Raw genomic sequence first — 72,089 nt, forward strand, 5'->3', positions numbered from 1 at the left:
ATTATAGAGAAAGAACATACAACCATCCAAGACAAGTCCAAAAAATATGATAGTTCTATGCAACACTTAGAAGACACCATCAGAAGGCCTAATCTAAGGATAATGGGTGTAGAGGAACACCTAGAAACAGAAGTTAATGGCCTAGGAAATTTGTTTAACAGGATCCTAGCAGAGAACTTCCCAAATATGCAAAAAGATAGGCCTATTCAGATACAAGAAGCTTTTAGAACCCCAAATAGACCAGACCAGAATAGGACATCCCACCATCACATTATAATCCACACAGTATCAACTCAGACCAAGCAAAAGATCCTTAAATCTGTCAAGGAGAAAAGATTAATCACCTATAAAGGAAAACCAATTAGAATCACCTCAGATTTCTCAGCAGAGACAATCAAAGCAAGAAGAGCCTGGAATGATGTATGCCATGCCCTAAAAACAAACAACTATCAACCAAGAATACTGTACCCAGCTAAACTCTCCTTCATCACTGAAGGCCAAATAAAAAACTTCCATAGCAAAGAAAAATTGAAACAATACATTACCACCAAACCAGCCCTACAAAAGATTCTTAAAGATGTCCTACACATAGAAAACCAACAAGACCACAATAAAGGTCTAGAAACTGCACCCAAAATGAGAATCTAAGAACCATAGGAAGAACCCAGTTTTCACAACCCCAAAGAAGGTGGATAACATGGCAGGAACTCCCAAATACCTCTCAGTCCTTTCTCTTAACGTTAACGGACTGAACTCTCCAATTAAACGACATAGACTGTCTAGTTGGATTAAAAAACAAGACCCTTCTATCTGCTGCCTGCAGGAGTCACATCTTGCCCGTAAAAACAAACACATTTTCAATGTTAAAAGTTGGAACAAAATCTACCAAGCAAATGGCCCCCATAAACAGGCGGGAGTTGCAATCCTAATATCAGATAAAATAGACTTCAAATTAAAATTCATGAGAAGAGATAAAGAAGGTCGCTATATACTAATTAAGGGATCTCTCTTTCAGGAGGATATTACAATTCTAAATATCTACTGGCCAAACAATGGAGCACCCAAATTTATCAAAGAAACACTACTTTCCCTCAAATCCCACATAGATCCAAAGGCATTAATTGTTGGGGATTTTAACACACCACTCTCCCCACTAGATAGATCAACTCAGCAAAAACTCAACAGAGAAACTACAGATCTAAACAGCTGCATAGATCAACTAGATTTAACAGATATCTACCGAACATTTCACCCAGCAGCATCAGAATACACGTTTTTCTCAACAGCACATGGAACATTTTCTAAAATAGACCACATTTTAGGCCACAAAGCAAACTTGTCCAAATTCAGAAACATTGAAGTTATACCTTGCATTCTCTCTGACCACAAGGGAATAAAATTAGAACTCAACACCAAAAGCCACCAAAGAAAGTCCGGTATCACCTGGAGGGTGAACAACACACTGCTGAATCACGAATGGAACTTGAAATGTTCATGCTATTCAACAAAATGAACACACAAATTACCAGCTCCTCTGGGACACAGCAAAAGCAGTACTCAGAGGCAAGTTTATAGCTCTGAGCTCCTACACCAACAAATTGGAGAGATCTGAAAGCAACAATTTAATGACACATCTGAACCTCCTTGAAAAAGAGCAGCAAGAAAAACCCCAATCCACAAGATTAACATCGTGAAAATGGCAATACTTCCCAAGGCTATCTACAAATTCAACGCGATACCTATCAAAATTCCACCCTCATTCTTCAAGGAAATAGAGGAGGCAAAAACGCTCCTCAACGGAAAAAACACTGCTGGAGGAATATCAATACCAAATTTCAAACTCTACTATAAAGCCATAGTAATCAAAACAGCTTGGTATTGGCATAAGAACTGACCTCAGGACCAATGGAATAGAATTGAAAACCCAGAAATGAACCTACAGACTTATAGCCATCTAATCTTCAATAAGGAAGCTAAAACAATAGAATGGAAGAAAGACAGCCTCTTCAGTAAATGGTGCTGGCAAAACTGGTTAACTACATGTAGAAAACTAAAGCTAGATCCTCATATATCACCCTGCACCAGAATCAACTCCAAATGGATCAAAGACCTTGAACTCAAAGCAGACACTCTAAAAACATTACAGGATGGAATAGGAGAAACCCTAGGTCTCCTTGGCTCAGGCCATAATTTTCTGAATAGAGACCCCAAAACACAACAAATCAAAGAAAGGTTGGACAATGGGGATTGCATAAGATTGCAGAGCTTCTGCAGGGCAAATGACATAGCTGGCAAGATCAATAGAAAGCCCACCGATTGGGAGAAGATCTTTACTAGCCATACAACGGACAAGGGTCTCATATCTAAAATATACTTGGAACTCAAAAAATTAAACCACCCAACAACAAATCCTCAAAGAAAAAACTGCCCAATAAATAAGTGGGCGAAAGACTTAAAGAGAAGCTTCTCTGAAGAAGAAAGAAGGATGGCCAATAGACACATGAAGAAATGTTCAACATCCCTAGCCATAAAAGAAATGCAAATCAAAACAACATTGAGATATCACCTCACTCCAGTAAGAACAGCAAAAATCAAGAACTCTAATAACAACAGATGCTGGAGGGGATGTGGACAGAAAGGAACCTTACTTCATTGTTGGTGGGAATGTAAACTTGTTCAACCACTTTGGAAAGCAGTATGGAGGTTCCTCAAAAGACTTCACATAGATCTCCCCTATGATCCAGCAATCCCACTTTTGGGCATTTACCCAAATGTTTACAAACAAGACCACACTAAAGCTACCAGCACAACTATGTTTATTGCAGCATTATTTACCATAGCTAAGATATGGAACCAACCCAGATGCCCCTCAGTAGATGAATGGATCAAGAAAATGTGGTATATATACACAATGGAATTCTATGCCTCCATCAGAAAGAATGACATTTCCCCATTTGTTAGGAAATGGAAAGGTTTGGAAAAAATTATATTAAGTGAAGTAAGCCAAGCCCAAAGAAGCATAGGTCCCATGGTTTCCCTTATTTGCAATATCTAGTATAGGTATGAGTCAAGCGGAAAAGGTCAGATAATGTGATGTTAGGAAAATGAACCCTTAAATATGTAAAAAAAAAAAAAAGATAAACCCCAATCCAGTAGAAGGAAAGAAATAATTAATATTAAATCAGAATTAAATGAATTAGAATCCAAAAAAACTATAGAAAGAATCAACAAAACAAAGAGTTGGTTCTTCTAAAAAATTAACAAAATTGACAGACCCTTAGCAAATCTTATCAGAAAAAGAAGAGAACACACCCAAATAAATAAACTCAGAGACGAGAATGAAAACATGACCACGGAAACAACCAAGCTTCAAAACATTATAAGGGAATACTTCTCAAAACTTTATGCTAATAAGTTTGAGAACCTCACAGAAATGGAACTTTTCCTAGCAAATATTAACATGCCAAAACTAAACCAAGATGAGTTAAACCAGCTTAACAGGCCCATATCAAGCATTGAAATAGAAACAGAAATAAGAGACCTTCCAGCTAAGAAAACTCCAGGACCAGATCGTTTTACAGTGGAATTCTACAAAGCCTTCAAAGCAGAGCTCACACCAATACTCCTCCAACTCTTCAATGAAATTGAAAGAGAAAGATCACTACCAAACACATTCTATGAAGCCATCATAACCCTCATTCCAAAACCAGGACGGGACTCATCAAAGAAAGAGAACTATAGACCCATTTCTTTGATGAACATTGATGCAAAACTTCTCAACAAAATATTGGCCAACCGACTTCAACAATTCATCCAAAAAATCATACACCATGATCAAACAGGATTCATTTCAGGGATGCAAAGCTGGTTCAATATACGCAAATCAATTAATATTATTTATCACATCCACAGGAGCACGAATAAGAACCACATGGTTATCTAAATAGATGCAGAAAAAGCATTAGACAAGATCCAACACCCCTTTATGATGAAGGTTTTGGAAAAATTAGGAATCCATGGAACATTCCTCAATACAATAAAGGCTGTATATGACAAATCTACAGCCAGCATTATACTTAATGGTGAAACACTAAAGCCATTTCCTGTTAACTCAGGAACAAGACAAGGATGTCCACTCTCTCCACTTCTCCTCAATCTAGTATTAGAATGCCTAGCTACAGCAATAAGATGCAGACATAAAGGGGATCCAAATAGGGAAAAAGAAATAAAACTCTCCCTCTTTGCAGACGACATGATCTTGTATTTAAAGAATCCCATAGACTCCACTCCCAAATTACTCAAGCTGATTCAAAACTTTGGCAAAGTAGCAGGGTTTAAAATTAACCCCCCAAAATCAATGGCTTTTCTGTATGCCAACAATGAGAAAAGTGTGGCTGAAATTAGGAAAGCAACTTCATTTGTAATAGCCCCACAAAAAATAAAATACCTAGGAATTAACTTAACCAAAGAAGTGAAGGACCTCTATGATGAAAACTTTAAAATCTTGAAAAAGGAAATCAACACAGAACTTTAAAAATGGCAAAACCTCTCATGCTCCTGGATTGGAAAGATTAACATCGTGAAAATGGCAATACTTCCCAAGGCTGTCTACAAATTCAACACAATACCTATCAAAATTCCAAGCTCATTCTTCAAGGAAATAGAAGAGGCAATCCAAAATTTCATATGGAACAATAAAAGACCCCGAATAGCAAAAACGCTCCTCAAAGGAAAGAACACTGCTGGAGGAATATCAATACCAAATTTCAAACCCTACTCTAAAGCCATAGTAATCAAAACAGCTTAGTATTGGCATAAGAATAGACCTCAGGACCAATGGAATAGAATTGAAAACCCAGAAATGAAGCTATAGACCTATAGTCATCTAACCTTCGATAAGGGAGCTAAAACAATAGAATGGAAGAAAGACAGCCTCTTCAGTAAATGGTGCTGGAAAAATTGGTGAACTACTTATAGAAAACTAAAGCTAGATCCTCATATATCACCCTGCACCAGAATCAACTCCAAATGGATCAAAGACCTCAAAGTCAAAGCAGACACTCTGAAAACATTACAGGATGGAATAGGAGAAACCCTAGGTCTCCTTGGCTCAGGCATAATTTTCTGAATAGAGACCCCAAAACACAACAAATCAAAGAAAGGTTGGACAAATGGGAATGCATGAAGTTGCAGAGCTTCTGCATGGCAAAGGACAAAGATAGCAAGATCAATAGAAAGCCCACGGATTGGGAGAAGATCTTTACCAGCCATACAACGGACAAGGGTCTCATATCTGAAATATACTTGGAACTCAAAAAATTAAACCACCCAACAACAAATCCTCAAAGAAACAAATGCCCAATAAATAAGTGGGCGAAAGACTTAAAGAGAAGCTTCTCTGAAGAAGAAAGAAGGATGGCCAATAGACACATGAAAAAATGCTCAACATCCCTAGCCACAAAAGAAATGCAAATCAAAACAACATTGAGATACCACCTCACTCCAGTTAGAACGGCAAAAATCAAGAACTCTAACATCAACAGATGCTGGAGGGGATGTGGACAGAAGGGAACCTTACTTCATTGTTGGTGGGAGTGTAAACTTGTTCAACCACTTTGGAAAGCAGTATGGAGGTTTCTCAAAAGACTTCACATAGAGCTCCCCTATGACACAGCAATCCCACTTTTGGGCATTTACCCAAATGTTTACAAACAAGACCACATTAAGCTACCAGTACAACTATGTTTATTGCAGCATTATTTACCATAGCTAAGATCTGGAACTAACCCAGATGCCCCTTAGTAGATGAATGGATGAAGCACCCAATGGAATTCTATGTCTCCATCAGAAAGAATGACATTGCCCCATTTGTTAGGAAATGGAAAGACTTGGAAAAAATTATAGTAAGCGAAGTAAGCCAGGCCCAAAAAACATAGTCCCCATGGTTTCCCTTATTTGCAATAGCTAGTATATGTATGACTCAAGCGGAAAAGGTCAGATAATGTGATGTTAGCAAAATGAACCCTTAGATATGTATTTTAATGTTTTTTTTCTTTCATGCATGTGTTTCTAATGCATTTATAAGATTATTTCTTTGTTGCTTTGTATGTTCGTCCCCCACAGTATAGCCCCTGCTTTCACTATATTTGATGTCAGTATAACTTGTGGAGGAGATGGGGAAAAACAAGTTGTTTAAGGATACAGGTGGACCTGTTGCAACAATGAGAAGTACAAGTTGTCATGTCCAAAACGAGCTTTAGAATGTTGGTTGGGGGGGGGTAGGGAATAAGGATTGGGACTGGGGGGGAGCAAGAGCCTGGGAAGGGTTGTGAAGGGTAAACAAAGGAGGAGGCTGCAATGCTTGGTAAGAAATGTACGCATTAGCCTGCCCATGTAATTGTAACCCCTCTGTATAGTATGTTCACAAATAAAATAAAAAAAAGTAAATAAACCTTAACATAGACAAAAAAAGAAATAACTTCACACAGTACATGTATAAAAATAGATAAAAAGGGTCTTGGAAGGTGTCCCAGTGGTAGAATGCTGGCCTTGCATGCATGAGGCCCTGGGGTCCATTCATCAGCATCACATAAGCAACAAAAGGGGAAAGTGGCACTGTGGCTCAAGTGGTAAAGCACTAGCCTGGAGCTTAAGAGCTGAGGGCTAACATCCAAGACCTTAGGTCAAGCCACATGATCAACAAAAAAAATTTTAAAAAGAAATCAAACACACAAAAAAGCATTGTTTCGAAGTGGCCATATGTAATATCCCTGAATTGCACATTTGACAATGGTTAATTGTCAGATTAACACAGGATGGAAACACCATATTCCTTAAACTTGGGAAACTCAAAAAGGATTAACAGCCATACTAGGCTACATAGCAAGTTAAAGAGCATGTTGGACTACATAGCAAGACTTGTCTTCAAAAAGAAAATGGAAAAATCAAATTTTAGACTCTGAATTTTATCAGAAACATAACTGACAAATGTATCCATTTTTGTATTGAAATACCAAACAATTTAAGCATTTGAAGACATGTTAATTAGGTTTAACCTGGAAACATGGACTGAAAATAGTATTAACAAAAATCACAAATACACAAAAGACACATAATATGCATCTTGAGTTTAGATTTTTATATCTTTTCAGTGACTATTTGATTTACTCTTTCACATTAGAGCTATTATTATTTGTGCCTGAAATTGGACTCAGGGCCTGAGCTTTTTTGCTGAAGGCTGGTGATCTATCACTTGAGCCATACCTCCACTTCCCTTTGTGTTTTCTTTAATTGTGAAAATACTGTATAGGGGGTTTACAATTACATGGGCAAGAAAATGAGTACATTTCTAATGAAGTATTGTTGCCTCCTCTTTTTTTTCCCTTCCCATCCCTCCCCCCCCACAAAGTCTCTAGCCATAAAAGAAATGCAAATCAAAACAACATGGAGATACCACCTCACCCTAGTTAGAATGGCTATAATCAAGAACTGTAATAACAACAGATGCTGGAGGGGATGTGGACAGAAGGGAACCTTACTGCATTGTTGGTGGGAGTGTAAACTTGTTCAACCACTTTGGAAAGTAGTATGGAGATTCCTCAAAAGACTCCACATAAAGCTCCACTATGACCCAGCAATCACACATTTGGGCATTTACCCAAATGATTATAAACAATGCCACACTAAAGCTACCAGCAGGACTATGTTTATTGCAGCATAATTTACCATAGCTAAAGTATGGAACCAACCCAGATGCCCCTCAGTAGAAGAATGGATCACTTCCCTTCTTTGTAGGTTAATTGAAGTTAAGGGAGTCCTAGTCTTTCCATCAGGACTGGCTTTTTGAGAAGAGGAGATATCTTTGATTCTCTTACTCCCAGTATCCATTCCTTTTCAATGTCTCAATCTATATGTTTGTGAAGAAAGTAGTGATCATCAAGGCATTTCCCAGTATTTAATTTCACCATGGTGGTCTTGAAAGAGTGATTTCATCCTAAGGCTTTATTTTGTTAAAACTCTCTTTCCAGGACTTGGAAAAAATTATATTAAGTGAAGTAAGCCAAGCCCAAAGAAACATAGGTCCCATGATTTCCCTTATTTGCAATATCTAGTATATGTATGAGTCAAGCAGAAAAGGTCAAATAAGGCAATGTTAGGAAAATGAACCCTAAGGTATGTATTCAAATGTTTTTTTTTCTTTCATGCATTTGTTTCTACGCATTTATAAGATTATTTCTTTGTTGCTTTGTATGTCCCTCCCCCCAAAGTATAACCCCTGCTTTCACTGTATTTGATATCGGTATAATTTGTGGAGGGGAAGGGGAAAAACAAGTCATTTAAATAACAATACAGGTGGACCTATTGCAACAATGAGAAGTACAAGTTAGCATGTCGAAAACTAACTTTACAAATTTGGTGTGTGTGGGGGAGGATTAGGTGAGGTGGGGGGAGGCTGGGAAGGGATGGGAAGGGGAAACAAAGGAGGAGGCTACAATGCTGGATAAGAAATGTACTCATTATCTTGTCCATGTAATTGTACAGTATTTTCACAATAAAAAAATAAATAAAAATTAAAAAAAAACTCTCTTTCCATTCCCCAATTTGGATGCTCATCTGTTTCAGAGGAGTTTCTTGGAGTGTAGTTACCCAAACATTAAAACCAAAGAATATTTGGTATCTCATGAGGACCCACTCCATGGTTAATATATGATATCCTTTATTGGTATGGTAACTATGAAAGACAGAAAAATCAAGCTCTGTGGAATTTTACATGCACATCACATTATTAATATCTCATAAAATGTGTAACATTTCAATATATTTAATTTGTATATAAATAAATATTGAATCTACCAAAGTCATTGCATTGATTTGAAGAAAAGTTTTGGATTATTCTTGATGAATTTCTTATGTCTCCTGTGCAGGTTTGTTTTCAAGTACTATCAGCTTGTCCTGGCCTTGGCTTTTGCTGTTGAGGAAATCAACAAGAACTCCGATTTTTACACAACATGACTTTGGGATGTGATTTCTATAATGCTGATCTCAGAGCTTGCTCTGCGTTTGAGAATCCTTTTATTTGGCTTTCTGGCCACAAGAAGATCCTAATCTACACCTGCATGGCAGAAAGTAAGTTTGTAGCATTGTTTGCAGGAACGTCAGGAATGACATCTGCTGAAATTGGAACACTGCTGGAACTCTACAGATTTCCACAGGTAAAAGAGGGAGGGATGTGTAAAGATGTCTGCTTTGGTTCCATGTTGAGATGTTATAAGAGAATGATAGGAAAATACATAATATAACAACCTATCCAATTTTATAATATCAAAAGCTAAGTACTCTAATATACTGTGTTATACAGACTCTTATTGTTTAAGATAGGATGGAAAAGTTGGAGAAAACCAGGGATGAATGACCATGAGCCTAGGACATATTGAATAATTTAGTAGAAAGCAACCGGGAAGTGCGAAATGACTTTAAAATGTGAAGTTATTAAGTGAATAAAGTCAAGCATATTAAGAACAAAAGGGATGCATTTTTCTCTTATTTTTGTAAGTTGTATTTAAAATATAAACATGAAATACAAAGAATGTATGAAAACCCTTTGGTGGCCCTAAGCACTTATATGTGATTAAACTGGATAAATTATGTTATAAATAACAGTGGATTTCCATGGTGTAACTACTCTGGACTTCACGACTAGGAAATTAAAGCTGTGATGTGTGAGGTTTTATAATATTAAAAGGATGGTGGAGTGTTAGAAAAATAGAGGAATGAGGGCCAATGCAGAGTGAATATGTGTAAGAATCAAACAAAGAAACAAGGAATGTGTTGTATTGCTATACAGACAGAAAGAATAGTAGAAATGATGTTAGTGATCAATATGCATCTTTATAGATATAATTTACATTCCAATTGAAAAATCATTGTACAATGACATTAAATTAACTTACAATTTTAATTAAAAAAATCTGAAAATAACCAAATCTTTTCTTCCACCAATTTCAACCTATTGTTTAACATAAATCAAGACTGAGGTTATGATATGCAGAAATTTTCTCACTTGTGAGCCTCCAATTTTCTTTCCCTTTAGCTTACCTTTGGGGCTTTTGATCCTGCCCTGAGTTATCATGACAAATTTCCTTCTCTCTATCAAATGGCCCCCAACGACACATCACTCGCCATTGCCATGGTCTCCTTACTGCTTCATTTCAACTGGAACTGGGTGGGTCTATTGATCTCAGAAGATGAGAATGGTTTATGGATCCTTGCAGAACTGAGAGAAAAGATGTACAAGAACAGAATCTGTATAGCCTTTGAGCATGTAATCCCAGGCAGTAGTCTGACACAAGTATTTAATATGATGGCAATTCAGAACCAGATTAATAAATCATCAGCCAATGTACTTATCATTTATGGTAATAAAGAATATCTGCTAAGCTTAATGATATTTCTTGGGCAGTATTTAATGACAAGCAAAGTTTGGCTCTTGAACTCAAAGTGTGATTTATCCATCGGAAGGAAGTATTTCATGTCAGGCTCATTCCATGTACCTCTTATGTTTTCACATCACCATGGAGATATTTCTGGATTCACAGATTTTACCGGGGAAGTTAATCCTTCTAAGTACCCAGAAGACTTTTATCTTGCTAGGTTATGGTTTCTCTCTTTTAATTGTTCCCATTCTGAGTCTGACTTTTTAATGTGGAAGAACTGTCCAGATGATACTTCTTTGGAATACTTGCTTGGGCAAATTTTTGACATGGCCATGTCTGAAGAGAGTTATAATACATAAACACTGTGTATGCTGTGGCCCATGCCTTCCATGAGATGCTACTTCATCAAACAGAAGAGGCAACAATGGGTAATGGGGGATGGATGATCCCTTCTCCTGCACAGGTAATGCCTTCTCTCTTGGATTAGACACATCAAAATCAAAGTCAATCTGAACAGGTTCAAATTTTTTCCAAGAGCTCATCAGAAAATACTTTCTAAAATATTGGTAAGGTTACTCCAGACCTCTGTTCATGTGTTTTTTAACATTTTATTATTATGATTATCATTATTATCATTTTTAAGAAGTTGTACATAGAAGTTTCCATTCTACAAAACACCATATGGATACAATGTGTTTGACAACATTGTCACCCATTGCTACTAACCCATAATTTCTCTCACATTTTTTAAATTTATTAGGTGATTACATAAATTTCACATATTTTACAGTATTATGGAATAGTAATATTTGTTAAAGTCACAAACACATGTTCATGTGTTCTTAAAGAAAAGCTTACCAGTGGAAAGTGGAAATGTGTTTTATACTGCCATCAATTCCTGTATTACAAATTACTGCAATAAGCTCACAGTTAATGTTTTTACTATCAATCTTTTCACTAGAAGTTTCTCTAATAGCAAAGGATGATCTGTTCTTTAAGTACCTAATTATTCAAATGATGTTGTTTCTAATAAAGTAACAAGGGATGGGTGAGATTGGGGAAGATAAGGAAGAATAGCGAAGGGGTGGCATTGAGATGCCTTGTTCTCACAAACTGACTTGTGAAATTTTAAGACCTTTTTGTGATACATAAAGATAATAGTAAAAACTTCATAGATAAATTCCATATATTAAACATTAATAACTTAACTAAACTGAGTACCAATGTTTCCTGCCTATACTCCTAGCTACTCAGGAGGTTGAGATGTGAGAATCACTGTTGGAAACCAGTCTGTGCAGGAAAGTCTCTGACACTTTTTTTTTGTCCATTGTGGGTCTTGAACTCTGGGTTTTGGAGATGTCCCTGCACTCTTCAGCTCAAGGCTAGCTCTCTACTGCTTGAGCCACAGCTTCTGGTTTTCTAGTGGTTTATTGGAGATAAGAGTCTCACTGACTTTCCTCCCTGGGCTGGCTTTGAACCGTGATCTTCAGATCTCAGCTTTCTGAGTAGCTAGGATTACAAGTGTGTCTCTGAGATTCCTATCTCCAATTCACCACCAGAGAACAAGAAGTGGCTTCATGGCTCAAAGTACTAGAGTGCTAGCCTTGATCAAACAAACTCAAGAATAGCACTCTTAAGTTTAAGCCTCACAACTGACAAAAATAAAAAAAAAATCAGTGTAATTAAATATGCACAAAAATAAAAGACTTGGTTTATTCCACTTTAGTATAATCTATTTAGCCAACAAAAATCCCAGGATATTCATAAAATTATCAGTCCTACCAAACTCCTAGTTTTGTCTCATTCATGACTGCTTATGTGGAGGTGGTTTCTCTTGAAAAAGTTCATTGTAGTAATCAGAATTCAGAAACATGCTAGTTTGTTCCCCTATTCTTTTTTTCGCTAAAGAATTATTTAGTGAAATTTCATTGGATATCTGTGTTAATATTGAATTATTAAATATGGATTAAAGAGGTTGAGAGACTTGGCTGAATTCAGGATCTGTTTCAGCTCTTACATTCTCTTCATCATGAGATAATGTCTCTTTTAGATGCACCCTTTTCTGAAGAACCTCCAATTTCACAACCTTGCTGGAGACCAAGTGATTTTGGATGAGGAAAGGAAATTAGAGGCAGAGTATGACATTTTAAATATTTGGAATTTCCAGAAGGTCTTGAAATCAAGATGAAAATTGGGAAGTTTTCTCCATATGCTCCTTATGGTCATCAACTCTTTGTATCTAAAGATATGATAGATGGGCAATAGGAGCTACCGAGGTGGGTTCAACATTACACAAATGATTAGAACTCAATATAGTAAGGCAAAATAACCCCTAGATATTATATCCCTAGTGCTCACTAATGATCTAAAATTGTACATTTAATTAGTTGTAACTGGAGAAATTGTCTGATTTACTGCCTCTTAGATGGGAAAGAAACATACTATTTGAATATTTGTAAGTGTTCATTTATCATAAAATATAAATTTTGTCTGTTGTAATAACATTCATGTATTGGAACAAAATACATGAGAAAGCAATCATTTCATTAGATTGCAAGGTTTTATTTGCTCCCCTCAGTGGATGTTCAGTGTACCTTTAGTTGACCTGTTATTCTCTAAAAAGCCTGTTCCAGAGTACGGTTGTCAACTCCTGGCAACTGGAAAGCAAATAGAAAGATATGATGGGCCTGGGGCCTAGCATGTTGTTAAACTTTTCAAGGGTATTTTACTTCTTGTTTTCATATTTCCATATTTCACAAAGCAGCAGGAGAAAATTTATACTGTGAATTCAAGGAAGTTTCTGGAAGTTGGCTATGGATGACTTACAATTAAGAACCACAATTGTTAAGCCTTCCACAATTCTCAGTAGTGGCATAGACTGAAGGTCAAAACAATAGCTCAAAAGATTTTGGGAACTGTGTTATGAAATATCAAATGCTATCCAATCAATGGATTGGCTTTGAGTATGTAAAATAATTATGATTAATGGTTAAATTTTTAAGAACACCTGTTTTTTTGAATGTCAGGTATTACTCTGAATAGTGACACTCATATTTGCTTTTCTTCAGACTCCTCACTCTGTTTGCAGTGAGAGTTGTGTTCCTGGATTCAGGAAATCATTTCAGGAAAGGCTTTCTGTTGCTTTGATTGTACCCTTTGCCTAGAGAATGAGATTTCTAATAGAACAGGTAAACTATGATTAAAGATGAAATTCTCTATATTCCTAGTATTCTCTAATGTGTATATATATACACCATATTTTCTTGATCCATTTATCCACTGAAGGGCATCTGGGTTGGTTCCATATTTTAGCTATGGTGCATAATGGTGCAATAAACAGTTATGCCGGTCTCTTTAGTATGGCCTAGTTTGTGATTGCTTGTGTAAATGCCCAAAAGTGGGATTGCTGGGTCATAGGGAAGCTTTATGTGGAGTCTTTTGAGGAACCTCCATACTGCCTTCCAAAGTGGTTGAACAAGTATACACTCCCACCAAAAATGCAGTAAGGTTCCCTTTTGTCCACATGTTCTCCAGCGTCTGTTGTTATTAGATTTCTTGATTATAGCCATTCTAACTGGGGTGAGGTCGAATCTCAATGTTGTTTTGATTTGCATTTATTTCTTTTATGGCCAGAGATGTTGAGCGTTTCTTTTTGTGTCGATTGGCCATTCTTATTTCTTCTTCAGAGAAGTCTCTCTTTAAGTCTTTAGCCCACTTATTAACTGGGCAATTGTTTCTTTGAGGATTTGTTGTAGGAGGAGTTAATATTTTTGAGTTCTAAATATGTTTTAGATATGAGAACCTTATCTGTTGTATGGCTAGTGAAGATCTCTCAATCTGTGAGCTTTCCGTTATTCTTGCTAGTTATGTCCTTTGCCATGCAGAAGCTCTGCAGTTTCATACAAACTGATTTGTTCAACGTTTCTTTGACTTGTGTTTCTGAGTCTTTATTAAGAAAGTTTCTGCCTGCGCCAAGGGGACCTAGAGTTTCTCCTGTTTCTTCCTGTAATGTTTTCAGGGTGTCTGCTTTTACTTCAAGGTCTTTAATCCATTTGGAACTTATTAACGCAAAGGTTTGAGAAGTATTCCCTTATAATGTTCTGGATCTTGGTTGTTTCTGTGGTGATGTTTTTATTCTCATCTCTAGTTTGTTTATTTGGGTGTGTTCTCTTCTTTTTCTGATAAGATTTGCTAAGGGTCTGTCAATTTTGCTAATTTTTTCGAAGAACCAACTCTTTATTTTGTTGATTTTTTTCTATATTGTTTTTAGACCCCAATAAATTTGGTTATTTTAATTTTTTTATTTTTTTTTCTGGTTCTGTCTCCTTTTCCTTATGTATGATGTGTTCAAACGTATAGGAGGGTTGTGGAGAGGTACACAACTCAAGGGGAAAAGGGTGAAAAACTACAGCACTGGAACTCATTGCACACTCGTGAAAGTGAACTATACAAGTAGTGGGTGGAGACAAGAGGGAGGGACTGGGAGCGAGTGGGTGAAGAGAAGTAACTTCATGAAAGAAAATGTACTCAATACTTCATGTAATTACTCATGTAATTGTAATCACTCTATACCTAAAATAAATAAATTAACTTTAGAAAAGAAGAACTCAATATTAATCTAGGTGCCAGTTTATCATACCTGTAATTCTAGCTCTTCAGGAGGCTGAGATCTGAGTTTCGCAGCTCCCAGCTATCCCAGGCAGGGGAGGGAAAACTCATCTCCAATAAGCCACCAAAAATACAGCCTTGGCTCAAATGGTACAGCCACTGAAAACAACGAGACTGGATGTAAGTAACATAGCTTTGTTCTCACACCCATCCTAATGCCTTGCTGGATGGAGGAAGCTATCCATCCAGCTCTGAAAAGCCTAGAGGAGAGTGAGCCCATTTGGTTTAGCCTTTGGTAAGAAAGCTTTGCTATGGAGTATGCTGTGATTTTGCCATGATAATCTCCCTAAATGGACTATTTCCCTATATGGAAACTGTAAAGCATATCTCCTTATGTGGAAAAGGGTAAGCTGACCATTGAACTACTTCCCTAGATGGAAAGTTCTTCTGGTACCTGATCATTTCGATGTATGTTCTGTTTCTGTTGCATTTGGATCTCCACCCCAAACATGTAGATTTTGTCTTTTTTTCCTTTTCCTTTATCATAAGGGTGATGTGAAAAGGGGTTACAATTACATAAGTAAAGTAATGAGTACAGTTCTTATAGAACATTGTTCCCATCTCCCTCATCTTCTCCCACTTTCCCTCCTGTCCAAGTTGTAAAGTTTATTTCCAACACATTGGCTTGTGAGTATTGCTGTTGCATTGGATTACCCTTTGTCCTTTGTCTCACCAATTTATTAGTCCTTTTTCCTTCCCCAAATCAGATAAATAAATACATATATATAATGTATATATCTATATATCTATATCTATATCTATATCTATATCTATCTATCTATCTATCTATCTATCTATATCTATCTATATCTATCTATCTATCTATCTATCTATCTATCTATCTATCTATCTATCTATCTATCTATCTATATATGACATAGGATACCAAAATTTAAAAAAAAATCAGGGAACACAGGGATAACTATAGGAAAGAAAAAATGAAGCAAAAAGAAATAACTTCACACAGTACATCTAAAAAAATGAAAAAAATCCCTCTTGTTACCATATCCTGGAACCATATCTTCATTTCAGTAAGCATAATTTTATATGGGGATGTGTACATAACTATTGAGCTATTGTGTTCCTCCCCAGCTTGGGGTTCATTTCGCTTAACATAATCCTATGTGGTCATATGTACATAGCTTTTGAACTTTCAAGGAAATAAAATTTTTAAAAATGTGGCTTCTTTGTTTCTCACAGATTTAGTTCATGTACAACACCACAAATTTAGCAAAAAGTGAAGAGTCAGTGCCAAGACCTTGAGTTCAAGCTCTAGAACCAGCACAAACACACACGTGACCCCCAACTATCCAAAAATAGATACAAAGGGTGTCCTTCCAAAGCCTTGAGATGGTCTTTAAGGCCTGTAATAAATGAAATAAACCAATAACGTAGAAATACAGATGGACTGAAAAAGGAGAGAATGTAGGCTAATGAATAAGGCTGGATGAAACAAATGGAAAACATTGAACATCAAAAATCCATAAAAAGTGTTTTAGAGAAAAATTATGCAAGTTCCACAGCAGCTGATATTACATTGATATAAAAATTTTGATGAATATGTTCATGGTGATCAATTATATGTTGAAAATAAACTAAAGGACTTAGAATAATTTACTTTTAAACATGTGTTCATACTTTTACACAACAATGTAGAAGACATAGTAAGTAAATGATAAAAGCTCTTTTATACTGATGAATACATGAATTTAAGTGCCTCTTCTAAATAATCAAATGGTACCTTGCAAAAGTCCATGAGAAAATAATATATTAGTAGGGATATATATACATTCACATCTCAAAGTTACCTTTTAAAGTTTTCATTGGATAGGATTTAGAATATTCTGAAGAGATGGTAACCTGCTTTTCCATTAAATAAATTATCATAGAGGAGAAGCTCACATGATGAGGATGTTTCCTTTATGAACCCTGAAGGTTCATAGCATATTTTCTTCAGCATTTAAGAAATCTATGGAATATATTTCATACTAGGTGAGACATATTTGGGCACTCAACAATCCCCACAAGTGAAGTTCACTTATGAAACACTTGGTAAAAACTCTCAGGGATCCCCTGGTTAAAATGCCAATGTTGTGTTCTCTGATACTCAAAATGGCCTCGAGGATTTTAAAGTATAGATGGAATGATGCTGGGAAAATTTAATTCCTTCCATGTGTTACTGAGATCATATGTAAATTTCTTTCCTGTTTTTTTTTTCTCATTACTTAACAGGGAGGTACTAGATTACATATCAGTGATTGTGAAGAATTTGTAAACTTTGTTTAATATACTATTAATTCTTAAATACATGTAATGGATAACTAGTATATGTCTGAGACAAACAGAAACTGTCAGACAAGTTGATATTAGGCTAAATGAACCCCAAGATAAGGATTTCAATGTATTTTTCTTTCTTGTGATTGTTTCCAACATATTTATAAGGTAATTTCTTTGTTGCTTTGTATGTACCTCCCTCAGGGTATAAGCCCTGCTTTCACTGTATTTGATGTTGATATAATTTGTGGAGGGGAAGGGAAAAAACAAACTATTTAAATAGGGTTACAGGTGGACCCATTACAACAATGAGATGTACAAGATGTTATGTTGAAAAATGAACTTTACAACTTTGGCATGGTGGGGGTGGGTGTTGGGGGTGGGAGTGGTGGTAGGGGGTGTGGAGGTGAGGGGTGGAGAGGGGAAGGGATGGTATGGGGAAACAAAGGAGGAGGTAACAATGCTTGATAAGAAATTTACTCACTATCTTGCCCACGTAATTGTAACCCCTCTGTATTGTATTTTCACAATAATAATAATAATATAGCCAATGGCTCACACCTGTGATCCTAGCTACTCAGGTGACTGAAATCTGAGGATCTTGATTGGAAGCCTGCCTGGGCAAGAAGGTCCATGAGACTCTTCTCTCCAATTAACTAGAAAAAAATTAATAAATAAAAAATAAAAATAATAAGCTGGAAAAAATGTTTCTAACTTAGAAATTTCTCTTCTGGGAATAGCAGAAGTCATTGCTGGCTGTATGGATCCTTCTAGTCTATGGACAAGGCATGTGTGTCTGCCTGCAAAGATCCCACATGCATGTCCACAAATGGATCACATGTCCTTATCCAACTTCTTCACTTATTGACATCAAACCTTCTCTCCCTATGGCCACAGTTATGGCTAGCTTCTCTTGTACACTATAGACAGCTCTCTTATGATATATTAAATTGTGACTTTCTCTTGTATGTCCATCTCCAAGTCTTAATTTCAACATGACATATTCAAACTACATATTAGAGATGAAGGAAAAATAGAACCTTTGGTAGGTAGTAACTTCTTGAATAGAAATTCAGTAGTTCAGCAAATAAGAACAAGAATTGACAGATAGGGTTGCATCAACCGAGGACTCTTCACACTGTAAATAAAAAGTCATCAACTAAAAAGATGCCAACTATTTAGCTCAAATGCAATTAATACCCTAAATAAATAGGAAGCCCAGAAAACTACATTCCTAAAGAATAAATGACCCAATCAACAATTTGAGAAATTAATTTAAAGATTCTTTTCAAAACAAGAAGTCAAAGGGCCAATAAGCACATGAAAAAATGCTCTATATCTGTGGCCATGAAGGAAAGGCAAATCAAAATTACCCTGAATTTTATCTCACTCTAGTCAGAATGACTATCATGAAGAATACGCATAACAGCAAATGCTAGTTAGAATGTGTGGGAAGCGAACACTTATACACTGTTCATGGAAATGTAAATTCATGCTACCATTATATCAATCAATATGGAGTTTTCTCAAAGAACTAAAAGTAGACCTCCTATGCAGGTCAGTTATATCACACTAAACTGTATATTCAAAAGAATGTAAGTGAAGGTACAGTAGTCACACTTGGACACCCAAGTATACTGCAGAAGTATTCACAATAGTCAAATAATGGAAATAGTTCAATGCTTTCCAAAATATTATTAAAGAATATGTGATTTATATACACATTGCTTAATGACAATGAAAAAGGAAGTCATTTTATTGGTATATTAATCAACAGAACTTAAAATTGTCATGGTAAGTGAAGTGAACCAGGTTTAGAAAGACAAAAGTTTTGTGTTTTTTCTCAAATGTGGAAGCTAGATCTAAAGACAGACATATATGTATATAGGGTCCCCACACCCAAACATTTGTATAATTCTGGGAATATTATGATGAAGGAAAGAGGAAGATAGAATTTAAAGAGTGAGTAATAACAAAATACATGACAGAGATGCTGAAGATGGCACTACTATACTCACTGTAATCTCTTGGATAACAGGTGGTAGGGGAGGTGAGGAAAGAGGGAGGAATATGTGGAAATAATTAGATTGAAGTATAATAATCAGGTGTGAAATACACATCAGATCCCTTCTAACAGTTATTACACATTAAAATGAAGGACAGAAGTGTAATTGAGATTGTATCCAATTGTGGGCATTATGTAGAGGTGGGGGATAGTGAATGGAGACAGTGAAGGAAGTGCACCAAAGTCAATGCACTTAATATACGTGTATGAAAATGGAAAAATGAAATGTGCTGATGTTTTTTTTTCCGTCGGGCATGGGGCCTGAACTCTGGGCCTAGGCAGTCTCCATCAGCTCTTCAGCTCTGGCCTAACACTCTTCCACTTGAGCCTCAGCGCCACTTCTGGCTTTTTCTGCTTATGTGATGCTGAGGAATAGAACCCAGGGTTTCATGTATGCAAGACAAGAACTCTACCAATGAGCCACCTTCCCAGCCCTAAAACTGTTTTAATATGAGAAGAAGTGGATGACAGTATCATGGAGGGTTTGAATCTCATCAGAGCAAATTGCATGTAGTGTAGAAATGTCCAAATGAAAACTTCTACAATGAGTAGATATTACTAAAGAGTATTAAACTAAGTGTTAAAATTCTATTTATTGTCACAAATATTAAGATGATCAAGACCAGGAACAACCTCATTAGCAAATTGGGTATTCTCACTAGAGTGACAAGTTTGCTCAGATCCCCATTAATTTTTCAAAAGAATTGAATAGAAAGTTTGGAAAGTTTCTGTGAATCCCATAAACTACATTTCCATAGTTTGCCCTAAAAGTGGTTGTTGAACGAATGTGGTCCATTGCAGAAAACATAAGTCAACATCAACAAACCATGACATTATTCTGACCTTAATTTATGTTCACATGCAATTTCTGTTCTGCCCTATATGTTAGGATTACAGACAATTGTATACAGGAATACGTTCAACAGAATAGCCTGGAATAGAATAAATTTATTGCACTTTAGAGCCATTGCTAAAGTGCTTTTGAGAGCTTTGCTTAGATTCTGTCTAATATATTTGGGTGGTAGGAAGTATAGTATATATGGTTTTTAGGGGAGTAAGAGTTTGTTGAACTTCTCAGAAAAGCATAAATAAAACACCCAAGATGGTGGGTATGTCAAAGTTTCATGGCAGTATATTGATCCATGTACTCAGCAAGTCCAGTGATATTGCCAATTATGAAGGTCAAAGTTCAGGATAAAATTCTGCAGCTCAATTTCTGCACTGACCATGGGCCATTACTAAATTCAACACGATCATTCATTCTCCAGGCAATCACAGATTAATGCATTTGTGGAGACTTCTGCGTGGGATTCTTATTGAAATGGGCCTGGGTCAATCAGCAGTGTTCTGTGGCTGTTTTGGAAATTGGGTGTGTGAGATGTCTTCTGAGTGTGATGCCCTAAACAGCTGGGTTGATATCTCCTTGGCATGAACCTTTGTGAAACATCTCACCTTTCATGTGACATGGCATCTGTTGATGCTTTCCAGTTGCATCATATCTAATAGATTTCATACAAATCATTTGCTACTCCAGGCTTGTGACCAAATCTAATGAGAAAACTTTATCCCAGGCGTCTCGGTGGTCTTGGATGAAATCATAGCACCTGGAGTGGAGAGGACAACTGGAAAACATGTTTTCCAACTTGTGTTTATTTCCTGGTTGCTGGACCTCAGATGCAGAACCTCAGGGCTGAGAGTTCTCCAAATTCCTACTGGGAAATGCTGAAGGTTGCAATGACAGCTGAGTAGACATCCCTGCTAACAAAAAGGCACATATACACATAGACACAAATAAAAGCTATATATCTCCTCCTGATTCCATGGGCTTCACTTCCAGCCAGAATTCCAGCATGGCAAATGCTTCAATGATGTTTCCTTTGATTTCCACACTCCTTCTGCTCCAGCTTCCACTCCTTGTCAGCTCCTTAGAAGGCACTGCCTGCTTTTCTAGAATGAAGCGCAGGGCACACATGGATGGAGATGTGATGATTGCTGGGTTCTTCCCTCTCTACACTTTGGAAACAGATCACAGTAACAGTGATTCTTCCCTTGATGAAGCAAAGAAACAGTAAGTAATACCTCATAGTTTTAGTTCCACTTAATCTTTTGTTCTTAGGTTGGGAATGTTTGAGGAAACTCTGGGGCTCACAATCATGCTTCTGTATCCTCTTCCCCAAAGAGAGGACTCTGCTTTCTTTCCATGTAGTTTCTCCTTTCCAAGGTCATAAGCTCTCCACTTTATTCCATAATCACTGTATCTCCTGCATCACAGCTGTCTCTGCAAAGGATAAAGTGATGTTATTACAAACAACCTGAGGCAGTGAGAGAAGGCAGACACATTTCCTTGCCCACAGGCCATTGGTCTGAGAAGTTTTCTTTTGTCCATATAAGTTGACATATTTTGATGACTTTGTAGACATGCAGTTTACTGTTTTAAAACCAAGCACTGTGTAATAATTAAATAAGTAAACATCAGATTCAGAGCATGATCCAGGTGGTGCCGGGCAAGGCAGCAGTTGGACTACCCTCAGTGAGAGAATTATATCAGCTCAACAAGAGTTTTGCTTTCCTTGTGCACCCATGTGCACACTCAGGTTTCGGTTTGCAGGGGAGGGTCTTAGTAATAAATGACTAAGGAGAAATTCTAGCAGGCAATTTGATTCCTATTGCAACATAATGTCACTGCCTATAGCAATGGCTCCCACCTCTTTTCCAGTGCTGATATGAGAAGATTAGACTGTCAGATGGCTGGATGCATTTGGAGGCAGAGATGATAGGATCAAGAATTCTTTCACTGCTTTGGAATATAGTTGTAAATGTCTTTATCCTTCATGCCATCCCTAGATATTTGTCTTTCTTATGGGCAGCTTTTTATTTTCTGTGGTGCTTGGGGCCTTTGCCAGGATGGTATTCTGCTGCTGAGCTACACACCCTTGTTTTTCTTATGTTCCACTACTTTTCCATGTTCAGTTGTTTTTCATTCCCTTAATACCTTTAAAATAGGGCCACAGAGGTTTTATCTTTGTTGCTGTTGTTTTTAATGTACTTACAATGTGCTCTGTGATTTTTGGTTCTTCCCCCATGTTATTACCGCTGTTTTCACTGTATTTGATTCCAGTGTCCTGCATCTTGTATACATATTGGTCTAATTTGGGGAGTGGAAAGGAAATAACAAAATATTGAAACAAGGATACAGATAGACCCATTGTAACAATGAGATGTACAAGACAATATGTTCAAAGTGAACTTTACAACTTCGGCGGGGAGGAGATGGGGTGGTGGGGAGAGGATAGTAGGGGACAAAGGAGGGGGTAACAATGTTTGATAGTAAATGTACTCATTACCTTAACCATGCAACTGTAACCCCTGTGTACAGTATCTTTACAATAAAAATATAACAAATATAAAAAATATATTGAGTGTCTTTTTAGTGCACTTATACAGACACATCCAATCTTAAGGTTGAAGCTGATGGATGTTTCTCAACTACTTATAGATATGCAAGGGCTCCTGTGGAAATCAGAGAAATCTGGCCTTATTATCCTATGATCAGGTTTATCAAATAAATGTTTGTTACTAGTTAGAGGTCTTTATGTGTCATATATGAAGTCCTTGATACAGATAAATGAAGCAAGGCAATTGGATGTCACTATGAGAAAGATATTAACTCAATGCCACACCAGTAGATGTTATGGCAATATTTTTCAATTTTTATTACAATATGGTACTTTCAATAACTGACTGTTTTCTTTGTTTCTATACTGTATGTCATGTATTTTGATTGTCATCACCCCCATTATTTGTAACCATATATTGTCTCATCAAACATCCTGTTTCTCCTCCCATATCTGTAATTTACTCATTTTTTATCTATTTTTTCTCAGTCTTTGCAGAACATTTTACTTCTGAAGACTTTTTTTTGAAAGAGAAATCCAAGAAAATAAATTGGTACATGCATAATAATCCTACAGTTATTTTGGTTATCTCTACAGGTATCTTTGGGCTAGTTTCTTTAAGAATGTTTCTTACTGAGATATTTCTTTTTTAATATTATTGTAACTATGCTTTACAGAGAGTTACCATCATATGAGTAAGGTAATGAGTATATTTCTTGTAGAACATTATTATCCACTCCTTTGTCTTCCACTATCTCTTCCCTCCCCCACTTGTCCACACCCCCCAAAGTTGTAAAGTTTCTGACTTAGTGTCTTGTGAGAATCATTGTTGAAATGGGTCATCCTGCATCCTTGTTTCAGCATTTTGTTATTCTCCTTCCTTTCCCCAAATCAGATAAATGTATATACAAGACACAGAGTACCAAAATCAAATACAGTGACAACAACAATAAACCAATAGAAAAATAAAAATGAAATAAAATAAGAAGAAAGAACTCATACAGTATTGGTGACAACAAACTCAACATCTAAAAAAATTCCTGTTGTTTACTTGTCTTGGAATTAATTTCAATTATCATCATTTTGTATGGTCATAAGTACATAGCTATTGAACTATAATGATACTCTGCCAGGACTATCCTGGACTTATTATTACAAATGAGGGAAACCGTAGAGCCTATGTTTCTTTGGGTCTGGCTTATCTCATTTAATACGATAGGAAACAAAATATGGTATTTGTACTCATTACTTGTTTACTTTGTCTAACAGAATGATCTCCATTCCCATATATTTTCTAGCAAATATTGTGATTCCATTCTTCATTGGGGCTGAGGAAATCTCAACTTCATATATATAACACTTATATTATCCATTCATCTCTTCTTGGACATCCTGAGTTATTCCATAAATTGGATAGTTTGTATACAATAACTTCCATGTTTACACATATATTCATATAGATACCTGAGCTTGATATGTTGGGGTAGATAGCTAGAAGTGATATAGCTATGTCAAATATCAGCTCTATTTTTAATATCCCATGGCATCTTCATTGCTTCTTATTTCTACATATCTTCACAAAAATTTGTAATTTTATGTTTTGATGATAGCCATTCTGAGTTACATGATAAGACAATTCAGAATACCTTTGGTTTGAATTGTGCTGATTGGTATAATGGTTTGATATCTTTTCTGTATTGATTTCCTATTTGTCTTTTTTCATTTGAAAAAAGTCTTTCACTTCATGTTCCTATTTCATAGTAGGATTCTTTGTTGTCCTGGTGTTTAAATTTCAGTGTCATTTTTGTTAATAAAGCCCCATCATATGAATAGGTAACATAGGTTTTCAGCCATTTATTTGGCTGTGTTTTCACCTCATGAAAATATTTCTTTTGTTGCACTGATTCCTTAAAACTTTAATTTCTTTTAAATTTTGGTGCCAGTACTCTTGATATGTTTGCTCAAGGTTGGTGCTTTACCAATAGAATCATAGCTGCACTTTCACTGTGCTGCTGGTAATGTCTCACATTACTTTTCTGTCCAGGCTGGGTTTAAACTGTAATAATTGCAGGTGTACATCTCAATGCCAGGCTGTCTGAAACTTCAATTTCATGAAATCACATTTGTAAACTGTGCTGAGGATGGATTCTTTGCCTTGTGAGTGAAACAAATGATTCCACCACCATGCCCAGTCACGAGCATAACTTTTTCTATTATTTTATGAAGTATTTGTATCTTACCAGCAAGCATTCCTGTGACTCTATCTTGAAGTATTTATATTATGATGTTATCTGCAATTTTCCAATCCTCAAATTTCCTATTAAGAATTGTGATGAATTTTGACTTTTATCCTTTTGTACAATCTGAAAGGTAAGATCTAGCCTAAGCATTTGTCATATGGATACTCATTTTTCACAGTGCCACCTTTACTAAGGGTGTTATCTTCCAGCAATGTAGGACTGGACAATGTCTGTATGAATTAGATGAATGTACTTAAATTGGGAGTATTTGTAGGTCTCCTATTTCTTTGGTGTCTGTATTTATGAATGTGCAATTTTTATGTTATTATGGCTCTCAAGTATAATTGGAAGCTAGTGACACATTAGTTCAGCATTTGGTTGTTTGCCTGTGGAAAGCTTTGAAAAATAGGAGATTCTCTTTTTTTGTGTGAGTTATGGGATTGTCTTCCTTGTTTCTATGCTGAATGTGGTAGGAATTTGGATGAAGATTGTTTAGGTCATTTCAGGAATACATTCAAATTCCCTTTCAAAAAATCACAAACTCAGGCTGGTAAGGTGGCTCAGTGGTACAGCGCTTGCCTTGTATGCATGAGGCCCTGGGGATTCCTCAGCCCCACATAAGCAAAAAGAAAAAAGCCGGAAGTGGCGCTGTGGCTCAAGTGGCAGAGCGCTAGACTTGAGCTGAAGAGCTGAGGGACAGCGCCCAGGCCCAGAATACAGGCCTCATGACCGGACCCCCCTCCCCCCCAAAAAATCACAAACTCCAAAAGGGCTGGGTTAATTGTTGGCATGGTGTTGCTGCTGCATACCAATTGCAAGCCTCTGACTTCAAACAACAGCAGTGCTAAGGAAAAGTTTAAGATATATATGCACACATACATAATATGTATATCTGTTATAGTACATTATATATAATATTGTTTATAAAAAGCATAGTATATATATATTACTCCATATATTATATACAAGATAATATATAATGTGAATGTATATATACATATGTGTATATATTCATATTGTAATATATGTGTATAAATATATAATATTTTGTATATACATTTATATTATATGTATACAAATATATAATATACACATATAAAATATATAATATATACATATAAACCTGTATAGCCGCTGATGGATGTTTGGGTTGTTTCTTTTTCTCAGATATTTTCAATGATGATATAGAGAACCCAGGAGTGCAGATGCCCCTTTGCCATACTGATTCTAAACAGCTACAACTAACATTACTGAATCATGTAGGAGTTCTGATTTCTATTGAAGAAAGCACCACAGTTTTCCACAATGGCTGTATCAATATATTTTCTTTTCACTAGAGGGCAGGCATGTACATTTCCTTAACTCCTCACTAGGCTCTTAAGTACCTAAGTCTGACATATGTTAGCTATTCCTACTCTTTTGTGTGTGTGTGTGAAAATAACGTACAGAGGGCTTACAATTACATGAGCAAGGAAATGAGTACATTTCTTATCAAGCATTGTTGCTTCCTCCTTTGTTTCCCCTTACCATCCCTTCCTATCTCCACCTACCCGCGTCTCTCCTGCCCCCCTTCCCTCTATTCCCCAGTGACCCCCCACACACCCCGCCAAAGTAGTAAAGTTCGTTTTTCGACATAACTGTCTTGTAGGTCTCATTGTTGCAATGGTCCACCTGTATCCCTATTTAAACAATTTGTTTTTACCCTTCCCTTCCACAAATTACACCAACATCAAATACAGTGTTTTTATGGTCTTTTTTGTTGTTATTTATTTATTGTTTGTGGGGCTTGAACTCTGGTTCTGGGAACTGTCCCTCAGCTCAAGACTTGAGGCTAATACTCTACCAGTGAGTCACAGGGCCAGTTGCAGGGTGACTCTTGAAGGCAGCAGATAGAAGGATCTTGCTAGACAGTTTATGTTGCTTACTTGGAGAGTAAAGACCGTTAATATTGAGAGTAAGAACTGACAGATGTTTGGGAGTTCCTGCTATGATATCCACCTTCTTAAGGGCTTCGACAAGTGGGTTCTTCCTATGGTTCTTGGATTCTTAGTTTGGGTGCAGTTTTTTGGCCTTTATTGTGGTCTTGTTGGTTTTCTATGTGTAGGACATCTTGAAGTATCTTTTGTAGGACTGGTTTGGTGGAGATATATTGTTTCAGTGTTTCTTTGCTATGGAAGATTTTACTTGATCTTGGGTTATGAAAGAGAGTTTAGCTGGGTACAGTATTCTTAGTTGATAGTTGTTTGTCTTTAGGGCACAGCATACATCATTCCAGGCTCTTCTTGCTTTAATTGTCTCTACTGAGAAATCTGAGGTGATTCTAATTGGTTTCCCTTTACAGATGATTGATCTTTCCTCCTTGACAGCTTTAAGGATCCTTTCCTTGGACTGAATTGATCCTGTGTGGATTATGTGATGGTGAGATGTCCTGTTCTGACCTGGTATATTTGGGGTTCTAAAAGCTTCTAGTATCTGAATAGGCCTATCTTTCTGTATGTTTGGCAAGTTCTCTGCTAGGATCCTGTTAAATATATTTCCTAGGCCACTAACTTCTGTCTCTAGGTGCTCCTCTATTCCCATTATCCTCAGATTAGGCCTTCTGATGGTATCTTCCAAATATTGAATAGATCTATCATATTCCTTGGATTTGTCTTGGATAGTTGTATGGTTTTTCTCTATAATATCTAGGCTGTCTTCAATCCCCGAAATTCGATCTTCTGCATGGTCTAACCTATTATCAAGACTTTCTACTTTGATTTTTATTTCTTTTCCTTCTAATTGGTTGGCTTTGATGACTTCAAATTCTTTGTGGAGCTTTGTTTTAGATCTTGTATAAACTTCTTAACTTAATTTGGTGTTCAGTGTTTATTCTCAAATCATTTAGTTGATTGGTTATGATTTCCTTGGACTCCTATTCCTTCTGTCGGGCTCCATTCAGCATTCCCTTTGTGGTCTCCATGAATTCTTTCAGGTATGTGTTTACGGATGCCATGAATGCCTCTATTGATCTTTGTCTATTCTCATCCCTTTCTCGCAATTCCTGTATTACCCTTTGATTAGCTTCCTCATGTTCAAGCAATTCCTGTCTTTCTCTTTGACTGTTCTCACTCTGCTCTTGCAATTATTTTATTTTTCTTTGACTGTTTTCCACCTGCTCACGCCAGTCCTGCATTAATCTTTGAGTAGCTTCCTCATATTTACGAGGTTCCTGTATTAACCTTTGGTTTGCCTCCTCTCACTCCCTATCATGCTCACAGAGTCCTTTGCAGGTTTTCAATCTATATTCACCATGTTTATCAGTAGTGTTTGTAGAGCTTTTTGAGAACTCTCCCTGGATTATTCATGAACTGTTCTGTCACCTGATTATCATGAGTGGGACTTGAGATACCCGGACTTGCCATTTTTCTTGTTTTTTTTTTTTTTTCCGGCTTGTTCTGCGGACTTTCCATTTTTCTTTTTTTTTTTTTTTGGCTTGTTCTGCCATTTGTATGAAAGTAACTCCAATTTTGTGCTAGAATACTACTTTAAGGCAAGTATCAACCAGAATCCTGTAGCTGCACAGTCAAAATTGCTGCAGATACAATCTAGTTCAACAGATACAATTTATTCAATGTCAACTATGCATTAATGGGCTAAGAATAGCAAAGAAGGATTTGGAAAACCAGAAATTATTAGGTTTTAGGGAGAAATGTGGGGAAAAATAGGATTAGAGGGATGTGTGGAGGTAAGAGTGAATTTAACCAAGTCCTAATCTCAAAGAGGAAAATGGATTGTGCAGAATGATAGGAGAGAGATTTAAAAAAATAAGAAAAAATGGAAAAACAAAAATTTAAATTTAAAAATGAAACATTTTAAAATTATGTAAATATAAAGAAATGATAATGAGAGAAGAAAAAGGAAAAGAAGTATGGAGCAGAGGGATAGACAGGAAACATGAAAACCTAAAAACTAAAAATTCTTAAAATTGGTTACTTTAAAATTATATAAGTATAAAGAGACAATACTGTTATGAAAGAAGTTAAGCCTAAAAGATGGTGAATTGAGTAATAAATTTCTGGATTAAGTATGTACACAATGGGGGATACGGTCTAATAATGGATGATGAGGATGAGCAGAACAGTAATTAAGACACCCAAAAAAGTAGGAAACAGAAAAAAATGACAAGAATAATAAAAAGTACCAAAAAGTCAAAAGAGATTTAAAAAAAAGCATGCACACACACACACACACACACACACACACACACACACACACACACACACACAAAATAAAAATTATGAGAGAAAAAAAGCATAGTAGAAAATAATTTAAAAATTTTTTTTAAAAAGGTAGAAAAGAGAGTGCTTTGATTTTTTTTTTGGGGGGGGGGAATGGGAAGATCCTGTATCTCCCGTGTCCCTAACCAGTTTCTTAGTGGAGTCTCTGGTCTGCTTGTGGTGTTTGGTTTTCCTGTGGCTTGATTGGTTTCTTCAGTCAGTTTGTTTGAACAGGCAGAAAAATGCCCTGTGTTACTCAGGATTTTGTGATCTTCCTCCTGTGCTAGTTCAGTGGGAGGGAGATCTGCTTTGAGTATCACAAAAGAGGGGGATGGTTGTTTCCTCTAGTTTGGAGATGCTGTGATGAGGCTAGGTTCTGGGTAGGGGTGAGGCCTTTCAGCAAACAGTAGCTTTTGCTTGAGGAGCTAGCTCCTGAGACATTCACAGAGCCCAGCCTGGAGCCATTCTCAGGGGTTATGTTTACTGAATTTCAATTGATTGTCTAGGCTGCTGTAGGGAGGGCTCTGTTAACCCAGTGAAGAAAGCCCCTCTTCTGGGGGCAGATCTTTCTCTGCCTGGGCGGGGTGACTTTCTCCTGGGTGAAGCTGAGCCTGGCAGATCAGGCCAGGTTCCTGTGACCTGCTAAATGATTCTTTTGTTTTCCTCCTAGGCCTATGTTGGAGCTAGCTGCTCAGCAGGGCCTTTGTCAGTATCAAAGATGGAGATTTCTGATGGTAGGAGAGGGGTGTTCTTCGCTCCTCAGCTCCCTGAGGAGTAAGGATGTCAGGGCTCTACTCAAGCCAGAGTCTTGATTCCTGGACCATCTCTGGTCTGCGATCTGCAGGATAAAGTATCTGCTCCTTGTCAGTTCTTGCTGGTGTTGAGTAGAATTCGCTCGCCTGCCCAGTCTGGTGCTTTTGTCCTGGACTCTCTGTTGGTATGGTGTCTATGTCCCCTGCCGGAGCCACTGCTGCTGCCATATTGGCAGCTACCAACAAGTGCTCAGATATGTCTCCTTGCCTGTATTTTCCCACTCTGGCCAAACTCTCTGTACTATGATGGCACACATGGTGTGATTCTCTAGCCTAGGATTGTTCACTGGAACACTAAAATTGCTTTCTATACAAGAGCTTGTTTAGCTCCAGCTTCTCCTCTGCCATCTTCCTCCCTTGATATATATTTCTTTAACCTTATTTGACAGGAAATATCTTGATTTCTCTGCTCTTACAGGATAACTTTGCTAAATGCAGTACACTTGGTGGATATTTTATATTGTGACCTGTAGCACTGTAAAGATCTCCTGTCCTAACATCCTGGTTTGTGTGAATTTTATTGAGAAGTAAGTTGTTAGGGAAACAGGGGCACACATATTTTATGAATTCCTTTTCATTTATAGATGATAAACTTCTATGTGTATTTTCCAGAACTTTGTTGAATATGAGATGGTGGAGAGTTCAATTAACTTTTGATTTTCCTAAGTTTTTTTTGTCTGTCATGGGACTTGAACTCAGAGCTTGGGTGCTGTCCCTGAGATAGTTTGCACAATGATAGTACTCTACCATTGGAGTCACAACTCCACTACCAGTGGTTTGCTAGTTAATTGGAGATAAAAATCTCGGGGCTGGGAAGATGGCTCAGTGGTTGAGTGCTTGCCTTGCATGCATGAGGCCCTGGGTTCGATTCCACATAAGCAAAAAGAAAAAAGCTGGAAGTGGTGCTGTGGCTCAAGTGGTAGAGCGCTAGCCTTTAGCTTAAAGAGCTGAGGACAGCACCCTGGCCCAGAGTTCAAGTCCCACAAATGGACCCCCCTAAAAAAAATCTCATGCACTTTTTTACTAGGGCTGGCTTTGAAATCTAATCCTGATATCCCAGCCTCCTGAAGCTTAAACAAGTGAGGCATTAATGCCAAGGATATTTGGATAAACATGGCTATTTGTATTTTTATCTATATTAAGAATTTATATTCTGTATTATTTCCTTGAACAAGAATTTTACTGTACTCAACCATTTGTTGATCACTTGTGGAACTAATATTTGCTTTTTAAATACTTCAGTCTTTCTTTCTTTTTGGGTCCTGGGGCTTAAACTTGGGGCCTGAGTGCTGTTCTTGGGTCTTTTTGTCTCAAAGCTAGCATTCTACCACAAGAGCATCAGCTCTACATCTGCCTTTTTTGGTATATAAAGAGGCTCAGGGATTTCCTGCCCAGCCTGGCTTTGAAAGCACTCTTCAGATCTCAGCCTTCAGACTGGCTAGGATTACACTCAAGGCTACTGCTCTTACCATTGAGCATCAGCTCTACTTGGGAGTTTTAGTTGTTAACTGAAGATAAGAGTCTCTTGGCTTTACTGTCCTGGGCTTGCTTCCAACTGTGATTCTCAAATCTCAGTCTTCTGAGTAATAGCATTATAGATGTGTCCAGAGACATAGTTGCCAATTTCTAATATCCTTCATAGATTCTTTCTTGCTTTCACACTTACATTTTTACTTTTGATTTACTCTTTCACATAAGAGCTATTAGTATTTGTGCCTGAATCTGAAGACAGGGCCTTAGATTTTTTTGTTTTTGTTTTTGCTGAAGGTTGGTACTTTATCACTTGAGCCTTATCTCCACATCTTCTTTGTGTTTGTAGGTTAATTGAAGATAAGGGTGTCCTAGTCTTTCCTACCAGGACTGAGAAGGGGAGATATCTTTGATTCTTTTACTCCCAGTAACCTTTCCTTTTCAATATCTCAATCACCATGTTTTGTGAAGAAAGTAGTCATCATCAAGGCATTTCCCAGCACTGAATTTCACCATGGTGGCCTTGAAGCAGTGATTTCAGCCTACGGCTATATTTTGTTACAACTTTCTCCCCATCCCCCAGTTTGGAGGCTTATCTCTACCTGAGGAGTTTCTTGGAGTGTAGTGGAGGAGAGAATAACATGGGAAACCACTTCCTGCTGCATTTTTAAAGCATTGCATTTGCTTTTTAACATACCTCAGAATCAAGATCTCCTCTGAGGTTTCCGCTATTTTTTTTCTGGTAGCTAATGTAGAAAGACTGTGTCTGAAAGGAAAACCATACAACACCTCATATAACACCTTGCTCTGCTTCTAAAAGTTAATCTTAAACTGAGACATTATTTAAATCATAATGATCTTTCAGAAAACTATATAAAAAAGACATTTTTCTTACAGATGGTGCTAGTTACCCAAACATTAAAAGCAAAGAATATTTGGTATCTTAAGAAGATGGTTAATGTATGATATCCTTTTTTGGTGTGGTAACTATGAAAGACAGAAAAATCAAGCTCTGTGGAATTTTATATGCACATCAAATTACTAATACCTCATAAAAGGTGTAACTTTTCAACATATTTAATTTGTAGAGAAATAAACATTGACTCCACCAACGTCATTGCATTGATTTGAAGAAAAGTTTTGGATTATTCTTGATGAATTTCTTATGTCTCCTGTGCAGGTTTGTTTTCAAGTACTATCAGCTTGTCCTGGCCTTGGCTTTTGCTGTTGAGGAAATCAATAAGAACTCCGATTTTTTACACAACATGACTTTGGGATTTGATATCTATAATGCTGATTTGAAAGGTTGGTCTGCCTTTGAGAATCCTTTTATTTGGCTTTCTGGCCACAAGAAGATCCCTAACTACACCTGCATGGCAGAAAGAAATTTTGTAGCAGTACTTGCAGGAACATCAGGAATGACATCTGGGGAAATTGGAACACTGCTGGAACTCTACAGATTTCCACAGGTGAAGAAGGGAGGAATGTGTAAAGATGTCTGCTTTGGTTCCATTTTGAGATGTTATAAGAGAAGGATAGGAAAGACATAATATAACAGCCTATCCAATTTTATAATATCAAAAGCTAAGTACTCCAACATACTGTGTTACCCAGACTCTCGTTGTTCAAGAGAGGATGGAGAAGTAGGAGAAATCCAAAGGATGACTATGAGCCTAGGCTTGTTGAATAATTTTGTAGAAAGCAATCAGAAAGTGGGAAATAACTAAAACATGTGACGTTATTGAGTGAATAAAGTCAAGCATATTAAAGCAAAAAGGATGCATTTTCTCTCCTTTGTGGAAGTTGGTTTTAAAATTAAAAATATAATACAAAGGATATATGAAAATGCATAGGAGACCTAAGCACTCATACATGATTAACCTGACTAAATTATGATATACATAGAAGTGAATTTCCATGGTGTAACTACTCTGGACTTTACAACTAGGAAATTAAAGATGTCATGTGTGAGGTGTTATGATGTTAAAAGGATGGTGGAGTGTTAGAAAAATAGAGGAATGATGGCAAATACAGACAGAATATTGAAGAATATATGTAAAAATCAAACAAAGAAACAAGGGAATGTGTTGTATTGCTATACAGATGGAAAGAATAATAGAAATGATGTTACTGATCAATAGGCATTGTAGATATAATTGACATATTGAATTGACTAATCTTTGTACAATGGTTTAAAAATAGTTTACAATCTAATCTTTAAAAAAACTTCCAAAACTTGGACCAATCCTACCACTCAATTCAACCTGTTCCTTTTTTTCCACTTTATTTTAAATTGTTAAAATGTCGTACCCAGGGGATACAATTACATGAGCAAGGTAATGAGTACATTTCTTATCAAGCATTGTTGCCTCCATTTATGTTTCCCCTTACCATTCCTTCCCATTTCCCCCCCACTCCCCCACCCCTCTGTGTGAAAGTTGTAAAGTTCATTTTTTTGACATATATAAATCAAGACTGAGGTTGTGATGTATAGGAAATTTCTTACATGTGAGCCTACAATTTTCTTTCCCATTAGCTTACCTTTGGGGCTTTTGATCATGTCCTGAGTGATCATGGCAAGTTTCCTTCTCTCTATCAAATGGCCCCAAAAGACACATCACAAGCCTTTGCCATGGTCTCCTTACTGCTTCATTTCAGCTGGAACTGGGTGGGGCTATTGATCTCAGAAGATGAGAATGGTTTATGGATCCTTGCAGAACTGAGAGAAAAGATGTACAAGAACAGAATTTGTATAGCCTTTGAGCATGTGATCCCAGGCAGTAGTCTGGCACTAGTATTTGATATGATGGCAATTCAGAACCAGATTAATAAATCATCAGCAAATGTACTTATCATTTATGGTAATAAAGAATATCTGCTAAGCTTAATGTTATTTCTTGGGCAATATTTAATGACAAGCAAAGTTTGGCTCTTGAACTCAAAGTGTGATTTATCCATCAGAAGAAAGTATTTCATGTCAGGCTCATTCCATGTACCTCTTATGTTCTCACGTCACTATCGAGATATATCTGGATTCACAGATTTTATCAGGGAAGTCAATCCTTCCAAGTACCCAGAAGACTTTTATCTTGCTAGGCTATGGTTTCTCTTTTTTAACTGCTCCCATTTTGAGTCTGACTGTGTAATGTGGAAGAACTGTCCAGATGATTCTTCATTGGAATGGTTGCCTGGGCATATTTTTGACATGGCCATGTCTGAAGAGAGTTATAATACATACAATGCTGTGTATGCTGTGGCCCATGCTCTTCATGAGATGCTTCTTCATCAAAGAGAAGAAGCAACAATGGTTAATGGGAGATGGATGGTGCCTTCTCCTGCACAGGTAATGCCTTCTCTCTTGGATTAGACACATCAAAATCAGAGTAAATCTGAACAAGTTCAAATTTTTTCCAAAGTCCCATCATAAAGTACTTTCTAAAATATTTTTAAGGTTACTCCAGGCCTCTGTTCATTTGTTTTTTTAACATTTTTTATTATTATTATTATTATTATTATTATTATTATTATTATTATGCTTAAGTAGTTGTACAAAGAAATTCCCATTCTACAAAATTGTATATGAATACAAGGTGTCTCACAACATTGTCACCCTTCATTCCTAACCCATCCTTTCTCTCACATTTTTTAAAATTGAGATTAGATGATTACATAACTTTCACATATTTCACAGTATTGTGGAATAGTAATATCTGTTAACATCACAAACACATGTTCATGTGTTCTTAAAGAAAAGATTAAAAGTTCAAAGAGGAAATGTGTTTTATACTGCCATCAATTCCTGTATTACAAATTACCACAATAAACTCACAGTTAATAATTTTACTATCAACTTTTTCACTAGAAGTTTCTTAATGCAAAGGATGATCTGTTCTTTATGTACCCAGTTATTCAAATGATGTTGTTTCTAAGACAGGAACTTAAGGGATGGGTGATGTTGGGGAAGATGAGGAAGAATGATGAAGGGGTGGCATTGAAATGCTTTGTTCTTACAAACTGACTTGTAAAATTTTAAGACCTTTTTATGATACATAAAGATAATAGTAAAAAATTCATAGATAAATTCCACATATTAAACATTAATAACTTAACTAAACAGAGTGCCAATGTTTCCTGCCTATACTCCTAGCTACTCAGGAGGTTGAGATGTGAGAATCACTGTTGGAAACCAGTCTGTGCAGGAACATCTCTGAGATTATTTTTTTGTCAGTCGTGGGTTTTGAACTTTGGGCTTGGGAGCTGTCCCTGCACTCTTCAGCTCAAGGCTGGCTCTCTACTGCTTGAGCCACAGCTTCTGGTTTTCTAGTGTTTTATTGGAGATAAGAGTCTCACAGACTTTCCTCCAGGGGCTGGCTTTGAACCGTGATCCTCAGATCTCAGCCTTCTGAGTAGCTAGGATTACAAGGGTGTCTCTGAGACTCCTATCTCCAATTCACCACCAGAAAACCAGAAGTGGCTTTATGGCTCAAAGTGGTAGAGTGGTAGCCTTCATCGAACAAGCTCAGGAACAGCACTCTGAGTTTAAATCTCACAACTGACAAAAATTTTTAAAAAAACAATGTCATTAAATGTGCACAAAAATAAATGACCTGATTTATTCCACTTTAGTATCATCTATTATTCTAGGATATTCATAAAATTCTCAGTCCTGCCAAACTCCTAGGCATTTGAGATTTGTCTCATTCATGACTGTTTATGTGGAGTGGTTTCTCTTGAAAAAATTCATTGTAGTAATCAGAATTCAGAAACATGATATTTTGTTCCCCTATTCTTTTATTCTCCTAAAGTATTCTTCTGTTAAACTTCATTGGATATGTGTGTTAATATTGAATTATGAAGTATGGATTAAAGAGATTTGGAGACTTGGCTGAATTCAGGATTTCTGTTTCAGCGCTTAGATTCTGTTCACCATGGGATAATGTATCTCTTTTAGATGCACCATTTTCTGAAGAACATCAAATTTTACAATCTCGCTGGAGACCAAGTGATTTTGGATGAGGAAAGGAAATTAGAGGCAGAGTATGACATTTTAAATATCTGGAATTTTCCAGAAGGTCTTGAACTCAAGGTGAAAATTGGGAAGTTTTCTCCATATGCTCCTTATGATCATCAACTGTCTATATCTAAAGATATGATAGAGTGGGCCATAGGAGCTACAGAGGTGGGTTCAAGAGAACACAAATGATTAGAACTCAATATAGTAAGCAAAAAGAACCCCTAGATATTATGTCCGTTGTGCTCTCTAATGATCTAATATTGTGAACTCCTGACAATTGGAAAACAAATAGGAAGATATGATGGTCCTGGGGCCTAGCATGTTGTTAAACTTTTCAAGAGTATTTTATTCTTGTTTCCATATTTCCATATTTCACAAAGCAGTAGGAGAAAATTTATGCTATGAACTCAAGGAAGTTTCTGGAAGTTGGCTATGGATGTCTTACAATTAGAAACCACAATTGCTAAAGGTTCCACAATTCTCAGTAGTGGCATAGGCTGAAGGTCAAAGCTATAGCTCAAAAGTTTTTGGGATTGTGTTATAAAATGTCAAATACTATCCAATCAATGGATTGGCTTTAATTATGTAAAATAATTATGGTTAATATTCAAATTATGAAGAACACTGGTTTTTTTAATGTCAGGTATTATTCTGAATAATGACGAAGTAATATTTGCTTTTCCTTAGACTCCTCACTCTGTTTGCAGTGAGAGTTGTGTTCCTGGATTCAGGAAATCATTTCAGGGAGGAAAGGCTGTCTGTTGCTTTGATTGTACCCCTTGCCTAGACAATGAGATTTCTAATAGAACAGGTAAGTCTCTGATTAACGATGAAATTCTCTATCTTCCCAGTATGCTGTAATGTATCTAAGTCCATGGAAAGGTTTTGTATTTGTATTAGAGACCCAAAATCTTCCTTCTTTGAATAATTTAATGATAGCAATTGATATTTTTCCTTGAAATAATACAACTAGTGGGCCTTAAATTATGTATCAGATTTAATTTTTCTGGGACATTTTACACATTTATCTCAAGAAATGAGTTTTGATAAATTAATGTTAGACAAAATGAACTCTAAGATAAGGATTCAAATGGTTTTTCTTTCTTGCAATTGTTTCTAACATATTTATAAGATGATTTCTTTGTTGCTTTAAATGTCCCTCCCCCACGGTATAACTTCTGTTTTCATTGTATTTGATGTTAGTATAATTCATGGACGGGAAGGGAAAAAACAAATTGTTTAAATAGGTATACAGGTTGACCCATTACAACAATTAGATGTACAAGATGTTATGTTGAAAAACAAACTTTACAACTTTGGCAGGGGGTGGGGCTGTGTGGGCAGCTCACTGAGGGGATGGGAAATGGGAAGGGATCAGAAGGGGAAACAGGAGGGGAGGCAACAATGCTTGATAAGAAATGTACTCTTAGCTTGGGAAGGTGGCTCAATGGTAGAGCAGTTGCCTTGCATGCAAGAGACCTTGGGTTCGATTCCTCAGCACCACATAAGCAAAAAGAAAAAAGCCAGAAGTGGCGCTGTTGCTCAAGTGGTAGAATGCTAGCCTTGAGCTGAAGAGCTGAGGGACAACACCCAGTCCCAGAGCTCAGGCCCCACGAACGGACCCCCCCCCAAAAAAAAAGAAATGTATTCATTGCCTTGCCCATGTAATTGTAACCCCTCTGTACGGTATTTTCATAATAAAAAATAGAAATGGATTTTGAAAATTTTTTATTGTTATTGTAGAGTTGATTTACAGAGGGGTTACAGATACGTGACTTAGGTAATGAGTACAACACTTTTTGAACCATGCCTCACCTTCTCGCACTCCCTCCCAGTTTTTTCTATCCCATACCCCATCGACAAATTGTACAGTTCATTTCTGTATATTATCTAGTAAGTACCACTGTTCAATTTGTTCACTCTTTTTTTTTAACCTTTTCTGTGTCCCCTGTTACTTTTCCAAATTCAGACTAAAAAATCCAAAAGGAAAAGAAAACAAAAACAGCCACAATGGCAAATAAACAATAGCTCTTTTTTTATTTTTTGGAGTTCATTTCATAAGATATGGTTTTATAGATCATATGCATATAGTTATGAGCCTTTTTCAGCCACTCTATGCATATTCTCCTTTGTATTCAGTGAATGTGTAGAGTCCATGAAACTTCTCCATTAAGGTTAAGTATAAATTCTTATTAAATGCAGAATGTTCATGATCTTCCAACTTACATTTGTGGCACAAAGAAGGCATAAATCCTGTACACCTTAATTTATCTTCTCAGAACTGTTATTGCTACAGAGAAAGTGCTTAGAAAACTGAGTTTTGTTTAACTATTAGGCACAAGTGTTGTTCATATCATGACTTTAGAGCTTTAAAGAGGGCCTTGATTATCTGTTCCCACTGCCTCATAAGATGAATTCAAGAATGTACCACTGGGTTCCTATTAATGTTTCAAACAAACACATGGTGAAATGCAAGCTATATTAGTCACAATTTTGAATTGCAGTTGCAGATTTGTGTGCACATTGCTGAAAATTTATATTACAGACAGATGAGGAAGTCAGAAAATTATTGTTAGTTCATTAAAATGAACAAAAATGTCTTATTTCTAATATGTGTGGAAATTAGTCAGAACAAAAGAAAATGTCATGAATTAATTGTGTTTTCAGGTTTTTGGCCAGAATATTAGAATACTGTAACAGATGTTGCTTAGAGTTTATGATAAATAAATGAACTTTTAGAAACATATAATTAATTTATTTCCCACCTAAGAAGCAGTGAATAAGAAAATAAGACTGAAAAAAGGGAATATGAGAATGATGATGGAGTTATGGAAAAGAGACTAAAAGCAGTCTCTTATATTATTTGATAGTATGTATCTTTATGATACTAAGAACTCATATGTTTGATTTACCTCTAAGCAGAGATTTCTTAATTTCCATTGAGTAAAAGGAAGTGCTGAAAAGAGACAAATGGTAATTCTGCATTCTCACTAGATATGGAGCAGTGTATGAAGTGTCCAGATCATCAGTATGCCAACAAAAAGAGAACCCAGTGCCTTCCAAAAGCTTCAAGTTTCTTGGCTCATGATGAACCCTTGGGCATGGGCCTAGTCTGCATGGCCCTTTGCTTGTCGACATGCACTGCTCTTATTCTTGGGGTCTTTGTGAAATATCAAGACACTCCCATTGTTAAAGCCAACAACTTGGCTCTCAGTTACATCCTGCTTATCTCCCTCATCTTCTGTTTCCTCTGTTCCTTGCTCTTTATTGGACATCCCAATACTGTCAGTTGTATCCTGCAGCAGATCACATTTGGAGTTGTGTTCACTGTGGCTGTTTCCACAGTGTTGGCCAAAACGGTGACTGTGGTTCTGGCCTTCAAGGCCACGTCTCCAGGGAAAAGGATGAGATGGCTGCTGGTTTCAGGGGCTCCTAACTTCATCATTCCCATCTGCACCCTCGTCCAGGTGACTCTCTGTGGACTCTGGCTTGGAACCTCTCCTCCCTTTGTTGACACAGATGCACACTCTGAACATGGCCATGTCATCATTCTGTGCAACAAGGGCTCCCTCACTGCTTTCTACTGTGTCTTGGGATACCTGGTTTTCCTTGCCTTGACCAGCTTTACTGTAGCTTACCTAGCCAGAAACCTGCCTGACACATTCAATGAGGCCAAGTTCCTGACCTTCAGCATGTTGGTGTTCTGTAGTGTCTGGGTCACTTTCTTGCCTGTCTACCACAGTGCCAAGGGAAAGGTCATGGTGGCTGTGGAGGTCTTCTCCATCTTGTCCTCCAGTGCAGGGTTCCTGGGCTGTATTTTTGCCCCCAAGTGTTACATCATCTTGTTAAGGCCAGAGAGAAATTCTCTCCATAGCTTCAAGGGCAAAATGCATACTGGGAGAAATGAGCTTTCTTAAAATAAAACTCAGGGGTTTGGTCAAATGCCTAGAAGATCTAAACTAAAGCCACACTTCTTTTCTAATCTTTTATTAGTTTATATTGTGAGAATCATTTCAATGAATATGTGAATCTTACTCATTTCTATAGTGGTAGTAAAGCCCAAAATTATAGCTGTTCTTCACTTAATATAATTTTTTCCAAGTCTTTCCACTTCCTAACAAATGGGGCAATGTCATTCTTTCTGATGGAGGCATAGAATTCCATTGTGTATATATGTCACATTTTCTTCATCCTTTCATCTACTGAGGGGCTTCTGTGTTGGTTCCCTATCTTAGCTATGGTAAATAATGCTGCAGTAAACATAGTTGTGTTGGAGCTTTCAGATGGTTCTTGTTTGTGATCATTCAGGTAAATTCCCAAAAGTGAGATTGCTGGGTCATAGGGGAGCTCTATGAGGAGTCTTTTGAGGAACCTCCATACTACTTTCCAAAGTGGTTGAACAACTTTACACTCCCACCAACAATGCAGTATGGCTCCCTTCTGTCCACATCCCCTCCATCATGTTTTCCCTTATTTGAAATAACTACTATATGTCTGAGACAAGCAGAAATGGTCAGGTAAGTTAATGTTAGGCAAAATGAACCCCAAAATAAGGACTCAAATGGTTTTTCTTTCTTGCTTTTGTTTCTAACATATTTATAAGATGATTTCTTTGTTGCTTTGTATGTCCCTCCCCCCACGGTATAACCCCTATTTTCACTGTATTTGATGTTGGTATTTGATTTGATTTGTGGAGGGGAAGGGAAAAAACAAATTGTTTAAATAGAGATACAGATGGACCCATTGCAACAATGAGATGTACAAGACCTTATGTAAAGAAACAAAATTTATAACTTTGGTGGGGTGTGGGGTGGAAGGTGGTGGGCATTTAGGGCAGGGATGGTACGGGGTAACAAAGGAGGAGGCTACAATGCTTGATAAGAAATGTACTCATTATCTTGCCAATGTAATTGTAACCCCTCTGTACAGTACTTTCACAATAAAAATAAAAATTAAAAAAAAAGAAATGTACTCATTACCTTGCCCATGTAATTGTAACTTCTCAGGACAGTGTTCTCACAATAAAAAAAAATTAAAAAAAGAATTGTACTCATTACCTTGCTTATGTAATTCTAACCCCTCTGTAAAGTATTTTCATAATTAAAAATTATTTAAAAATAAAGCACATTTTTCATAAGCATATAAGAAATGTGTGGAATATATTTTATACTAAATGAAAAAATTTCAGGGACTCTTCAATTCCCACAAGTCAATTTCATTTATGGAATGCCTGGTTACAACTCTCAGGGATCTTTAGGTCAAAAAGGCAGTCTTTTGTTCTGCAAGTATTATAAACTATGAGTGGAATGATGCTGGGAAATGCAATTCTCTCCACGTGTTATTGAGATCATATATAAATTTATTCCCTGTTTCTTCTCATTACTTGACAGACATGTACTCGATTGCATATCAGTGTATGTGAAGAATGTGCCAACTCTAGTTCTGTTAATATACTATTAATTCTTCAATACATGGAAGGAAAAATGTTTCTACCTTAGAAGCTTCCATTTGTGGAATAGTGAAAGGTGCTGACGGCTACATGGAGCTTGCCTTGATCCCAATGCCTGCAAAGACCCAACAAGTCTATCCACAAGGGCATCATCTCCACTCATTCGTATCAAAACTTCTCCATTTATGACCACAATTATGCCATCTTCTCCTGGACATTATAGGCAGCTCTCTTAGGATTACTACAATGTGACTTTTCATTCTTTTTCCATCTCCAGATCTTAATTCAAACAATAAGTGTTAAAACTAGTAAAGATGAAGGGAAAATTGAACCTTTGATAGTAACTTCTTGAATAAAACATCAGTAGTTCAATAAATAAGAACAAAATTTGACAGATGGGATTGCATCAACCTAGAAGTCTTCACACTGGAAAGTTAAAAAGTATTAACTAAAAAGTTGGCCTACACAGTACATTCAAACTACAATGAATAAATTGAATAAATAGGAAGTTTGGGAAACTAACCTCCTAAAGAATCAAAAACCCAATTAACAATTTGGCAAACAAATTTAAAGATTCTTTTCAATAAGAAATCAAAAGGGCCAATAAATGCATGAAGAAATATTCCACATCTGTGGCCATGAAGCAAAGGCAAACCAAAATGACCTTGAATTTTATCTCACTCCACTCAGAATGACTATCATGAAGAACACACATAACAGAAAATGCTAGTTAAAATGAGTGGGAAGCAAATCCTTATTCACTATTTATAGGAATGTAAATACATGCCACTATTATGGAAATCAGTATGGAGTTTCCCCAAAGAGCTAAATGTAGATCTCCTATGCCAGCCAGTTGTATCATCCTAAGTTGTATATTGGAAAGAATGTAAGTGGAGGTACAGTTGTCACATTGCACACTCAAGTATACTACAGAAATATTCACAAAATATGGAAACAGTTCAAATGCTTTCTAAAATATTATTCACAATCAGAACAAAATATTTTTTGGTATGGTAAGGCAGAAAATTGTTGAGTATCATGTTAAGTGAAGTAAGCCAGGTTTAGAAAGGCAAAGGTCAGCCAGGCATCACCTGTAATCCTAGCTATTCAGGAGGCTGAGATCTGAAGATCGCGGTTCAAAGCCAGCCAGGGCAGGAAAGTCCTTGAGACTCTTATCTCCCATAAACCCATAGAAAACCAGAAGTGGCACTGTGGCTCAATCAGTAGAGCACTTGCCTTGAACTGAAGAGCCCAAGGACAGTGCCCATACCCAGAGTTCAAGCCTCATGATCAACAAAAAACAAAAAACCAAAGAGAAAAACAAAGTTCACATGCTTTTTCAGAAATGTGGAAGCCAGACCTAAAGACAACATATATATTTACTTAAGGAACACATACACTAAATAGACATTTGTGTAATTACGGGAGTCTTTGAAACGTTTACGAGGAAGGGGAGGAGATGATCTAATTATAAAAGATGTGTAATAACAAAGTGCATATTTGGCTGAAGATGAATTAACTATACTCGCTGCAAGCTATTGTTTAATAGATAGCTGGAGAGATGAGGAAAGAGAGTGTAATATGTAGAAATAATTAGGTGTGAAATACACAGTGACTCCCTTGTAACAGTTATTATACATTAAATGAAGGACAGGAGTGTAATTGACATCCTATCCAGTTCTGGACATTATGTACAGATGCAAGGGCAGTGAATGGAGACGCTGAAGGCAGTGAACCAAAAACAATGTACTTACTATATGTGTATGAAAATGGAAACTGAAATCTGCTGAAATTCATTTAATAAGGGAAGGAGTGGGTAAGACTGTCATGGAGAGTTTAAATCAGATCAGAGCAAATTGCATATACATGTAGAATTGTCCAAATGTAACTTCTACAACTAATAGACACTGATAGAGTACAAAAATAAGTGATAATATTCTATTTATTTCCCTGACTACTAAAATAATTAAAACCAGGGGCAACCTCATTAGCAAATTTGATATTCTCACCACAAAGACACATTTTTTCATATCTCCATTAGCTTTTCAAAAGTATTGAATAGAAAGTACAGACAGTTTCTGTGATTCCTGTAATCCACACTTTCATTGTTTGCCTTACTAAAAGTATGCTGTACTATATGAATCAGCACATCATTAGATTGTTCTGTCCTTTGCTTATGCTCACATGCAATTTCTGTTCTATCCCATATGTTATTCCAGGCAAGTGTATCACAGCATGTATTCAACAGAATACCCTACTATAGAATAATTTCACTGCACTTCAGGGCCATTGCTATCAGGCTATTGAGACCTTTGCATGGATTCTATGTCCAATATATTTGAGTGTTAGGAAATAAACATGTGGTTTTGATAGGGGAGAAAGGGTTATTTGCACAGGCAAAGGTTTTCAGAAAAGCATAAATAGGAACAAGCAAGGTGGTGGATGTATCAATGCTTCATGACAGTATATTGACCCATGTACTCAGGATGTCCAGTGACATTGCCAGTTGTGAAGGTCAAAGTTCAGAATACAATTCTGCAGTTCAACTTCTGCACTGACCATGGGCCATTGCTGAATTCAGCATGGTCATTCGTTCTGCAGGCAATCACAGATGGACACACTTGTGGACTCTCCTACATAGGATTTTTATTGGATGGGCCTGTGTCAACCAGCAATGTTCTGTGGCTGTTTTGGACATTTGGTGTATGAGATGTCCACTGAGTGTGATGCCCTAAAGAGTTGGGTTGACATCTCCTTGGAATGAGCCCTTGCCAACCATCTCACCTTTCATGTGACAGGGCATCTATTGATGCTTTCTAGTTGCATTATATCTAATAGACTTCATACAAGTAATTTGCTAATTCAGTCTTACAACCAAATCTAACATGAAAACTTTATCCCAGAGGTCTCACTCTCTGTAGTCCTGGATGAAATCATAGCCCCTGGGGTGGAGAGGACCACTGGAAAACATGTTTTCCAGCTTGGGTTCATTTCCTTGATATGGGGCCTCAGATGCAGAACCACAGGGCTGAGAGTTTTCCATGTTCCTACCAGGAAATGCTGAAGGTTTCAATGACAGAAGCTGAGTAGACATCCTAGTCAATAAAAGAGGTGTATATATACACATAAATACACATAGACACAAATACAAATATATCTTCACCTGAACCCACGTGCTTCACATCCAGCCAGCATTTAAACTTAGCAGATGCTTCAGTGATGTTCCCTTTGATTTCCACACTCCTTCTTCTCCTGCTTCCACACCTTGTCAGCTGCTTAGAAGGCACTGCCTGCTTTTCTAGAATGAAGCACAGGGCACACATGGATGGAGATGTGATGATTGCTGGGTTCTTCCCTCTCTACACTTTGGGAACTGATCGCAGTAACAGTGATTCTTCCCTTGATGAAGCAAAGAAACTGTAAGTAATACCTCTGAATGTTGGAGGACAGCCTGGGTCTCATGACCATGCTTTCTATATCCTCTACACCAACCTATGATCAGGAGATGAGATGCACTAGAAGTATGTTTTAATTTGTGTGTACTATAGAATGATTTTCTGCTTCCAAGGTGGAAGAGAGGACTCTGTTTTCTTTCCATGTAGCTTCTCCTTTCCAAGGTCCCTTTATTCCATCATCACTGTATCTCCTGCATCCCAGCTGTCTCTGCAAAGGATAAAGTGATATTATTACAAACAACCTGAGGCAGTGGCATGAGTTCTGCAGTGAGAGGAGGCAGATACACTTCCTTGCCCACAGGCCAGTGGTCTGAGAAGTTTTCTTTTGTACATATGGGTTGACATATATTTTGATGACTTTTTAGACATACAGTTACTGTTTTAAACTAAGCACTGTGTAATTATTAAATTACTTCACATCAGATTTAGAGCATGATCCAGGAAGTGACCAGCAAGGCAGCAGTTGGACTACCCTCAATTAGAGAATTATATCTGCCCAACAAGAGTTTTGCTTTTCTTTTGCACCTGTGTGTACCCTCAGGTTTTGGTTTGCAAGCGAGGGTCTCAGTAATGAATGACTAAGGAGAAATTCTAGCAGACAATTTGAATCTGTTGCAACAGACGGTCATTGTCTATAGCAATGTCTCCCACCTCTTTTCCAGTGCTGGTCTGAGAAGGGTAGACTGTCAGTTGGCTGGACATATTTAGAAGCAGATATGATAGGATCAGGAATTCTTTCACTGCTTTCAAATAGATTTGTAAATGTCCTTCTCCTTCATGCCATTCCTAGATATCAGTCTATTTTATGCTTAGCTATTTTTCTATCCTGCTGGGTTTGAACTTTGGGCATTGTGCTTGCCAGGATGGTTACTCTGCTGTTGAGTTTTCACCCAGTCCCTTGTTTATCTTATGTTCCAACAACTTTTCACATTCCATTGTTTTTCCTTCCTTTAATACCTTTAAAATATATTTGAGTGTCTTTGTTATTACACTTGTACAGACACATTGAATTTTAGGTTACAGTGGATGGATGTTTCTCAGCTACATGCAGATATGCAAGGGCTCCTGGTGGAAATTATAGAAGTCTGGCCTTATTATCCTATGATACAGTTTGTCAGATTTAAGTGTATTACTAGTTAAAGGTCATTATGTGGCATCTATGAAGTCCTTGATATAGATAAATGCAGCAAGGCAATTGAATATCACTGGGAGAAAGAGATTAACTCAATGCCACACCAGTAGATGTTATGGCAATATTTTTCAATTTTTGCTACAGTATGGTAGTTTCAATAACTATCTGGTTTCTTACTGTGTATCTGTATTACATGTCATAAACTTTGATTGTCATCCCCCACACTATTTGAACCATATACTATGTCTCATCAAATATCCTGTTTCTCCTCCCATATCTGTAATTTCCTTTTTCTATTTTAATGTATTTTTTCCAGTCTTTGCAGAACATTTTACTTCTTTTGAATTTTTTATTGTAAAAATATTGTACAGAGGGGTTACAATTACATGGGCATGCTAATGAGTACATTTCTTATCAAACATTGTAGCCTAGAGAAAAACCAAGAAAACAAATTGGTAGATGCATAGTTTTCTTACAGTTATTTCGGTTATCTCTACAGATATCGTTCGGCTAGTTTCTTTGAGAAAGTTGCTTTGTGAAATTGTTTAAAAATGTTTTTATTGTAAAGATGCTGTATTGATGATTACAGTTACATGAGTAAGGTAATGGGTACTTTACTTGTAGAATATTGTTACCCTCTCCCTTGTTTTTCTCCCACTGTCCCTTCCCTCCCCCACATCTCATCCCCTCCTAGGCTGTAAAGTTCATTTCCCACATAGTTAGTGTCTTGTGAGTATCATTGTTGCAATATGTCATCATTTGTCCTTGTTTCAGCATTTTGTCATTCTGCTTCCCTTCCCCAATTCAGATAAATGTTCATAAAAGATGCAGGGTACAAACATCAAATACAGTGACAACAGGGATAAACTAATGGAAAAAGAAAAATGAAATAACATAAGAAAGAACCAGATTCGGTACAGGGGTGACAATGAAGTCAACAACTGAAAAAAGGCCTGTTGTTTCCATGTTTTAGAGTTCATTTCATATTAGCATCATTTTGTCATATGTACATAGTTATTGAGCTATTATAATTCTCTGCCAGGACTATGCTAGACATATACTAATTATTACAAATGACAGGAAACATGGAGCCTGTGTTTCTTTGTGTTTGGCTTACCTCACTTAATATGCTACAAAACAAAATATGGTACTTGTACTCAATACTTACTTACTTAGCCTAACAGAATGATCTCCATTTCCATGTGTTTTCTAGCAAATGTTGTGATTCCATTCTTCATTCCAGCTAAGGAATACTCAGCTCCATATATAGAATAATTACTTGATCCATTCTTCTCTTGTTGGACATCCTGAGCAATTCCATAAATCAGAAATTTTGTATAAAATGACATGCCTGTTTACCCTTGCATCCATATAGAAAACTGAGCTTAATATGTTCTGATAGATTGCTAAAAGTGATATAGCTGAGTCAAATATGAGTTCTATTTTTAATATCCTGCAATATCTTCATTGTTTCTTATTTCTACATATCTTCATCAAAATTTGTAATTTTCAGTTATGATGATAGCCATTCTGGTTACAAAATAAGGTAACTCAGAATAACTTTAGTTTGCATTGAGCTGATTGCTATAATGATTTGATATTTTTTCCTGTATGGATTTCTTATTTATCCTTTTTCATTTGAAAAAAGTCTTTCACTTCATGTGCTTGTTTCATAGTAGAATTTTTTGTTGTACTGGTGTTTAAATTTCAGTGTTGTTTTATACCATGATATTAAGCCCTAATAGATGAATAGCTCACAACGGTTGACAACCATCTTTTTGTATGTGTCTTCACTTCATTAAATATTTCTTTTGTTGTACTGAAACTTTAAAACTTTAAATTTTTCAATTTGGTGACCGTATTCTGGCTCCAACAAGATGCTTCTTCCCCTTGCTTGATATATTTGCTCAAGGTTGGTGCTTTACCAATAGTTGCATAGCTGCACTTTCACCACATTGCTGGTTCATTGGAGATAAGTCTCACCGTACTTTTCTGTCCAGGCTGGCATTAAACTGTGATAATTGCAGGTGTGCATCTGAATGCCAGGCTGGCTGAAACTTTTCAATTCCATAATATCACATTTGTAAACTGTGCTGAGGATGAGATTCTTTGCCTTGTGAGTGAAACAAATGATTGTAATGCTGTGCCCAATCCAGAGCATAGCTTTTGCTATTATTTTATGAAGCGTTTGTATACTATCAGGAAGTATTCCTGTGCCTATATGTTGAAATTTTTCCACTATTACTCTATCTGCACTTTCCAATCCTCAAGTTTTCTAGTAAGAACTGTGATGAATTTGACTTTTATCCTTTTGGAAAGTATGAAAGTTAAGATCTATCCTAAAGTCATGAGGATACTCAGCTTTCACAGCACCACTAATTACTAAGGGCGTCAACTTCCAACAATGTAGGACTGGACATCATCTCTAAGAATGAGATGAATGTAGTTGATTGGAAGTATTTCTAGGTCTATTTTATTGGTGTCTGAGTTTATGAAATACAGTTTTTATATTATTAGGGCTCTCTACTACAATTTGAAGCTGGTGTTTCACTATTTAAGCATAGGTATTTGCTTCTGGATAGCTTTGGAAACTTGGAAATTTTCTTTTTTTTTATGAGTTGAGGGATTGTCTTTTTTGTTTCTGTGCTGAATGTGGTATGAATTTGGATGAAGATTATTTAGGTCATTTCTAGAACACATTCAAGGTCCCTTTCAAAAATCACAAACTCAAAAGGGGTGGGTGGGATGTTGACATGGTGGAGCTGCTGCATACCAATTACAAGGCTCTGCCTTCAAAGTAAAGCAGTGATAAGGAAAAGTTTAAAATATATATGCACACATAAAAATGTTTGTCTATTATATGTATATTATATATTTTATTGTTTATAAAACACATAGTATATGTACATTACGACATGTTATATACTAGATAATATGTAATGTGAATTTATGGATTTTTACATATATGTATATAAATATATAATATATACATATAAATGTGTATATATAAGTCTGATGGACATTTAGGTTGTTTCTTTTTCGCAGATATTTTCAGTGATGATATAGAGAACACAGAAGTGTATATGCCTCTTTTCCATACTGATTTTATTCTATTGGCTAAACAGCCACCACTAACAGTATTGAATCATGTAGGAGTTCTTATTTGTATTCCAGGAAGTACCACACTATTTCCCACAATGGCTGAACCAGTGTGCATTTTTGTTACTAGAGGAGAGGGCATACATGTACATTTCCTTAACTCCTCACCAGGCCCTTAAGTGTTTAAATCTCATGTACATTAGCTATTTCTATCCTTGTGAGATAATATCTTTGTGTAGTTTTATTTGCCTTTTGCTGATGGTTAAGAACTGAAAGGCTGTCATCCACACTTTTTGGCCATCTATGCCCCTTTTCTTGTATGTATATGTATGTAGGTACTGTGACTTGAACTCAGGGCATTGCCCTGTCCTTCTGCTTGTTTACTCAGCAGGTGTTCTGCCAGCGAGATATGTCTATGGTCCTGCTTTTGCTGGTAAACTAGAGATAGAGACTTCCAGATTCTTTTCCCTGGGATGGTTTTGAACTAAAATCCTCTGAGCTCAAATGTATGCAGAACAATGTGACAGGTGGGATTGTAATGTGACTTTTCAGAAGACACCTCATACTAATGTCCATGTTGGTTGCACTGATTCACAGTCCCACCCACAGTGGGACCCTTTCCCCTGTGTCTTCACCAGTATCTGACATTATTTTTTTTTCATGATTTCCCATGTAACCCTGCTGAGATGGAATTTTAGTGTGGTTAGTATTTGCATATTATTTATGTTTTAAGGATGTCGAGCATGCATTTCTATACCAATTGAAATGAGTCTTGCTTCGACTAAGACTTTACTGTTACAGCAATAAGGCAAGATGCAGACATAAAGGGGATCCAAATAGGGAAAGAAGAAATAAAACTCTCCCTCTTTGCAGATGACATGATCTTGTATTTAAAGAATCCCATAGACTCCACTCCCAAATTACTCAAGCTGATTCAAAACTTTGGCAAAGTAGCAGGTTATAAAATTAACCCCCAAAAATCAATGGCTTTTCTATATGCCAACAATGAGAAAAGTGTGGCTGAAATTAGGAAAGCAACTCCATTTGTAATAGCCCCACAAAAAATAAAATACCTAGGAATTAACTTAACCAAAGAAGTGAAGGACCTCTATGATGAAAACTTTAAAATCTTGAAAAAGGAAATCAACACAGAACTTAAAAAATGGCAAAACCTCCCATGCTCCTGGATTGGCAAGATTAACATCGTGAAAATGGCAATACTTCCCAAGGCTATCTACAAATTCAACGCGATACCTATCAAAATTCCACCCTCATTCTTCAAGGAAATAGAGGAGGAAATCCAAAAATTCATATGGAACAATAAAAGACCCCGAATAGCAAAAACGCTCCTCAACGGAAAGAACACTGCTGGAGGAATATCAATACCAAATTTCAAACTCTACTATAAAGCCATAGTAATCAAAACAGCTTGGTATTGGCATAAGAACAGACCTCAGGACCAATGGAATAGAATTGAAAACCCAGAAATGAACCTACAGACCTATAGCCATCTAATCTTCGATAAGGAAGCTAAAACAATAGAATGGAAGAAAGACAGCCTCTTCAGTAAATGGTGCTGGCAAAATTGGTTAACTACATGTAGAAAACTAAAGCTAGATCCTTATATATCACCCTGCACCAGAATCAACTCCAGATGGATCAAAGACCTTGAACTCAAAGCAGACACTCTGAAAACATTACAGGATGGAATAGGAGAAACCCTAGGTCTCCTTGGCTCAGGTCGAAATTTTCTGAATAGAGACCCGGAAGCACAACAAATCAAAGAAAGGTTGGACAAATGGGATTGCATAAGATTGCAGAGCTTCTGCAGGGCAAATGACATAGCTGGCAAGATCAATAGAAAGCCCACCGATTGGGAGAAGATCTTTACTAGCCATACAACGGACAAAGGTCTCATATCTAAAATATACTTGGAACTCAAAAAATTAAACCACCCAACAACAAATCCTCAAAGAAACAACTGCCCAATAAATAAGTGGGCGAAAGACTTAAAGAGAAGCTTCTCTGAAGAAGAAAGAAGGATGGCCAATAGACACATGAAGAAATGTTCAACATCCCTAGCCATAAAAGAAATGCAAATCAAAACAACATTGAGATATCACCTCACTCCAGTTAGAACAGCAAAAATCAAGAACTCTAATAACAACAGATGCTGGAGGGGATGTGGACAGAAAGGAACCTTACTTCATTGTTGGTGGGAATGTAAACTTGTTCAACCACTTTGGAAAGCAGTATGGAGGTTCCTCAAAAGACTTCACATAGATCTCCCCTATGATCCAGCAATCCCACTTTTGGGCATTTACCCAAATGTTTACAAACAAGACCACACTAAAGCTACCAGCACAACTATGTTTATTGCAGCATTATAAAATCATTAGTCATTTTAAAGTGGTTCTTTTGTCTGTTGTTATTCACATTTTGAGCTCTCTAGTAAATCTGAATATTTATCTTTTGTTGACTAGCTAGTGAAGATTTTCCCCCATTGTATGGGTTGCCTCTGGATTCTGGTAATTATATCTTCTGAGGAGTAGAACCATAAATTTCACATGGTCAACTTTGATCATGAGAAATACTCTTTTTTTTGTTTTTTTTTTGTCATGGGCTTGAACTCTGGGAATGGGTGCTGCCCTGAGCTCTTCAGCTCAAGGCTAGCACTCTACCACTTGAGCCATGGTGCCACTTTCAGTTTTCCAAGTGGTTTATTGGTAATAAGAGTCTCTCAGACTTTTCCTGCCCTGGCTGGCTTTAAACTGTGATCCTCAGACCTTAGCCTCCTGAGTAGCTAGGATTAAAGTGTGAGCCACCAGTGCCCGGCTTCATGTGAACTATCCTTCTCAGTTTTGTTGCTGCCAATATTTTGATAGGATCTTTGGTACTATATTTATCATAGACATTGCATATAATTTTCATTGTTGATTTCCTTATTTGTTTTTGTGTCAGGATAATGTTGATATAATTGGATGTCCTCTAAGAAATTCCTTCAACTTGTATATTTTCAAAAATAAAGTGAGGGTAATGGGCATTAGGTAATGTTTAAATTTTTTGAAGCATTTTCGCAATGAAGTCACATTGAAAATTTTTCCGTTGATAGGAAACCTTTATTACTGATTTAAGTTCATACAATTTATTGATTTTAGTTTTATTGCCTTCTTATTTCAATTATGGAATAGTCTCTAAGTCATTACTTCCACTTGATCAAACTTACTGTTTTCTTATTGGTATTTTTTGTTTCTGTGTTTTCATGCCTGATTATTTAGTTCAGTCTTCTCTTCAAGATAAGGATTTATTCCGTTTGTTTTTGAAGAAGGTTTTATGTTTCCTTGATTATAATTATTGGCTTTATCAAAATGTCCTTTTATTCTTTTACTTCTACTCAATTTTCTCACTCTTTCTACTAATGTTTCTTTGATACTTTGTTTTTCTACTTCCTTGAGATGTAATGTTGGTTCTATAGTACTGATCTGATGACCATGGTTGTTAAGAGAGATAGACATGACCAATGGTTGGGGTGACTGCAGTCAAGAGGCATTATATAAGAAAATTCAGTTGTGAAATTGAAACCCTAACTTTCTAGCTACTTAAAGGCATTTTTTAATGTTTCATTTTAGGCCACCTTTGGCCATAGCCATTGATTTGAGTATTGCTGTTTTCCATTTTCATTTGTACAAAAGATCATCTTATATACTGAAATTTCTCTTGATCCCACTGGTAGTTATAATAATTTAATTTCCATGTATGTATTTATTTTCCCATTTGTTACATTAATTTCTTGGCTTACTACAAGGAGGTCTGAGTGTGTGCTCAGTTTTTTATTTGAATGTATTGTGCCTTATCATTTGATCTGTCCTAGAGGATGTAGAATATATGAATATGTTATTCATAAGAATTTGGGGGGCATGTTCTTTTGGTGTTTGCGAAGATTATTTTGTCTAGGGTGAAGTTTAAATCTTCATGCCTTCTTGTTGATTCTGTCTGGATGACTTCTCCATTGCTGAAAGTGGTGTGGTAAAATCTGAAATTCTTCTTGTATTGCGAATTATCCCACTCCCTCAAAATCTGTGAATATTTCCTTATATAGTGAAATGCTTAGCAGATAGTATCTAAATATACACTTACAATTATTATGTTTACTTGCTGGTTCACCCCTCCATCACTGATTATGGACTTCTTTGTCATTGCTTTGATTAATATCTATATGAAAAGATATACTATAGATACTCCTGCTTTCTTCTGGCTTTCACTGCATCCTTTCCCTTGCAGTATATGTGTATCAGAATAGGGGAAGTAAAGAGTTTGGCCTTTCATTTTTATGACTCTGGCCACGCAATGGCTGCTTCTGTTCTTTTTGGTTGTGGGGCTTTGTCTTTTATAGTTTCCCCCCCCCCCCCCCAGAGCTTAAGACTGAACTCAGGGCCTTGCACTTGCAAGGCAAGTGCTCTTCCACTGAGCTAAATCCCCAACCCATGGTTGTGGAACGTGAACACAGGGCCTGAGTGTTGTCCCTGAGCGCAAGTGCTCTTCCACTGAGCTAAATCCCCAACCCATGGTTGTGGGGCGTGAACACAGGGCCTGAGTGTTGTCCCTGAGCTTTTCCCCTCCAGGCTAGTTCTCTACTATGAGCCACAGAGACAGTTCAGTTTTCTGGTGCTAAATTGGAGGTAAGAGTCTCATGGACTTTCCTGCCCTGACTGGCTTCAAACTGAAATCCTCAGATCTCCATCTCTTGGGTTGCTAAGATTACAGGTGTGAGCCACTGGCACATGGCTTACTTTCTGTCTTTTAAATAAATTATTTCAAGTATTTCCATTCCTAGTCACTGTTGACAGTTCACTCTCATTTTACCATTATGTGACTTGTTCTGTAGCTTCACTGAAGCTCCTTCTATAATCTTTCCCTTTCACAGATTTTGGTGGTTAATAAGTGGATTCACTACGTGTTTTTCTCTGGTATATTAGTATTCATTTGTCCATTATAGGTTTATATTTTTGATTCATAGGGGGCTTTAAATGTATTTAATTATAGTAACTAATGATGGCAACAATACATGATGACAAAAATTAGATCCAAACAAAAAACAAGAGAAGGGCTGGGAATGTAGTTTAGTGGTAGAGTGCTTGACTAGCATGCATGAAGTCCTGGGAATGATTCCTTTCTACCAAAAAAAAAAAATACCAGAAAAAAAACTGGAAGTAGCCCTATGGCTCAAGTAGTGGAGTGCTAGCCTTGAGGAAAAGAAGCTAAGGGACATTGCCCAGGCTCTGATTTCAAGACCTGGGACTGGAAAATAACCACAGAAGAAAAAGATAAAATGAAAACATAAACCTGAGGATTTTCTATTCTCAAGAAATATGTGCATGGGTTTGCTAGCATACATGTAATATGAGAACATTCTCAATTTGTTGGTATAATCACTCTCAATCAGTAACTTTTATACATCCTTGTATAATCTCCTTTGTCATTAACCATTTTTCATAGAAAATAATTGCTTTCCTGTTTCTTATAGAATAGCTGTATTTCCTTCTTTTTTATTGTGAAAATATAGTACAAAGGAGTTACAATTAAATGGGCAAGGTAATGATTACATTTCTTATCAAGCACTGTTGTTTGTCAGGAAAGATCTTTTTTTTAACTGTATTTTTTTGACTTTTCTTTTTTGCTATTGGGGATCAATCCCAGGACATTGCACTTGCTATGCAAGTGCTTTGCTACTGAGCTACATCCCAGCCCGACAGGAAAGATCCTGATCTCTCTTTACTACTACAGGATATTTTTGCTACATGCATTATATTTGGTGGATACTTTCCATTGTTTCCTGCAGCACTGTAAAGATCTCCTGCCCCTCTGTCCTGGTTTGTGTGGATTTCACTGAGAAGTCACCTGTAAGGGAAACAGGGGCACACTTATTTATTAAGAGTTCTTTTTCATTTTTAGACTTGAGAAGCTTGTCTTTCACTTGCCAGACCTTGTTGAAGATGAGATGGTGAGGAGTTCAATTAACTTTTTATCTTCCTAAATTTGGGTTCATTTTTTAAATGTTTTATTGTGATTAAGTGATTACATATATTTCACAAATTTCATAGTATTGTTAGGTAGTGTTACTTAGTTAAATTCACAAACACCTTCTAACTTTCATGAGGCAAATTGTCATTATTGTGGTCTATAATGTTTGTATTAATTTTATGAGCTTTGACTTTACAGTTTAATCTTCCACATTGGGTGATATGTACATTTATTTCCTTTTGCTTAGTGTTAGCTGTTCCCTCTATCCCTCTCATTCCTTCCTTCCCATCACTGCCCTTGAGTTACTTAGTTTGTTTTCATCAATGTCCAGTGCAGCTGATGGGTCCTGCTGTTGTATGTTTTCCCCTGTTGCCCTCTGATTCTGTGTCCTCCCCCTAATTTCTGGTAGATGTATATATATGTATATATATATATGTATATATATATATATATACATATATATATATTCTATATATGTGGTCAGCAACAGGGAGTCATTTAGTAATGATACGACAAGATGAGTGGAAGTCCTTTGTTTCTTGAGTCCAGTTTACATTGTTTTATCTGCTTACATTTTGTATTTAACACCCACATATTAGGGAGCCTATGTGCCATTTGTCTCTTTGCTCTTGGCTTTCACTCAAAATGATTATTTCTAGTGCCATCCATTTCCCTGCAAATGCCATTATTTTGTCCTTTCTCATGGCTGCATAATATTCCATTTTACATAGGTACCACAATTTTTGGATCCTTTCATCTGTAGTGGGGTATCTGGATTGTTTCCATATCTTGGCAACCTGGTTGCTGTCCCTGAGATGTTTTGCTCAAGGATAACACTCTACCATTAGAGCCACAGCTCCAATGCCAGTGGTTTGCTACTTAATTAGAAATAAGAATCACATGCACTTTTCTTCTGGGGTTGGCTTTAAACTCTGATCCTGATATCTCAGCCTCCTGATAGCTAGGCTTACACGAGTAATGCATTAATACATAGAATATTTGGATAAAAGTGCCTATGTGTATTTTTATCTCTATTAGGAATGTATATTCTGTTATTATTTACTTGAATAAGGATTTTACTGTACTCAACCATTTTGTTGAACACACATGAAACTAATATTTGCTTTTTGAACACTTCATTCTTTCTCTCTTTCCTTTCATGTACTGGGACTTAAACTTGGGACCTGAGTGCCGTTCTTGAGCCTCTTTGACTCAAGGTTAGCACTCTACCACTAGAGCCACAGCTCCGTATCTGCCTTTTTTTGTAATTTATTGGAGATAAAGTCCAGCCTGGCTTTGAAAGCACTTCTCAGATCTCATTCTCTCCTAGGATTACACTCAAGGCTACTGCTCTTACCACTGAACATCAGCTGCACTTGGGATTTTTAGTGGTAAACTGAAGATAAGGGTCTGTGGCTTTACTGCCCTGGGATTGCTTTCAGCTGTGATCCTCAAATCTCATAACATCATTGATGTGCCCAGTGACACAGTTGCCAATTTCTAATAAGCACACACATTCTTTCTTGCTTTCACACTTACATTTTTACTTTGATTTACGCTTTCACATTAGAGCTCTTATTATTAGTGCCTGAATTTGGACTCAGGGCATGAGCTTTTTTGCTGAAGGTTGATGATCTATCAATTGAACCATACCTGCAGTTCCCTTTTTAAAAAAAAATTGTTAAAAAACTGTATAGAGGGGTTACAATTACATGGGTAAGATGAGTACATTTCTTATCAAGCATTGTTGCCTCCTCCTTTATTTCCCCTTCCCATCCCTTTCCAACACCCTCACCCTCCCTGCACCCCCTGCCAAAGTCTGTAGCCATAAAAGAAATCAAATCAAAACAACGTTGAGATACTACCTCACCCTAATTAGAATGGCTATAATCAAGAACTGTAATAACAACCGATGCAGGGGGGGATGTGGACAGAAGAGAACCTTACTGCATTGTTGGTGGAAGTGTAAACTTTTTCAACCACTTTGGAAAATACTATGGATATTCCTGAAAAGACTCCACATAGAGCTCCCCTACACCCCAGTAGTCCCACTTTTGGGCATTTACTTGAATGATCACAAACAGGACCATACTAAAGCTACTAGGACAACTATGTTTATTGCAGCATTATTTACCATATCTAAGATATGGGACTAACCCTGAGGCCCCTCAGTAGATGAATGCATCACTTTCCTTTTTTTGTAGGTTAATTGAAGTTAAGAGAATCCTAGTCTTTCCTACCAGGACTGGATTTTTGAGAAGGGGAGATATCTTTGATTCTCTTACTCCTAGTGCCCTTTCCTTTTCAATGTCTCAATCTATGTTTTGTGAAGGAAATCATGATGATCAAGGCATTTCCAAGTATTTATTTTTCACTGTGGTGGCCTTGAACCAGGGATTTCGGCCTGAGGCTTTATTTTGTTCAAACGCTTTTCATTCCCCAATTTGGATGCTCATCTGTTTCTGCGGAGCTTCTTGGAGTGTAGTCAAGGAGAGTGTAACATGGGAAACCACTTCATAGTGCATTTTTAATGCATATCATTTGCTTTTTTTACATACATCAGAATTAAAGTCTCTTCTGAGGCCTCAGCTATATTTTTTCTTGGTAGCTATTGCAGAAAGAGTGTTCTATATGGTATGTCTGCAAGAAAAACCATACAATACCTCCTATAACACCTTGTTCTGCTTCTGAAAGTTAATCTTAAACTGAGACATTATTTAAATTAGTCTTTCAGGAAACCATATAAAATAAAGACTTACTTTTCACACATGTAGTGCTAGTTACCCCAACATTAAAACCAAAGGATATTTGGTGTCTCATGAAGTCTCACTCTATGGTTAATGGTGTGTTAGTCCCACTCTATGGTTAATGGTGTGTTACCTATGTAACACAGAAAATCAAGTTCTGTGGGATTTCATATGAACATCACATTACTAATATCATAAAAGGTATATTTTTTCAACATATTTAATTTGTAGATAAACAAATATTCAATCCACCAATGTCATTGCATTGATTTTAAGAAAAGTTTTGGATTACACTTGATGAATTTCTTATGTCTCCTGTGCAGGTTTGTTTTCAAGTATTATCAGCTTGTCCTGGCCTTGGCTTTTGCTGTTGAGGAAATCAATAAGAACTCCAAATTTTTACACAACATGACTTTGGGATTTGATGTCTATAATGCTGATCTCAGAGGTTGGTCTGCCTTTAAGAATCCTTTTATTTGGCTTTCTGGACACAAGACAATCCCTAACTACACCTGCATGGCTGAGAGTAAGTTTGTAGCAGTGATTGCAGGAACATCAGGAATGACATCTGCTGAAATTGGAACACTGTTGGAACTCTACAGATTTCCACAGGTGAAGGAGGGAGGGATGTGTAAAGATGTCTGCTTTGGTTCCATGTTGAGATGTTATAAGAGAATAATAGGAAAATACATAATATAACAACCTATCCAATTTTATAATATCAAAAGCTAAGTACTCCAATATACTGTGTTATACAGACCCTTATTGTATAAGATAGGATGGAAAAGTTGGAGAAAACCAGGGATGAATGACCATGAGCCTAGGGCTTATTGAATAATTTAGTAGAAAGCAATCAGGAAGTGGGAAATAACTTTAAAAATGTGAAGTTATTAAGTAAATAAAGTCAATCATATTAAGAAAAAAGGGATGCATTTTTCTCTTGTCTGTGGAAGTTGTATTTAAAATATAAACATGAAATACAAAGAATATATGAAAACCCATAGGTGGTCCTAACCACTTTTATGTGATTAAACTGGCTAAATTATGGTATAAATAACTGTGGATTTCCATGGTGTAACTACTCTGGACTTCTTGACTAGGAAATTAAAGCTGTCATGTGTGTGATGTTATAATGGTAAAAGGATGGTTGAGTGTTAGAAAATAGAGGCATAATGGCAAATACAGATAGACTAGGAAGAATATATGTAAAAATCAAACAAAGAAACAAGGGAATATGTTGTATTGCTATACAGATGGAAATAATAATAGAAATTATATTAGTGATCAATATGCATTATAGATATAATTGACATGTCCAATTGAAAAATCATTGTACAAGGACTTTAAATTAACTTACAATTTTAATTAAAAAAAATCTGAAAATAACCAAATCCTTTCTTTGGCCACTTTCAACCTGCTGTTTGACCTAAATCAAGACTGAGGTTTTCATATGCAGAAATTTTCTCACTTGTGAGCCTCCAATTTTCTTTCCCTTTAGCTTACCTTTGGGGCTTTTGATCCTGCCCTGAGTGACCATGGCAAGTTTCATTCTCTCTATCAAATGTCCCCAAAAGACACATCACTAGCCATTGCCATGGTCTCCTTACTGCTTCATTTCAGCTGGAACTGGGTGGGGCTATTGATCTCAGAAGATGAGAATGTTTTAAGGATCCTTGCAGAACTGAGAGAAAAAATATACAAGAGCAGAATTTGTATAGCCTTTGACCATGTGATCCCTGGCAGTAGTATGACACAAGTATTTAATATGATGGCAATTCAGAACGAGATTAATAAATCATCAGCAAATGTACTTATCATTTATGGTAATAGAGAATATGTGCTAAGCTTAATGATATATCTTGGGCAATTTTTAATGACAAGCAAAGTTTGGCTCTTGAACTCAAAGTGTGATTTATCCATCGGAAGGAAGTATTTCATGTCAGGCTCATTCCATGTACCTCTTATGTTTTCACATCACCATGGAGACATTTCTGGATTCACAGATTTTATCAGGGAAGTTAACCCTTCCAAGTACCCAGAAGACTTTTATCTTGCTAGATTATGGTTTCTCTCTTTTAATTGTTCCCATTCTGAGTCTGACTGTGTAATGTGGAAAAACTGTGCAGATGATACTTCCTTAGAATGGTTGCCTGAGCAAATTTTTGACATGGCCATGTCTGAAGTGAGTTATAATATATACAATGCTGTGTATGCTGTGGCCCATGCCCTCCATGAGATGCTTCTTCATCAAACAGAAGAGGCAACAATGGGTAATGGAAGATGGATGGTGCCTTCTCCTGCACAGGTAATGCCTTCTCTCTTGGATTAGACACATCAAAATCAGAGTAGATCTGAACAGGATCAAATTTTTTCCAAAGGCCCATCAGATAGTACTTTCTAAAATATTTGTAAGGTTACTCCAGACCTTTGTTTATGCGTTTTTTCTCCTCCTCCTCCTCCTCCTCCTCCTCCTCCTCCTCCTCCTCCTCCTCCTCCTCCTCCTCCTCCTCCTCCTCCTCTTCTTCTTCTTCTTCTTCTTCTTCTTCTTCTTCTTCTTCTTCTTCTTCTTCTTCTTCTTCTTCTTCTTCCTCTTCCTCTTCTTCCTCTTCCTCTTCCTCTTCCTCTTCCTCTTCCTCTTTTTTCCTCTTCTCCTTCCTCTTCTTCCTCTTCTTCCTCTTCTCCTTCTTCTTCTTTTCTTCTTCTTCTTCTTCTTCTTCTTCTTCTTCTTCTTCTTCTTCTTCTTCTTCTTCTTCTTCTTCTTCTTCTTCTTCTTCTTCTTCCTTCTTCTTCTTCTTCTTCTTCTTCTTCTTCTTCTTCTTCTTCTTCTTCTTCTTCTTCTTCTTCTTCTTCCTCTTCTTCTTCCTCTTCTTCTTCCTCTTCTTCCTCCTCTTCTTCCGCTTCTTCCTCCGCTTCGTCTTCCGCTTCCTCTTCCGCTTCCTCTTCTGCTGCTTCTGCTGCTTCTGCTTCTGCTTCTGCTTCTTCTGCTTCTTCTTCTGCTTCCTCTTCTGCTTCTGCTTCTGCTTCTTCTTCTTTCTTCTTTTTAAGTAATTGTACAAAGGAGTTCGCATTCCACAAATTAGCATATGATTACAAGGTGTCTGACCACATTGTTACCCATCGCTCCTAACCCATCCTTTCTCTCACATTTTGTAAAAATTGAGACTAGGTGATTACATAAATTTCACATATTTCACAGTATTATGGAATAGTAATATTTGTTAAAGTCACAAACACATGTTCATTTGTTCTTAAAGAAAAGCTTACGAGTGGAAAGGGAAAATGTGCTTTATACTGCCATCAATTCATGTGTTACAAATTGCTGCAATAAGCTCACAGTTAATGTTTTTACTATCAACCTTTTCACTAGAAGTTTCGTTATAGCAAAAGATGATATGTTCTTTAAGTACCTAACTATTCAAATGATGTTGTTTCTAAGAAAGTTACTTAAGGGATTGGGGAAATGAGGAAGAATGATGAAGAGGTGGCATTGAGATGCCTTGCTCTTACAAACTGACTTGTGAAATTTTAAGACCTTTTTATGATACATAAAAATAATAGTAAAAAATTCATAGATAAATTCCACATATTAAAAATTAATAACTTAACTAAACAGTGCTGATGTTTCATGCCTATATTCCTAGATACTCAGGAGATTGAGATCTGAGAATCACTGTTAATATTGAATTATGAAGTATGGATTAAAGAGATTGAGAGACTTGGCTGAATTCAGGATTTCTGTTTCACTCTCAGATTCTCTTCACCATGAGATAATGTCTCTTTTAGATGCACCCTTTTCTGAAGAACATACAATTTCACAATCTTGCTGGAGACCAAGTGATTTTAAATGAGGAAAGGAAATTAGAGGCAGAGTATGACATTTTAAATATTTGGAATTTTCCAGAAGGTCTTGAAATCAAGATGAAAATTGGGAAGTTTTCTACATATGCTCCTTACGGTCATCAACTTTCTGTATCTAAAGATATGATAGAGTGGGCCATAGGAGCTACCGAGGTGGGTTCAAGAGAACACAAATGATTAGAACTCAATATAGTAAGCAAAAAGGACCCCTAGATATTATGTCCCTAGTGCTCACTAATAAACTAATATTGTACATTTAATTAGTTGTAACTAACTGGAGAAATTGTCTGATTTACTGCCTCTTAGATGGGAAAGAAACATACTATTTGAATATTTGTAAGTGTTCATTTATCATAAAATGTAAATTTCTCTGTTATAATAGCATTCATACTTTTTTACTTTTTATTGTGAAAATACTGTACAGAGGGGTTACAATTACATGGGCAGGATAATGAGTACATTTCTTATCAAGCATTGTAGCCTCCTCCTTTGTTTCCCCTTCCCATCCCTTCCCTTCCTCCCTCCGCCCCCCTACCAATGCTCCCCGCCCCCCCTCACCAAAGTTGTAAAGTTCGTTTTCGACATAACAACTTGTACTTCTCGTTGTTGCAACGGGTCCACCTGTATCCTTATTTAAACGACTTTTTTTTCCCCTTCCCCTCCACAAATTATACCGACAAAAAAAAGAAAGGAAAAAAATGTACTCATTATTTTGCCCATGTAATTGTAACCCCTCTGTACAGTATCTTCACAATAAAAAATAAATAAAAATTTAAAAAAGGGAAGAAACAGTGCTCTTCAGACAAAAACTGATGGGATTTATTGCTATTGAACTAGTATATAAGAAAGTTAAAAATCATCAAGCAGAAATAATATATCAGACTGAAAACTTGACCTACAAAACTATAAGAAATAAAAGAAATGAAGGTAAAATTAAAAAAATAATAGCATTCATATATAGGAACAAAATACATGAGAAAGTAATCATTTCAGTAGATTGAAAGGTTTTATTTGCTCCCCTCAGTGGATGCTCAGTGTACCCTTAGATGAGCTGTTCCTGAAGAACCTGTTCCGAGGATGATTGTGAACTCGGGGCAACTGGAAAAAAAATAGGAAAATATGATGGGCCTCGGGCCTAGCATGTTGTTCAACCTTTCCAGGGTATTTTATTCTTGTTTCCATATTTCCATATTTCACAAAGCAGTAGGAGAAAATTTATGCTATGAATTCAAGGAAGTTTCTGGAAGTTGGCTATGGATGCCTTACCATTAAAAACCAAATTGTTAAAGGTTCCACAATTCTCAGTAGTGGCATAGGCTGAAGGTCAAAGTTATAGCTCAAAAGTTTTTGGGAACTGTGTTATGAAATATCAAATACTATCCAATCAGTGGATTGGCTTTGAGTATGTAAAATAATTATGGTTAATGGTCAAATTTTTAAGAAGACCTGTTTTTTTTGAATGTCGGAATTATTCTGAATAATGACAAACTCATATTTGCTTGTCCTCAGACTCCTCGCTCTGTTTGCAGTGAGAGTTGTGCTCCTGGATTCAGGAAATCATTTCAGGGAGGAAAGGCTATCTGTTGCTTTGATTGTACCCCTTGCCTAAACAATGAGATTTCTAACAGAACAGGTAAGGCTACGATTAAAGATGAAATTCTCTATTTTCATAGTATTCTCTAATGTACCCATGGAAAGGTTTTGTATTTGGATTACAGACCCAAAATCTTCCTTCTTTGAGTAATTTAATTATAAATTTATATTGTTCCTTGAAATAATACAACGTGTGGACCTTAAATTATGTTTTGGATTAAATTTTTCTGGGACATTTTACACAAGATTATCTCAAGAGGGATGGGAAGGTGGCTCAGTGGTAGAGCACTTGCCTTGCATGCATGAGGCCCTGGGTTCGATTCCTCAGCACCACATAAGCAAAAAGAAAAAAGCCGGAAGTGGCGCTGTGGCTCAAGTGGTAGAGCGCTAGCCTTGAGCTGAAGAGCTGAGGGACAGCGCCCAGGCCCAGAGTTCTGGCCCCACTACAGGACCCTCTCCCCAAAAAAAGATTATCTCAAGAAATGGATTTTGAAAATTTTTTATTGTTATTGTAGAGTTGATATACAGAGGTTGTACAGATATGTGAATTAGGTAATGAGTAAAACACTTTTTTATTTTTATTGTGAAAATACTGTACAGAGGGGTTACAATTAGATGGGCAAGATGATGAGTACATTTCTTATCAAGCATTGTATCCTCCTCTTTGGTTCCCCTTCCCATCCATTCCCAGCCTCCCCCCAGCCCCCCACACAATCCTTCCCCCTCCACCAAAGTTGTAAAGTTCGTTTTCGACATGACAACTTGTACTTCTCATTGTTGCAACGGGTCCACCTGTATCCTTATTTAAACGACTTGTTTTTCCCCTTCCCCTCCACAAATTATACCGACATCAAATACAGTGAAATCAGGGGTTATACTGTGGGTGAGGGACATACAAAGCAACAAAGAAATACTCATATAAATGCTTTAGAAACAAATGCATGAAAGAAAAAAAAACATTTGAATACATATCTTAGGGTTCATTTTCCTAACATCACCTTATCTGAACTTTTATGCTTGACTCATACCTATACTAGACATTGCAAATAAGGGAAACCATGGGATCTATGTTTCTTTGGGCTTGGCTTACTTCACTTAATATAATTTTTGCCAAGACTTTCCATTTCCTAAAAAATGGGGCAATGTCATTCTATCTGATGGAGACATAGAATTCAATTGTGTATATATACCACATTTTCTTGATCCATTCATCTACTGACGGGCATCTTAGCTCTAGTAAATAACGCTGTAATAAACATAGTTGTGCTTGTAGCTTTAGTGTGGTCATGTTTGTAAACATTTGGGTAAATGCTCAAAAGTGGGATTGCTGGATCATAGGGAAGGTCTATGTGAAGTCTTTTGAGGAACCTCCATACTGATTTCCAAAGTGGTTGAACAAGTTTACACTCCCACCAATAATGAAGTAAGGTTCCCTTCATCCACATCCCCTCCAGCATCTGTTGTTATTAGAGTTCTTGATTTTTGCCATTGTAACTGAGGTGGTATCTTAATGTGGTTTTGATTTGCATTTCTTTTATGGCTAGGGAGGTTGAGCATTTCTTCATGTGTCTATTGGCCATCCTTCTTTCTTCATCAGAGAAGTTTCTCTTTAAGTCTTTAGCCCACTTATTTATTGGGCAGTTGTTTCTTTGAGGATTTGTTGTTGGAGGATTTAATTTTTTGAGTTCCAAGTATATTTTAGATATGAGACCCTTGTCTGTTGTATGGCTAGTGAAGATCTTCTCCCAATCCAAGGGCTTTCTGTAGATCTTGCTAGCTATGTCCTTTGCCGTGCAGAAGCACTGCAACTTCATGCAATCCCATTTGTCCAACCTTCCTTTGATTTGTTGTGTTTCTGGGTCTCTATTAAGAAAATTTCGGCCTGAGCAAGGAGACCTAGGGTTTCTCCTATTCCATCCTGTAATGTTTTCAGAGTGTCTGCTTTGGCTCCGAGGTCTTGATCCATTTGGAGTTGATTCTGGTGCAGCGTGATAGATAAGGATCTAGCTTTAGTTTCTACAAGTAGTTAACCAATTTTGCCAGCACCATTTACTGAGGAGACTGTATTTCTTCCATTCTATTTTTTTTAGCTCCATTATCGAAGATTAGATGGCTATAGGTCTGTAGGTTCATTTCTGGGTTTTCACTTCTATTCCATTGGTCCTGAGGTCTGTTCTTGTGCCAGTACCAAGCTGTTTTAATTACTATGGCTTTAGAGTAGAGTTTGAAATTTGGTATTGACATTCCTCCAGCAGTGTTCTTTCCGCTGAGGAGCATTTTGGCTATTCGGGGTCTTTTATTGTTCCATATGAATTTTTGGATTGCCTCTTCTATTTCCTTGAATAATGAGGTTGGAATTTTGATAGGTATCGCATTGAATTTGTACATAGCCTTGGGAAGTATTGCCATTTTCACGATGTAATCTTTCTAATCCAGGAGCATGGGAGTTTTTGCTATTTTCTAAGTTCTGTTTTGATCTTCTTTTTCAAGTTTTTAAAGTTTTCATCATAGAGATCTTTCACTTCTTTGGTTAATTCCTAGGTATTTTATTATTTGTGGGGCTATTACAAATGGAGTTGCTTTCCTAATTTCAGCCACACTTTTATCATTGTTGGTATACAGAAAAGCCATTGATTTTTGGGAATTAATTTTATACCCTGCTACTTTGCCAAAGTTTTGAATCAGCTTCAGTAATTTGGGAGTGGAGTCTATGGGCTTCTTTAAATACAAGATCATGTCATCTGCAAAGAGGGAGAGTTTTATTTCTTCTTTCCCTATTTGGATCCCCTTTATGTTTGCATCTTGTCTTATTGCTGTAGCTAGGCATTCTAATACTAGATTGAAGAGAAGTGGAGAGAGTGGACATCCTTGTCTTGTTCCTGAGTTAAGAGCAAATGGCTTTTGTTCTTCAACATTAACTAAAATGCTGGCTGTAGATTTGTCCTATACAACCTTTATTGTATAGAGGAATGTTCCATGGATTCCTAACTTTTCCAGGGCCTTCATCATAGAGGGGTGTTGGATCTTATCAAATGCTTTTTCTGCATCTATTGAGATAACCATGTGTTTCTTATCCTTGCTCCTGTTGATGTGATGAATAATATTAATTGATTTGCATATATTGAACCAGCTTTGCATCCCTGAAATGAAACCTGTTTGATCTTGGTGAATGGGATGAATTGTTGAAGTCGATTGGCCAAAATTTTGTTGAGAAGTATTGCTTCAATGTTCATCAAAGAAATTGGTCTATAGTTCCCATTCTTTGATGAGTCCCTGCCTGGTTTTGGGATGAGGGTTATGATGGCTTCATAGAATGTGTTAGGTAGTGAACTTTCTCTTTCAGTTTCATTGAAGAGTTGGAGGAGTATTGGTGTGAGCTCTGCTTTGAAGACCTTGTAGAATTCTGCTGTAAACCATCTGGTCCTGGACTTTATTAGATGGGAGGTCTCTTATTGCTGTTTCTATTTCAATATTTGATATGGGCCTGTTAAGATGGTTTAACTCATCTTGGTTTAGTTTGGGCATGTCAATTTTTGCTAGGAAAAGGTCCATTTCTCCCAAGTTCTCAAACTTATTAGCATAAAGTTTTGAGAAGTATTCCCTTATAATGTTCTGAATCTTGGTTGTTTCTGTGGTGATGTTTCCATTTTCATCTCTGAGTTTATTTATTTGTGTGTGTTTTCTTCTTTGTCAAAGAACCAACTCTTTGTTTTGTTGATACTTTCTATAGTTTTTCTGGATTCTAATTCATTTAAATCTGATTTAATTATTTTTTTCTGTCTACTGGATTGGAGTTTATCTTGCTTCTCTTTTTCAAGGAGGTTCAGATATGTCATTAAATTGTTGGTTTCAGATCTCTCCAATTTATTGATGTAGGAACTCAGAGTTATAAACTTCCCTCTGAGTACTGCCTTTGCTGTATCTCAGAGGAGCTGGTAATTTGTTTGCTCATTTTTGTTGAATAGCATGAATGTTTGAATTTCTTTTCTAATCTCTTCCATGACCCACTCATGATTCAACAGTGTGTTGTTCAGCCTCCATGTGTTACCGGACTTTCTTTGGTGGCTTTTGGTGTTGAGTTCTAATTTTATTCCCTTGTGGTCAGAGAGAATGTAATGTATAACTTCAATGTTTCTGAATTTGGACAAGTTTGCTTTGTGGACTAAAATGTGGTCTATTTTAGAAAATGTTCCATGTACTGCTGAGAAAAACGTGTATTCTGATGCTGCAGGGTAAAATATTCGGTAGATGTTTGTTAAATCTAGTTGATCTATGCAGTTGTTTAGATCTGCATTTTCCCTGTTGAGATTTTGCCGAGCTGATCTATCTAATGGGGAGAGTGGCGTGTTAAAATCCCCAACAATTAATGTCTTTCGATCCATGTGGGATTTGAGGGAAAGTAGTGTTTGTTAGATATATTTGGGTGCTCCGTTGTTTGGCGAATAGATATTTAGAATTGTAAAATCTTCCTGAAGGAGCAATCCCTTAATTGGTATGTAGCGACCTTCTTTATCTCTTTTTGCTAATTTTAATTTGAAGTCTATTTTATGTGTTTGTTTTTACTGGCAAGATGTGACTCCTGAAGGTAGCAGATAGAAGGATCTTGATTTTTGATTCAACTAGACAGTGTATGTCACTTAATTGGAGAATTAAGTCCATTAATGTTGAGAGATAGGACTGAGAGGTATTTGGGAGTTCCTGCCATGTTATCCACCTTCTTGGCGGTTGTGAAAACTGGGTTCTTCCTATGGTTTTTGGATTCTCAGTTTGGGTGCAGTTTCTTGGCCTTTATTGTGGTCTTGTTGGTTTTCTATGTGCAGGACATCTTTAAGAATCTTTTGTAGGGCTGGTTTGGTGGAGATGTATTGTTTCAATTTTTCTTTGGTATGGAGGTTTTTATTTGCCCTTCAGTTATGAAGGAGAGTTTAGCTGGGTACAGTATTCTTGGTTGAGAGTTGTTTTTAGGGCATGGCATACATCATTTCAGGCTCTTCTTGCTTTGATTGTCTCTGCTGAGAAATCTGAGGTGATTCTAATTGGTTTTCCTTTATAGGTGATTAATCTTATCTCCCTGAGAGCTTTAAGGATCTTTTCCTTTGTCTGAATTAATCCTGTGTGGATTATAATGTGTTGGTGGGATGTCCTATTCTGGTCTGGTCTATTTGTGGATTAAGTATGTACACAATTGGGGATAAGGTCTAATAATCGACTACTGGTTTATCTCAGGATGGGCAGAACCACAATTAAGTCACATAAAGAAGAATGAAAGAGAAGAAAAGGTGAAAAGGATAAGAAAGAAAGAAAAAAGATCAGAAGTTCAGTAGAGCTAAACAAAAAACAAAAAAAAATTTTTAAACAAAAACAAGAAAGAAAAACCCACCCACATATATACCCCTAAAATAAAAAGTATAAGAAGAAAAATGTTACTAGAAAACAATTTTATTCAAAAGTAAAAATTAAAAATTAAAAATGTTTTAGAAAAAAATTTTTTATAAACGGTACAAAAAAGAAGAAAAAAAAGTTCTTTGATTTTTTTGGGAGATGTGGGAAAAATCCTGTATCTCCCTTGTGTCTGTAACCAGCCTCTTGTTGGAGTCTCTGGTCTACTTGTGGTGTTTGATTTTCCCGTGGCTTGGTTGGTTTTTTAAGTCAGTTTGTTTGAACAGGCAGAAAAATGCTCTGCTTTTCCCAGGATTTTGTGATCCTCCTCCCAGGTTAGTTCAATGGGAGGGAGATCTGCTTTGAGTATCACCAAAAAGGGAGATGGCTTGTTCCTCAAATTTGGAGATGCTGTGATGAGGCAAGGTTCTGGGTAGAGTTGAGGCCTTTCAGCAAACAGTAGCTTTTCCCAGGGGCTAGTTTGTGAGAAACTCACAGAGCCCAGCCTGGAGCCATTCTCAGGGTTTATGTTCACTGAATTTCAATTGATTGCCAAGGGTGCTAAAGGGAGGGGCAGCCTCTGGCTCCGATTACCCAGTGAAAAAAGCCACTCCTGTGGCAGTTGCCTGACCTGGGTGACTTTTCCCTGGGTGGAGCTGAGTCTGGAAGGTCAGGTTAGGTTCTTGTGACCTGCTAAATGACTCATTTTATTCCAAGGCCTGAGTTAGAGCTAGCAGCTCTGCTGAGCTTTGTCAATATCCAAGATGGAGATCTCTGGTACTGGGGGGAGGGTTGGGGGGGTGGCCTTCCCTCCTCTGCTCCCTGAGAAGGAGTGAGGACATTAGGCTTCCTCTCAGGCGCGGTCTTGGTTCCTGGGTCGTCTCTGGTCTGCGAACTGCAGGATGAAGATGTCCACTCCTTGTTGGTTCTTGCTGGTGTTGAGTAGAATTTGTTCGCCCACCGTGTCTGGCTCCTTCTTCCTGGACTCTCTGTGTTGCAGGTATGGAAGGTATGGCTACCACCACCACTGCTGCCGCTGCAGCTGCGGCTGCTGGCAAGTGCTCAGATCTGTCTCCTTGCATGGATTTTCCCTCTCTGGCCTAACTCTCTGTCCTGTGATGGCACACTTGGTGTGATTCTCTGGCTTAGGACTATTCACTCGAACTCTAAAACTGCTTTCTGTTTGAGAGCTTGTTTAGCCTCCAGCTTCTCCTCCACCATCTTTCTATGTCTTCCTATGTTTTTTGAGTACAACACTTTTTGAACCATATCTCGCCTTCCCACACTCTCAGATTTTTCTTTCCCATCCCCCATCGACAAGATGTACAGTTCATTTCCATATAGTATGTAGTAAGTACCACTGTTCACTCTTTGTTTCACCTTGTCTGTGTCCCCTCTTACTTTTCCAAATACAAACTAACAATGCAGAAGGGAAACAAAGGTAAAACAGTCAAAATGGCAAATAAAAATAGCTCTTGTTATTTTGGGGGTTCATTTCATAACATATTGTTTTATAGATCATATGCATATAGCTATGAGCCTTTTTTGGCCACTTCTATGCATATTCTCCTTTGGACTCAATGAATGTGCAGAGCCCATGTAACTTCTCCATTAAGGTTAAGTATGAATCTTTATTAAATACAGAATGTCCATGATCTTCCAAATTGCATTTATGACACAAAGGACACATAAATCCTGCACATCTTTATAGAACTCTTATTGCTAGAAAGAAAGTGTTTAGAAAACTGAGTTTGGTTTAACTATTAGACACAAGTGTTGTGCATGTCATGACTTTAGAGCTTTAAAGAGCGCCTTGATTTTCTGTTCCCACTGCCTCATAAGATGAATTCAAGAATGTACCACTGGGATCCTATAATGTTTCAAACAAACAAATGGAGTAATGTAAGCTATATTATTCACAATTTTGAATGGCAGTTGCGGACTTTGTGCACATTGCTGAGAATTTATATTATAGAAAGATGAGGAAGTAAAAAAAATTACACTTAGTTCACTAAAATTAACAAAAATGTCCTATTTGTAATATGTGTGGAAGTAAGTCTGAACAAAAGAAAATGTTATATGAATTAATTGTGCTTTCAGGTATTTTGCCCGAATATTATAATACTATTATAACAGATGTTACTTAGATTTTATGATAAATAACTGAACTTTTAGAAATGTATAATTAATTTCCCACGTGAGAAGCAGTGCATAAGAAAATAACACTGAAAAAAAGAAATAATAGAATGATGATGGAGTTATGGAAAAGAGACAAAAAGCAGTTTCTTATATTATTTAACAGTATGTACCTTTATGATACTAAGAACTCACATGTTTGATTTACCTCTAAGCAGGGATTTCTTAATTTCCATTGAGTAAAAGGAAGTGCTGAAAAGAGACAAATGGTAATTCTGCATTCTCACTAGATATGGAGCAGTGTATGAAGTGTCCAGATCATCAGTATGCCAACAAAAAGAGAACCCAGTGCCTTCCAAAAGCTGCAAGTTTCCTGGCTCATGATGAACCCTTGGGCATGGGCCTGGTCTGCATGGCCCTTTGCTTGTCCACATTCACTGCTCTTATTCTTGGGGTCTTTTTGAAATATCAAGACATTCCCATTGTTAAAGCCAACAATCTGGCTCTCAGTTTCATCCTGCTTATCTCCCTCATCTTCTGTTTCCTCTGTTCCTTGCTCTTTATTGGCTGCCCAAATATAGTCACCTGTATCC

The 72,089-nt window shown here is 36.9% G+C and overlaps 2 protein-coding genes across 2 annotated transcripts in view; both read left to right on the top strand.

Annotated features, from left to right (window-relative positions):
- The first annotated feature begins 9,008 nt into the window (after nt 1–9,008).
- On the top strand, nt 9,009–40,544 carry LOC138814233 (vomeronasal type-2 receptor 116-like). Its single transcript, XM_070003245.1, has 8 exons — nt 9,009–9,212; nt 10,091–10,222; nt 21,345–21,508; nt 32,794–33,082; nt 34,150–34,956; nt 36,565–36,792; nt 37,315–37,438; nt 39,622–40,544. Exons 1-8 carry the CDS (start codon nt 9,009–9,011, stop codon nt 40,542–40,544), a joined length of 2,871 nt encoding a protein of 956 aa, XP_069859346.1.
- Nucleotides 40,545–45,397: 4,853 nt separating this feature from the next.
- Nucleotides 45,398–72,089, top strand: part of LOC138814234 (vomeronasal type-2 receptor 116-like) — a 27,312-nt gene continuing 620 nt past the window's right edge. Inside the window, exons 1-8 of the mRNA XM_070003246.1 lie at nt 45,398–45,495; nt 58,854–59,142; nt 60,029–60,353; nt 60,657–60,835; nt 62,314–62,541; nt 63,898–64,021; nt 70,361–70,414; nt 71,787–72,089. The exon at nt 71,787–72,089 is cut by the window's right edge and continues 620 nt beyond it. Of these exons, the coding sequence (XP_069859347.1) occupies nt 45,398–45,495; nt 58,854–59,142; nt 60,029–60,353; nt 60,657–60,835; nt 62,314–62,541; nt 63,898–64,021; nt 70,361–70,414; nt 71,787–72,089 (1,600 nt within the window). The remainder of the gene's footprint in view (nt 45,496–58,853; nt 59,143–60,028; nt 60,354–60,656; nt 60,836–62,313; nt 62,542–63,897; nt 64,022–70,360; nt 70,415–71,786) is intronic.

The sequence above is a fragment of the Dipodomys merriami genome, unplaced genomic scaffold, assembly GCF_024711535.1.
Source record: "Dipodomys merriami isolate MVZ:Mamm:240054 unplaced genomic scaffold, mDipMer1.0.p SCAF_6, whole genome shotgun sequence".
Taxonomy (NCBI): domain Eukaryota; kingdom Metazoa; phylum Chordata; class Mammalia; order Rodentia; family Heteromyidae; genus Dipodomys; species Dipodomys merriami.

Coding starts and splice junctions, on each gene's coding strand:
- LOC138814233 (XM_070003245.1), top strand. CDS start 9,009: ATGACTTTGGGATGTGATTTCTATAATGCTGATCTCAGAGCTTGCTCT. Junction 9,213..10,090: donor AACTCTACAGATTTCCACAG/GTAAAAGAGGGA, acceptor CTTTCCCTTTAG/CTTACCTTTGGGGCTTTTGA. Junction 36,793..37,314: donor GGGCCATAGGAGCTACAGAG/GTGGGTTCAAGA, acceptor GCTTTTCCTTAG/ACTCCTCACTCTGTTTGCAG.